Source organism: Nuphar pumila, chromosome 10 (assembly GCF_984573655.1).
Source record: "Nuphar pumila chromosome 10, dmNupPumi1.hap1.1, whole genome shotgun sequence".
NCBI classification, from domain to species: domain Eukaryota; kingdom Viridiplantae; phylum Streptophyta; class Magnoliopsida; order Nymphaeales; family Nymphaeaceae; genus Nuphar; species Nuphar pumila.
The window spans coordinates 111,167,865-111,239,953 of record NC_143258.1 but is presented as its reverse complement, the minus strand read 5'-3'; the positions used below and the strand labels follow the sequence as shown (position 1 = coordinate 111,239,953).

Sequence of the window (72,089 nt, the reverse complement as noted above, 5' to 3'; positions counted from 1 at the left end):
GACTAGCAATGGTTCTGACCCCGTTTAATGAGGAATACATGTGTTGAACCTGCGATGCAATATGCGAAGTAAGACGACATCGAGTTTTAGGGTTTCTCTAGACAGTGTTGTATCGTTTCCTTTATAAAAAACTAGCTTCATAGAATATTGCTTTTTTAAGCAGTGATGTTTGTAATAAACAACTCATTTTTATAAATGGACCACTTTGGTGGTCAATGAGTGCTTGGCCACATGCTTGTGACTTGCTTAATATTTTCTAAAACCGATGACTCATTATTGTCTATTTCATTGCTAAAAACCTTTTTAAAGTTTTGTTGCAAAAAAAAACTATGAATTTTTGACCAAATAATGTTTTAAAAATCTAGGGCGTTACAGAATTGGTATCAAAGCCTATGTTTGAGAAACTTGGTTCAATATCTGTCATGTTTGCAGTATTGCATTGTAAGTATATTTTCAAACTTTTTGATCGGGTAAATCATTGTCAAACTATAGAAGACAACCCATGATTCGCAAGACTACTATTATTAGTGTTGAATCATGTACTTCAAATGGTTGTGTTTATTCGAAGTCTAAGACTACCAATTATATGGCGATCGTCGGGCCTATCTGAGGTTGTTCATGTCAAAAAAGAAATCCAGTTCTTAGGAACTGGTTGTGTTTTCAGTCAATGAACTCGTATGTATGGTTTTTGTCATCAATGTCCACCAGTGTGGCATGGCACTTGTAATTAAAGGCGATGTATGTTTGTTGTGATACAATGCATATATATAAGTAAAGAAAATTTTACTTCCCTATATGTATCGAGAAATTGAACCATGTTGTTTGTATATGACTAGATAAATAGCTCCTACAACAAGGAGAACTGCATCAAGCAAAGAGTTTCACATGTAGGGATTCCTATTAGAGACTCTCAATAATCTAGTGACTGTCATTTGTGAGACGAGACAAGAATCGGCCCTGCTTCGCAATGAGAGCTCAAGAGGAATAACCTATGAGAAGTTCTTTAAACATGACCCACCGGTCTTCACCGGTAAAGTCGATCTAGAACTTGCAGAAAGCTGGATCGAAGGGACTGAACGTGCGTTCCTGGTATTGAGAGTGCCAGAGAAAAGAAAGATAAACTTTGGCACATATAAGTTGAAAGACAACGCACAAAAAATGGTGTGATACCGCTAAAATTATGCAGTGCTAAAAGCACGAGGTCATCCCTTAGAGTGACTTTCAGAGAGTATTTTTGGATAATTACTTTTTGATATATTTCTGAAACAAGAAAAAGATGAAGTTTCTGAAACTAGAGTAGGGTGGTATGAGTCACATTGACTATACTATCAAGTTTCAAAACCTTGAGTGGCACTACTCCAGGTTATTAGAGACTGACAAGGAGAGGACCGACAAATATATCAATGAGTTACAAGAAGGGCTACAGTCTCATGTGATAACTAGTATGCCCCAGACATTCCAAGCTGTTGTGGCGGCAACTTTAAAGATTAACGCAGACTAAAAGTGATCCAGAGGGGTCACAGGGAAGAGGCCTGTAGCGAGCAATGAGAACAATAAGATAATGTTCCCAGATGGCCAAGAATCATGACCACTTTCCCATAAGAGATTTTTGAGTAAAGAACTTCATTCACCGGTCGAGCGACCACCACAGATGAAGAAAGTCATTCAGCTCTACTAATAGTCCAATTTTTGTTGCCCGAGGTGTAGCTCATATTACCTCAGAGAGGCTTATCCCCGCAATACAGGGGTTGCCTATATTGCGGCAAACATGGCCATCATATAAGAGAATGTCACAAAAATGCCTCAGATCATCAACGGAGGAATATGGGATCTGAAGGACCCTCCCAACAAACACAACAACGTCCTCCATTCCAATGGTTGTCATTACCTATGACAGAGCAGAAACTCATAGCGGATCATGTCTATATCGAGAAATCTAAATACCCTTGATAGATAGAATTATGACGGGTAAAAAGGCAATGAGAAGATAAAATCAAATGAATGCTCTAACCTAGAGAAGTGGCTCATGACCTTGTGTATAGTCATCTGAATTGATATGTATTTTGTTCTTCAAAATAATGATAAAAAATCTTGGACTTGTCAAATCAAATTTATATGTGCTTATGACCAAATTGGTGGCTATTGACCCTATGAGTGGATAACTGAGTTTGCATAATTAGAACACTGAAAGTTACTTAATAAAATTTGTAAACTGTTCTAAAAAAGATAACCCTACGAGGTTTTATATATTTAAGATTGGATAGTCTAGCCAGAGAGAGCCTGTGAGGATATACAGCTTCACATGAGTGTATATGTCCAAAACCAATAGCTTGGCTAGTATGATTCTGTGAGGGTATGCTGACCCAATATCAGGTGAGTCTGAAGAGGATGAGCATGTGAGGAATTGCATTTTCAAGACCAGATAATTTGACATGGAACTTGTTCTAATATGGTAAATCCTTGTAAGAATGATCAAGGTATATGAAATAGTTACACATAATGGCTGTGATTGATAGCCAGTTGAAAGAACATAGATTTAACTAAGCTGTCATTATTGTAGCTTGATTCGATACTGAACTCAGATATGAGAAGTATACTCTCATCAATCATAGATCGTGATACGAGGTTATGATTAGAATGAATGCAATAATGAACTAGGTGAATGACACATAATTGTTATCCGATATCTGACTAGGATGGATACGTTGACATACTAGTGAGAGAAATGTCACACCTACTTAGTCTTTTTATTGATAACATTATGAATCCAATATACGAGAGAAATATTTTGAGTTATTCACGCAATACTCTTAAAAAAATTTCGAGGATGAAATTCTTTTAAGGGGGTAATGATGTAAGACCCACAATTTTTCAATAAAAATTTAAATAAATTCATGAGGTATTTTATGTAAAAATAGCATATGAACTTGAAATGTGAAACAAATAGATTTCAACGAACCAATTATACTTATAACGTTCGTATCGTTGCAAATATATGCTCAATCAGTCAGGGCGCCATAACTTCCTTCCTGAGTAAAATTAGAAGATTTCAACAAGCCAACTTTCTTAGTTTTGTCGATACAAAGAGAATGACATACTCAGAATTTTTTATGAAAAAAAATGGTGAAACCTCAATAAATTCGCAGAACCTACAAAAATGTTGGTGAGCCCCACATAAAAACATCGGTTTACCGCCCATAGCATCCTACCATCAGTTTAGCTCATTCACATGTTACCTGAATATTTATAATATAGGGGTCAAACTCATTGAGTCTCAATAGGAACATAATAGCAATGCATATATATATATATATATATATATATATATATATATAGAGAGAGAGAGAGAGAGAGAGAGAGAATCGAGTGTACATGTAAACATACATTACTTCAGAACACATACAATGCAACAATTGTCACAGATAAAAACCGAAGTTTAAGGCAATACTAGAGGTATTTTCACCAATATATACTTTGTGTTTTATTAACCTGGTATGTACATGTTCCTCGGAGCGATATCGAGCATCATCGTGCTAGTCGACCAAGGGCATCATCACCCTAAGCGGCCAAGAGAATCATCACCCTAAGCAGCCACTACTTAGCATCATCAAACATCATCACCCTAGCCAAATTCTTGGTATACCAATACGCTATTGATGCAACTTTTTCAATAAAGCATTTTAAAATATATTATCAATAAAAATATTTGTGCAAACCGTGCATCAAATAATAAAAACCGGTTCACACTAATGGTGAAGTTCAAGTCAAACTCAAGGAATGGAAAAAGCACTTTTGTACCCCACACAATACTACTTTGTTGCCTTGAAAGAAAATTTAATTAATTAATTAAAATGAATAAAAGAGAGTGTTGCCCTCTATAGAGGGCTTACAAAAGAATAATAAATTATTTTATTACAGACCCAAATTAATAAAAAAATAATAAAAATCTTAATCTAAAATAAAGAGAAAAAGCGTCATATGCTTGAGCTTCTTGTCCTTTCCTTAAATGGTTATGATCTTTATAAGGGCTCCCTGAGGGGCTTTGAGGGACCTGAAGGGCCTTTTGAGGGAACTTTTTTGGGACCTCAAAGGGCTCTTCGGGAGTTTATTTTGAGGCTCACTGCATGTCTGAATGTTCTCCTGTAAAAAGAAACAGACGAAACACAAAAATATGAAAGAAAACTATGAGAAATTCAAGTGTTAGTTTTAAAAAAAAATCACAAAAACACTAAACAAGTATGAAATACACTATACTATAAGACAAAATAGCATAACTAATTTTATAACTAATATGAACTAACTATGAATCAAACTAGCTAGAGGACAAATTAACATAACTACTTAACATGAAACAAACTATGGAATTAACTAAAAATAAATAACAAGAAAGAAGCTAAGTTAATTAACTGATTAAAAGAAAACATAAACTATAATAAAATAAACTAATTTAACATGAAATACTATCCTAACCGAATTTTAAAAAAAAATAATTGACTAATTATTCAAACAATAAATAAACCTATCTACGAAAATCTATAATTTAAGTGCAAGAATAAAAAAAGCTAATATAATTATACTAAAATAAATTAACTAATTAATTTTTAACTATTCTAATGAAATAAACTAAACTTAAAATAATTAAATTTCTAAATATATATATATATATATATATATATATATATATATTTAACATGAAATTAAAACTAATTAATTACAGAAATTTAAGACTACCTAAATCAGCTAAGCTAATTCTATCCAGAAAAATGATAATCAATAAATAACAATGAGATTGAAATCTAAATGCTGAAAATATAAATTCTAGAAATTTAAATAAACTAAACTATTTGCTGAATACAAGAATTAATTCTACTCTAATTTGCTGAAATAAATAAGTAAAAGAAACAATTAACTATCTATTCTACTATGTTGAACAAATAATCTAACTACTCTATAATCAAGACAACTCACAAGAATCAATCAACTAAATTATTTTAACATGTTAACGCAAACTAATTAAAGACTAAAAAACTAATTAATTTGTTAATAACTAAAAAAAATGTTAGCCCTATGAACAGAAAAAGATTAAAATAAAGAAAAACATAGAGACTAAAAAAATGTTATTCAGTTAATATGATTATTCTAAGTTATTTCTAATTAAACTAATTTCTAAAATTAAACAAATAAAAAAATAGCAAATAACATGAGCCAAAATAAAAAATTAAACTAAACCTATGATTATCTACTTACACGCAAACCAAGGAAAATGATTATTTTATTATTTTCTATTATTTTCTTCTTTTCCAAAATGATAAACAATGGATATATGATATGATGAAATTAAATCATGCAATATGACATAAAAATAATGAAAATCTAACTATAATGCATGTTATTAAACTAAACTATGGAGAAAGGGAAAGAAGAAGAAATTGATTTTTACCTGTGCAACCGAACGAACTCTGCTCTCTCTTCGACAGAGGGGATGTGAGCAACTGACGATGATGAGGTTTAGAAGAATGAGTTAAAAGTATAAGAAGTAAGAAGAAGGAGGTAGACAACCAATCAATCGAACAAGGAGGAGAACGGAAGAAAGGTAAGTAGAGAGGAGAGAGAGAGGGGTGCAGGCTACAAAGAGAAAAAATGTTTTCTCTGGTCCTCAAAGATTCTATTTATAGTGTGTAATTAGGTTTTGAGAAATTATTTAAAAAAGAATCTAATAAATTTTTAATATTTCTAAAAAGCCTCTCTTTCAAAAAGTAATTTCTAAAAACTTAATTATTCTCCTCGAATTACTCCAAAAAGACTCAATTTACTCAAATTATGCTTTGATAAAAAACTATGAAGACCTTCGCAAATAAGCATTTTAAAACATTTATTGCACATAATCATGCATGAAAATGTATGAAATTATGCATGATCAGCTGTCAACTTAAGCACCACATCATCCCTAGGTCTCAATGGTGGAAAATTCTCCTAGTATCATAGTTGAGGACACGAGCCATAATATCGAGATCTTAGAGAAAACAACACCATGAAGTTTAGTATCACATTACCCCCTACGATAGTCATCCAAGGATCTCACCATCATCCAAAGGCAACAAAGGAGAAAATTATTAGCACATTATTTGAGTATTTTTTTTTACATCTTTTATTTTCATATGTTCTTTCCACATAGAACAATTTTGAATCCACAATATATATAGCATGAAATCATGCCATAAGAGCTCTATATTCAACTCAAACATGTATATCATCTCTTGTAATATTCGATTGGGCAATCTCCCAGCTCGGGCACTTCAGGATACCCATCATGTGCCAATGTGTGCAAATATGTGTCATTCATCATATGCATCATGATATAATTTAAACATTACATTCAATAAGATTTTTCATAAAATATTGCACTAGCACATAACCTAAATAGGCCCACATGTTGCTCAATAATATGTCACAAAGCATATTTGTGCACTTATGGTACCATATTGGTTCTTTTAATCATTTGTTCATTCATGAGCATTCACATGTGCATGGTTGCTTTTCATGACTTATTGCATATTAACATAATCACATTATATTATCATGTTGCACATTATATTGCTGTGTTGCATATCATAATATTATGTTGCACATTATAGTATTATTACCAAATTTATATATTTGTAATAAAAAATAATTTATAAAAGATAACATCATGCTTTTGTAGACCCAATGTTACCTGTCCATCTCGTTTACTTCTAAAACCATCATATGTTCATATGGTTCACTCCTTGAACCATCTCATGTATTTAAATACAATCTCCTAATTTGAGACTAATAATACAAAATTTACTCGTCATTATAAATTCTATCATAAATCATTCAGTATGATTTAGGCTCTAAGGTTTTAACAGAGGATTCCTATATATGTTATATGCAAAAACCAATACTTTAACTCATTACATAACATGAATTAAGAAATTTATAACACATATTGTTTTCTGTTCATAGAACAGTCTTGTCCACTTTTATCTCTCTAATAAAAAATTAGTCATAAATCATACAAAACAAAATCAATGCTAAGATGTTTACTGTGGGTGACTTGATATGCCTTATTTAAGCCCACAAAACCTAAAATTAAATTCAATTTCAGCAAAAAGATAAAAATTTTGTAACATTTGTTGGTTCTATTATTTGACATAACGTGTTCTAGAAAATTACAAATTTTGGAGTGACTTTTTCGATTTTTCATTTCCAAACCATGAGGAACCTTCAAGATTTTAACTGTGTTCTATATTGTGACTAACAAACCTTAAAATCACATCTGTAGATCCTAAGTATTTTGGAAGATATGATTTTATAAAAATAAGTTGTCTCCACAAACTCCTTGTCAAAACAAGATTTTTGTGCTTACTTGCAGAGGGTATATCTCTCAATCCATGACTCTTATGACTCTGGGATTTGAATTGAGATTACTTTCTTATGTATGAAACATACCCATAATTTTTCAAGATTTATGGTTTGATGATTTGAGAGAACCGAATTTATCATTATGATTGGTCAGATCAAAATACACAAAACAAAATACAATATTTTAAAAATCAAATAAGAACTTCATGATTTCAACAAAAAGATCAAGAAAAAATATCAAATGATTTCTGATCCATTAAGAACACACCAGATTTATGCATTTAAATATCTAATTATGTTGTAACTAAAAAAATATGACACATAACTTGAATCTACATCTCAAATAAACTGATTTTTCAAAGAGAACATGTTTTTCTCAAAGTCGACTTTCGAAAAAAGATTTTGGGTTTTTAAAATCTTCATGCATAAAATCATATCAGTACATATATGAATCTAGGTTGATATGTGTGATGATACACACCTGAAGATCATTACATGACATGCTTATGTATCTTAGCATTATACACACAAAGTTATGGTGTACCTACCTCAAAATCAGTAAATCTATGAACACTCTTTCTCAATCATCTTCACTGAATGACTCTTTTCTTCACAACTGCACCCTTCAATAGAAATGTAGCCACCCTACACTAACTCCTTCTTATCAAAGAAGGGCGTGTGGGGGAAGAAGAAAGAGGTGAAGAGAGAGAGAGAGAGAGAGAGAGAGAGAGAGAGAGAGAGAGAGAGAGAGAGGAAAAAGAATAGGGGGGCATGTGATAGCAAGGAGGGGAGATCCTCTCCTTTAAGTAACCCGTCTTCATGAGGTTCCTTGACCCAATAAGGAATCTTTATGTAAATCTTAGCTAAGGTTGAATTTCAATTAATTAGAGATCAATTTATGAATCCTAGCTAATTAAGATTCTTAATGCAATTAGAAAAACAATTAGGCAATTTAACTAACTAGGTATCTTAATTAAATAAGTATACTAATTGACTAAGTTAACTAAGCTAGTAAAGTGAAAAAAGGCAAGTAGGTGGGGACATCTCCTCCTTAGGATTGACTTGGACTTGGTTGACTTCAAGATCCAAGAGGGCCCATCTCAGGAGTGTCCCACTCTATGGATTATATTTCTAAATACAAGATCCATTTGTGGTCCACGTCTGGATCTATATGCAAGTACCAAGTTAAGATCCATATGCTAAAATATAATTATCTAAATTCAAACCAAATTTGAAATTCAAACCAAATTTAAAATGAGAATTTCATCTTTATTTCTCAAAAATTATAAAAAAAATCTCAAGTGTTACATTTCTTCTTAAGAAACTATCCTCCGTGTGGGATAGATGAGTCCTAACAGGGCTCTCATCCACGTTGAGCACATGAGTCCTAATAAGGACTCTCTTTTGTCCAAGGCTTCACGTTTTCAAGATGGAAATGGTAACCCAGTTTGACTGGGTCATTCAGATAGCAGAAAGTACACATTTTAATGGTGTAAAATATCATAAATGTAATATTTAACACATTTTATTCAAATTTCATGTTTTGTCTAGTTACAAATATTTATAATTTTATTAATCATTTTAAATGCAGATAATAACATATTTTTAAGTTCTCATTGGTAATGGTTCTCGTGTGGTATCACTTAGTGAATAAAGTTGCAGTTGTCAAAGATGGTAATTGACTGGACTACCTTGTATTCATGCAACTGCATATGGACGAAGAAAAAGGTCACCACCAAGAGTTAGCATTTCAAGCTAAGTAAGAGGAGTAACAACAATAGAAGACAAGGACAGATGACCATGGGATTTCAACAAGTATTTTCTTTCCTTTATGATTAACACATTCAATTGTCTTACTAGTATTGCAAACATATTTAATCTTTTGTTTTAAAACTTCATCTTACCCTATATGCTTCGTAAATGCATATGGGCTTGTGAGAGTAGTTGGTGAAGCTGATCCTCAACTTCATAATGCATGATGATCCTTCAACTGGAACTGCAGTGTTGCAGCTTAATTAGGAGAAAAATATATATATAATGCTTGAAAGACTTGGAGCTTGCTTTAAATTATTCCTGGGTTGAATTCTTATAACAACTATTAAAATTTTCTTTTTCAGATACTTTGGTTTTTACTTTTATTGTTTTACTTACAAGGGTCCAAAATATGTCTTTTATGCACTTGCAAGCAATTGCTGCCTGTGCATATATTCTCAATTTTTGTCTAAGTTGCCTACGGCCAATATATTGATGCATACTGCCCAACTAGATTAAAGTCAATGATGCTATGAATGTGGGTCTAATAAACCAGCCTAATTTATTTATTGGTTGTTTATTTTAAGTGGATATATCTATATTTAAATATATCCAAATCTATATTAGGCTCAAAATTAAGAGGATTCAATTGCCTAGATATCTGAGCCAAAACCATAGAGCTCTCATAGTCACATGCATGACAATAACTAATTGATCTCAAATGAGTAAACCTTTTGTCAACTATAACTAGATTGGCTTTTCGGTTAAGTGGGAATGCATTTGGCTAGGTTGATTTAGTTTGGGTTCCAATATTTATTAGGTTAGTCATTGAGAAACTATACTGAACCTTATATGATTTTCAAGTTTCCAAATGTAGACCTGGTTGTGCTATCAGCGGGTTGGACAAATGTTGGTTATAAACTTCATTATATAAAAGTTTTTCTGAAAGTTGTCAGAAGTGGTTAATGTCTTGCCTTTAGTTGGTGAGGTCTAGAGTTTGAGTGTCACTGTAGTCAATAGAATTTTTAGATGACATACATGAGATCTGACCATTGACAGGCTTATGCATGTATGGTCAAACATACTTTATTGTAACTTTAGGAATAAGGGTAAATTCGTAATTTTATTTTACCTAGGAGTAAAATGGTAACTTAGTGTTAACCTAAGAAAAAATGCAAGGATAGGAGAATTTGATTAAACTGGTTGGAAATTGTAAAGTCTGAAACTTTTGGTGTCAGCATGAATTAAAATTAAAAAGTTTGGGGGTAGTTGAAAAAGTTCCTAAATAAGAGGGAAAACTCCATTTACGGCCCAACCTTTTGCCTCTAATTCCAAACATGTGACTCACTTTTCTGAAATTTTAAATATAGGCTCCTGTTTTCTGAGAAACAGACAAACAAGGGCCTTCATTCAATATTGTCTTTTAACTCAGGTTATATTACAAGCCAAATCACAACATTGTCTTCATCACTGAGAGTTCAAACTTTTTACTTTTTCTCTTTTTATGAGGAATGAGTACTTTTCAATTTTCAAGGGACATACAAGAAACCAAAAAAGAATGACGTTTTCCAAGATGATAGATGTTGACCTGAGGTCTCCATTTGACTATTTTTTAGGAAAACTTTGGCCCATATATGAAATTAGGGGTAAATTATTGGCCTCTAAATGAAAATTTTCCTGACATAAATATAAATGGTATTACAAAAATTGTCCTTAGCAATGATTTCAAAACTAAAACAGCTCAGTGAATAGGCCTGTCTAAACAAATTGTTTTGAATCGGCCTTTTAAATATGTTGATTTTTTCAAACTTTTGAAAAAAATGATAGGAAGTTAAAAAACAAAAATTTAGAAAAAAAATTATCAAGAAAAAAGAAAAATATAGAAATAAAGTAAATGATGACTTATAGGGCCAATCAAAATCTAATATATGCATTTAATGTAGCAAAAAATATCATAATTATCATAAAAATAAAAAATAAAAACTAATTCAGGTGATTCTCAAGAAAATTGGTGAACGGCCAATTCGATTCGATCCTGATAACATTGATTTTTGTCATTTTAATATCATGATAAAAAATGAGATATTTGCAAAATAGTTGGTATTTTAAAAGGACTGCACATTATATACAGTGTCGCTGCATGGTGGCATAGTGGACCTGCAGCAATCTACCTGACAACCATCCATCTTGGCATTTATGGAGATGGGTGTGTTATCCATCTGGAGAAATGTTAGCAATAGTGGGGTTGCATGCTAACGCCGCTGCATAAAAAATGTCCTCTTTTAAAAGTATGGTTGTTTGAGTATTATATCAATCTTTGGAATATAGTAAGTCATGGTATCTTAACAAATTTGGTGATATTGGTGGAATCGATTGAGATTGAGAAGAGGATGCATGGTTCTAGGTGTAGTGCTTGAATAGGGTGTGGGGGTGCACCACGATTGAGTCAAGGCGAGTGGAACTTTGAGTTGTTCAAGCTTGGTTGTTAAGGGCGCGTTTGATTGCACCGACAGTGGACACGGCCATCCGTGCAACTGCATGCTCATGCAAACATGAGATGCAGTGACAGGCAAGACACCCTTCAAGTGTGTCCTTTGGGGATGTGTTTTGGTGTTGGGGAGTTCCGCCCTCCCCCCCTGAAACAAGGAAGGACAGGACACCCTTGAACACCATTGAAAAATTTAAAAAAAAGAAAGTAAAAAAGTGTCATTTAGTGTCCTTGTCCAGGGCTGTTCGTGGACATGACATGACATGGTATCCTTGTCCTCCCCTATTCGCTAATCAAACGCCCCCAAAAGATATCGAGCTTAAACTCAAACTTTATAACTTATCATGAGTTTGGGCAACCACGGTTGAGCTTATGTTAGGTTTTGCTCACGATCGAGTTTCACTTTCATGTATCTAGCTTGAGCTTAAGAAATTTAAAAGGTTTTTAACAAAATTGCCCCATTTTATTAGCATTTGTAAAATTGCCTTTATATACTTATATATTATATATGTTATTAGCTCGGCTTGACTCGTATAGGTTCGTTCTACATATTCTATACTCATATATTTTATATTTTATACATATATCTTATATAATATATATTAGACGTGTTTTATATATTTATTATATGTATTTTATATACTATCAAGCTTAAAAAACACTTAAAATAATTTTTTTAAAGAAAATGAGCCAGCTCGTGATTGGCTCACCAATCCCGGCTCATAATGAGCTCAGGCTTGGCTCGGCTCATGATGAGCTGATGAGCCGAGCTCGAGCTGGGGTGTAGCCTTAGGGAGCTGAGTCCGAACAGCCCAAGCACGGCTCGTTTGGCAAATTCAATCTGGGTCAAAGTTTTGTAACACACATGTTCAGTTTTTCACATCAAAGCTAATATTGGCACGAGTTGGTTATCATGCTCAATGAGAGACGAACCGGAAAAGTAGATCCCATTTGAGTCCACATTTCAAAGTTACCCATATTCAGGTTTGCTCACTTGTCAATATTAGAGCATGGAGTATTTTAAAAAATGAACTTATAGCCAATGATTTTATTGTGACTTGGCAACAAGATATCAGAAGGCCAAAACAATTAAAATTATAGCAACTGAAATATCCAAAGAATTAAGCAACATAAAAAAAAATATAGAGGTAAAATATTCCTTGCTTATTGTTATGGGATTTTAACATCAATAGATTATTTAAATCCCATGATAAATAAAAGGAATTTTTTTATTCAAAATCAATGTTCGAAAAATAGTTGACATGGAGATAATGAAGAATATTGTATGTTTGTTGTGTTGGATGAACCGAGTCCCAAAATACAAATTTTATATCACTAGGCATTCCTTCAACATTTTCATGGTGTGTGACTATCTAAAAATTCATAGCAGATTAAGGCTTCACTAGTTTAACATCTTTTATTTTACGCTATAATAACAATTTCCATTACATTATCCAATTGATCAGCTTCTCATAGTCGATATCTAACCTGCATTTTTTATCAGCACTTAAAAAAATCAGTTACATTACTCGTTAAAAACTGTCTTTTATAATATATTTTTATTCTTAAAAAGTTGATTCATACAATAACAATCAATAATTTATAAAATGTAAAAGGAAATAAGGCTCCTACCCACGAAGAAAGAAATGCGAAAAAATTAAACAAAATGGCAAAAACTTAATCCAATCAACAAGCTTTTTAAGAATAAAAATTTGCCTACTACATTAAAGAAATATGGGGGGAAATATCGATACATTGTTCGAACTAGGCTGAGGGGAGGAAGAGTGGCCGGTGATGCTGTCGGGCATAAGCTTGGCTTAGGTGAGGGCTCGACCCTGGCCTCAGCGAGCTCGCCTTATGGCTTGGGCATGAGGCTGGCACTCAGTCCTGAGGTTGCCTCAAGCGAGGACTCACCTCAGGTTGTGAGCCTAGGCAAGTTAGGCTCAGGCGAAGACTCACCTCAGGTCGTGAGCTTGAGGCAAGGCAAACTCAGGCCAGCCTGGCTCAGGCAAGGCTCAGACCAGGCTAACTCAGATGAGGCCTCACATGATGCTAGAGAGAGAGAGAGAGAGATTGGGGAAAGGGCAGACCTCCGTCATTGAGGGGTTGCTCGGCCTCCGATGATGCTCCAGCAGTGCTCAGCCTTTGGCGATGCTCTGGCATTGCCTCCGACGATGGTTGCAATGAAGGAGAGGGAGAGGGAGGGGGGAGAGAAGGAGAACATGGAAAAGGGGGTGAAAAGAGGTTTTAAATACCACTTTTGGTGGCCGTTGGATCTAAATGAGATCCAACAGCCAGCAATGGTGCATTTTGGGTAGGCTCCTCTCTCACTTTATATATATATATATATATATATATATATATATATATATATATATAATATTTGGTGCCTTTAAAGACCAAATTATATGAAACTATTGAAGTGAAAATCATAGGCTCAAGCTTTATCAACTCAATCTGACCATATTGATGTGTTGAATATGGTTTGTTTGCTAAGGATCAAACCTAGGAACATGTTTTTTCAATTCAAAAATATGATTTTTTGATGCATGAAATTTTAGCACATAGTACACCATTCATTTTTGAAGCCTTTAAAATATCTGCTTGTATATGATTCAAAACTCATTTTCCACTAAACAAACATTGTAGATCACATCCATAAGATTATGTCTGTGTGTGTGTGTTTTTCTTGCAACCTCTTCCTGGATCTTTTCTCTTGTTAATTAGAGTTTTCCATTTTTGTTGTTAGTGGGCATATTGTAGATTTATGAGGTATAGGTCCTACTTTTTTCTTCCTCATGTTGATGGATGGATGAGTAATTAATTTTTGGGACTTTGGGTTTGTATGTAACTCTTCACATTAGCTTTTACTAGATTTTAGTTTGTCCTTTTTGAACCATCTTCTTCCATTTTTTAATGGCTTTGATCCATAGTAACTAACATCAGTCTTGTATGCCACAGTCTTTGTTGCAACACACGAGAGGTCTATGCGTACCATTACATGAATATATATTATTTCAAAATCCTCCAGGTTGTTTTCCAAGAGGTTAGAAATGATTCTAAGGCCTATTCAATTGGGACCTTGGATAAAAAAACAAGATTTTCAGGTGACCACAATTCTAGTGATTCCATATTTTTATTCCATCAAACCTAAACATTCTTTAATGAAAAAGTGCTTTGTCTATTACTAGTTTTCTGTTTTGAATTTTTATTTTCTCAAGTGAGTTCTTTAACAATCAACATGAACATATAAGTTGCTTTGGTCTCTTCTAATTAATGTACAACTATGCATTTATTTATAGTTTTGATCTAGTATTTGAGTCTCATAACCTGATGACCTTGAACTGACACTTGAATGAAAAAATGAATGATGAAATAGCATTGTGTTATATACTAGCTTCATTGCAGTTTTCTTCTCTGTTTTTGGTTGGCTTACAGGAGAAGCTCTATGATAAGCAGCCAAGCTCATGGCCAGCCATGTTGTGTCAAACACAAACCATAGACATTCAACATGCTTTTCTATTTTTCGTACTGAATAAGGTGGTGTTGAAAAGACCTGAAAAAAATATCTAGAATTATACTATGACATAATATTTGGAATTATACAGGTGGTGATAAGAAAAAATATATGAAATGATAGCAGAGATAAGATTCCATCATAGCCTTGGAGGCGGCACTTGTCGGGTAAAGATCTTAGATCATCTTGGACAGTGCTTCTTGTTGGGTCCAACAAGCTTCTCACACAAGATATATTGAGGATGAAGGGACCATAGTTTTGCAATGTTTCATGAACACCTGTTTCTTCAATATTCTTATGCAACTAATGCTTAAAGAGAAATAGTGAAGCGGTTTTATGGAAAAAGATGTTCAAATACGAGCATTCCTTCACAGATCCAATGGTGTTTTTCCTACAATGACAAGTTTGTGGATTAAATCTTGGTTGGGTCTACTTCGACCAGTTGACTTGTTTTGGCTACATCTTATGAGTTTGAAAGCTAACATCATTTATTTTAATTTATCTTTTATGTAAAAAACAAAATCCGTCAATTTGAAGATCAAAATTAAGGTTAAAGTAGACCCTAAATAAAATAAAGTTTCTCGGGTAGACAAATAAACTTGTTTTCGTCTCAACTATGTACTACGATATCAAAACTACTTGATTTTTGACATGTTTGAAAGCTAAGACTCTCTAGTTTTGACTTTATTTTGGACAAAAACTTTGAGGATGCCATTTTTGTAGACCACAAACGTGGTGAAAGTCAGGAATACACTAAAAAGGCTCAAGGAAACTAGCATTTCGAAAGTCGACCTTTGACTTGCACAAGTCTCACAAATTTGGATGTTGCTCAAATCTGTTAGCAAGGATGCTCCCTATTGCAGTTGACTCATTATGTAAAGTCCACTTAAAAATAAAAAATAAAAAAATGAGTCTGACACGTGTCGGACACGCGCTAGGCACGTGTCAGACACGTGCCTCGATCGGTCTGCGGTGTCGGATCCGAGAGAAGGGTCCAAAAACATTTTCATCTTCAACTATGGTTGCTGAGTTCATAAGCACAGGTGTTCCTGATGTCTGCTATAGATTGGAGGCACATATTTTGAATGCTTGCAGCTTATTCAATGAGTTGTTTTATCTATCGGACTATGCAGAAAAACTCAGATGCTGAGAGAACAATGTGCTTGTTGGAGAATTTCCACTTCCAACCTTCAGAGGATCAAGATGAGAATACCGCCACTGTTGTTATGGATGTAATTCAGAGTTTTCCAGCTTTGAATTCAAGAGACCTACTTGGTGCTACTTTCTGCAAATATATTCTCAACATCACATCAGATGCAGATCTTGGAAATGCTGAACTGTTCAGATCTGCACCTTTGATAGAGGTAACTAAACAAAATCTGTAGTCACAGAATACAAATAAGAACTTGATGGAGGTCATCTTTCATTGTTGATTGGGGATTATTAAGGATAATATGAATCATAGTCAAACCCACTCAGAAGGAACCAATCCAGATCCAAATCACAGTATAGAAGGTTAATTATCCATGAGTTCTATAAGAGTTAAAAGTGCACACGTTGATGAGTCCAATGAGAAGCAAAGTCAAGAGAGGCAATCTTTATTTATAACTAACAAGAAGTGTCCTCATAACAACTTGTTATCAAAGAGTGATCAAGATAAATCTAAAGTGGAAAATATGTAGAGAGAGAGACTGATCAAATTGGAAATATTCAATCTATTGTATCATGTGTTAAACCATTTAAGGAACTTCTCATCTCTATGCAGGTTGTTGAAAGATAGAAAGAGAGACTTTATCGGCAGTGGACATAGATCCTTCTAAGGATCGAACCACGTTATTTTCATATTCGTATTTGAGTGTATAAATGATTTGATAGTTTCAGTATGGTATCAGAGCTAATCTGATCTCTTGATCATATTGAGTGCTCCCTTCATCAAGATTTTGTTCTTCATCAATTGTGACATCCTCCTGATCAATTTTTTGTGAGCAATTTTTTAGTACATCATTCTCTCTCATTTTTGCATCAACCATCATAGCTGAAAATAGCAACATCAGAGCAGGTTTGAACAATCCCTTTCCTTTTGTGCCTGCTCCCACGAGTCTTCAACATTTCTTGTTTATAAAATTGTCTACTGACAATTTTCTTCTGTGAGAATATCAATTTATCCCACTATTGAAAAGTTACAATCTCATGGGATTTGTGGATGGGTCGAAACCTCATCCAAAAGAATATGGAAGTGAGCATGGCAAAGCGGCTGAGAAAAATCTTAATATCATTGAATGAAAAAGAATGAATCAACTTCTATTAAGTTGGATCTTGTCATCGTTGTTCGACATAATTCATTGTCAAGTAGTCAAATTAATCACTTTATATAATGTGGAACACACTAAGAAAAATATATTTTACTCACTCCAAAGCCCCGGTTCATCGACTAAAGTCCCAATTATAAAACCTGAAAAAGGGGTCTGACAATATAACCGGTTTCTTTCATAAAGTCTAGAGTATTGCCTATCAACTTGCTATGACAGGCAAACCTGTTTTTGATGATGATCTTCATATGCATGTTCTTGTGAGGCTTCCTACAGAATTGTGTTAAACACTAAAGATTATCCTATTTCCTCTAAAGATTTATTGAGGATGTTATTGGTTCATGAAGCCCAGTTGCATGAATTTGAAGAGCCAAACCCCTTATAGCCAACCTGACTATTAGACAACCCAGTCCAAATCAACTTTAGAGAATTTGTCCACCTTAAAATCGGTTTTCCAATTCAAGAGGAAGAGGGGGAGGTCATAACTCCAATAGGACAGGACAAAACATTGGCAACTTGAACACTTTGGCAAACCCGATTATATGTCATTCATGTGGTAATCAAGGTCATATTGCATCACAATGTCATACTATATGTCAAGCTTACAGGAAACAAGGGCACGATGCCTTACAATGCAAAGTATTAAAGTTTAAAAAAGACTCAATTATCCCTAAAGCCCACCATGCTACTCTGATGGATCATATAGATGATGGAGCATGGTTTCCTAATTTTCACGCAACTCAACAGGTTATAGCAGAAATGAACAACCTTGCCCTTTAGTCAGATTATCAATAACATGATCACATCAAAATTGGTAATGGCTCTCCCTTACAGATTCAACATGTTGGTAATTTAGTATTTCACAGTCTAAATCTCTTACTAATGATATTTTGCAAGTTCCTGCCATTACACAAAATGTATTATCCGTTCAGAAGTTTACTAAAGACAATGATGTTTTTTTTTAATTTCACTATGATCGGTGTTATGTTAAGGATCATAAAATAGAGAAAGTACTTTTGCAGTGTACCAATGATCATGGTCTATACAAAGTCAACATCAACAAAGTGGATTAGGCTTCAAGTTCTCCTCTAGCATCAGCCTATGTTAGAGAGCGCACTTTTGTGGAACAATGGCACAAACGACTGGGTCACAGTGTTTTTCGTTTAGTCCATCAGATTTTGAGTAGTTATAGTCTTCCTTTTTGCACAATAATAACAGTTCTCTTTGTGAGGCGTGTCAAAAGGGTAAAAGTCATGCTCTACCCTTTAAACCGTCTATGTATAAGATTGAAGGACCACTTGATTTGGTTTATTCTAAAGTTTGGGGACCTGCTTCGATTCTAGTTAGTAGAGGACATTTATATTATGTTAACTTTCTGGATGCATTCTCTCAATTTACCTGGATATTTCTTATTGAAAAGAAGTCACAAGTTTTCTCTGTTTTTTCAAAGTTTTCAAAAGCTTGTAGAAAATAAACTTGTGCGCAGGATCAAAGACCTTCAAAGTGATTGGGGTGGAGAATATTGACATCTTTCCACTTATTTAAAAGCTTGTGGTATTGAACATCATGTCACTTTGTGTCACTTGCCCTCATACATACGAGAAAAATGATTGTGTTGAGTGCGAACACTGACACATTGTGGAAACTGGGCTCACTCTCTTAGCTTAGGTTGGCTTACCTCAAAAAAATTGGGTTTATGTATTTCTCACCGCAGTCTATCTAATCAATAGACTCCTGTCAACTGTCACCCACAAAAATTCTCTTTGTCAAATTTTGTTTCATACCACCCCTGACTATAAGTTTCTTAAAATTTTTGTATGTGCATGTTATCCTTGCCAGTGTCCCTTTAATCGCCACAAATTATAATTTTGGATCACTAAAAATGTGTGTTCCTGTGATACAACACTCAACACAAGTTATTTCTATCTTAACCCTATGACCAGGAAATTTTTTATTAGTCGCAATGTTCACTTCAATGAACAAGTTTTTCCTTTCCTCACTACGTCCACACCCAGCATGTTTGTCCCTATTGTTCCACAACCTCTACCTATTAGCCTTCCCCTCTCTCTACCAGTTCCCCTCACCTCAACCCGTACCGACCAGTTTGGAACCTTCTCTCTCTTATGTCCCTGCATTAGAATCGAGTCTCTCTGAACCGGCCATGGCCCCACCACCTCTGCCAGCCCCCTAACTTGCTTATGGTTTCCCTGCACTAGATCCGCCCTCTGTGTGGTCTCATTACATGGTGACCCGCTTCCAAACTGGTTCTCTTAAACCCAAAACATTTACTGCTACCCAATATCCTACACCTATGTTTCTTCTCATTGATCTTTATTAGGACCATGAACCCACCTGCTTCTCTCAGGACAAAATTTTTTCCATTGGCGTCAAGCCATGTTTGATGAGTTCAATGCCCTATTACATAATGACACCTGGAGTCTTGTTCCTCCCGCGCCTGACACTAATATTATTGGATGTAAATGAATCTTTAAGATTAAACGATGGGCTTATGGGACCTTGGAGTGACATAAAGCCTGCTTAGTAGCCAAAGGTTATAGTCAGAAAGAAGGGATTAATTATTTTGAGACCTTTAGCCCCATGGTGAAACCCGCTATTGTTCAGAATATGCTCACTATTGTGTTTTTATTGGGGTGGTCCATTGACAACTTGATGTGTATAATGTTTTTCTTCATGGCATCTTCTCTGAAGAGGTTTACATGTCTCAACCACAAGGTTTTGTTGATCCACATTATCCTCATCATGTGCGCAAGTTACACAAAGCACTCTATTGTCTCAAGCAGGTTCCCCGCGCATGTTACCAACTGTTAAGTGCATTTTTTCTCAGTATTGGCTTTATGAGTTCTTGGGTCGATACATCTTTGTTCATTCTACTTTGTGATGGTCTTCAAGTTTATATTCTCATTTATGTGGATGATATTATTATCATTGTCAGTTCTATATGGTATCTGGACCACATTATTTCTCAATTAGCACGAGAGTTTGCCTTTAAAAATCTCAGTCTGTTGCATTATTTTTGGGAATTGAAGCTACTGTTATCTTTGACAGTCTCTATTTGTCTCAACAGAAATACATGGTAGATCTGTTGGTCCACAGAGCCGGACCTGTCAAGAGGCCAATGAGACTTGGGCCTCAGGGACCCTGGGCAAAAAAAAAATTTAGGGGCCCATTTTTAATAGGGATTCCATTTTTAATGGAGACCAAAAACAACAACAAAAAATTTAGGGGCCCCAAAAAAATTGGAGGCGCTGCCCTCGAACTCCTACTATTAATAGGGGGCTCAAAAAATTTCGAGGCACTGCTCCCAAACTCCTACTATTAATAGGGGCCCTATTTTTAGGGAGCCCATTTTTAATAGGGGCTCAAAAAATTTCGAGGCCCTGCCCCAGAACTCCTGCTATTAATAGGGGGCCCATTTTTTTCCTCTGCCTCAGGCCCCATAAAATACAGGTACGACCCTGCTGTTGGATCATAGGAACATGTCTAGATCTAAACCTGGCTGTACACAGATGGCCTCCTCTACCAAACTTTCTGCACTTTATGGTGATCTCGTTGTAGATTTGACCTAGTATCGCCAGGTTGTGGGTGCTTTGCAGTATCTCACCCTGACCTGACCAGACTTGGTATTTGGGGCTAACAAAGTGTGTCAGTTCATGCACCAACTAACTTTTGTCCACTGGACCATGTTGAAATGAATCCTGTGCTACATCAAGCAGACTTTAACTTATGAACTTCTCCTTTCCAAGAATCCTTTTTTTCCCATCTCTGTGTTCTCTGATGCAAACTAAGCTAGGAATGCTAATGATAGAAAATCTACCGGGGGATTTGAAGTTTTTTTGGGGATGCTCTCTGATATCTTGGTCTTCTCGCATATAGAACATGATAGCCCGTTGTGGCACTGAAGCCAAATATTGATCTTTGTCCAATACGGCCGTTGAGAATCTCCAGCAATCGTTCCCCCACTCTCTAGTGTGACAACATCAGTGCCTCATATTTGTCTGCCAATCCTGTGTTTCACAACCGCATGAAACACATTGACATTGATGATTATTTTATTCGCAATCATGTGGAAAAAGGTCATCTTTTTGTGAAGTATGTCTTGCCCACAGATCAACTTGTGGACCTCACGACTAAACCACTTTCCACAACCAGATTTGCTCTGCTTTGTGATAAGCTGAATATCCTTCTCATGTCGTTCAACTTATAGGGGGATGATAAGGATAATTTGGATCGTAGTCAGACCCACTCAGGATGAACCGATTCAGACCCAAATCACCATATAGAAGTTGAATTATCCAAGAGTTCTACAACGGTTAAAAATGTACACATTGATGAGTCCAATGAGAAGCAAAGTCAAAAGAGATAGTCTTTATCTATAACTAACTTGTTATCAAAGAGTGATCTAGATAAATCTAATGCGGAAAAACATCTAGAGAGAGAATTGGAAATATCCAATCTATTGTCTCATGTGTTAAACCATTTAAGAAACCTCTCATCTCTATGCATGTTGTTGAGAGATAGAAAGAGAACTTTTATTGGCCGTGGACGTAGATCCTTCTAAGGATCGAACCACACTATTTTTGTGTTCGTATATGAGTGTATGAATCACTTGATAGTTTCAATAGGTAGTACCAATTGCAATAGAAAATTCATGAATGTTGGCCATTCCCTGATGTTATGATAGTTGCAGGAACATAGATGCTGAGCAACAATTGCACCTGAGGCCAATGTCGAGTGAGCTAAAACCCACCTATGTGCCTTATCCCTTGAACCGACTGGTGTTGTTGCTAACACTCTGCGAGAAGCCTACTGCTACATCACCTTTTCCAACTGGTCTTAAATGATGCACAATTTTGTTGTTGCAGCTTCCTTTGATTGCCATATTCACCTACGTGCAACTTAATAATTAGACATTAACATCCTTGTGATGTCATTTCTCTTTTTTGGAGGGTGCAGAACAAAATCACCTTCTCAGCTGCGACCAACACTAAAAAAAGTGGTGCACTTGCCATGTCAGAATGTAGTGAAACAATGCAAAACAAGACATCTATTAAGGCAGAAACGCAACTTACATGGACAAAGCTGGTTTCTGGGTTGATTGTGCAAAAAAACTAAGATTTTTTTACATAGTTTACGTAGAAAATGGACTCAAATAAAGCTCTTATTGGAAAATAGTGTTACAATAGAAGAAGATGAAGATAAAGACTCGTTTACCTTATCGCTGTAGCTACCTATACTAGCACCTAAAGTGTGCATCCCTGAGAGCCAAAAGACCATAAGCTCCACTTTTCCCTCTACATTAGCTTAATCATAAGCTACTTTTAACTAAGCAGGAGTCCAAGTCAGTTTTTTTATGTTATTAGGTCAAAACCCAAAGCTCACTCTATATAAGGAGGTCTTGAAGAGCCATATCAAGTATTGAATATTAAAATGAAGTTTTTTCTAAGACCTAACCATCCTCCTCCCCCCCCTCTCTCTCTCTCTTCTTTCGTTTGGATGTCCCTTCCTCCTTTAATGTCTTTTTCTCTTCTCTCTTTCATCGTATATTGCACGTGTATGGTGGTGAATCCAGCCTATGTAAGGGGCCCAAGCCCTTCTCAAATTTCTTTCAAAGATTCAAGAAGGCTATACTGCTCGAGAAAGCCATTCCGAAGCCTTTATAGTCATGGTTCTGTTGTACTGCCCTTTCTTAAGCCTAACTCAAGTAACCAATCCTCTAAGCCTCTAATATTAATATCCTAAACCTGTAACCAGACCTGGTTGCATTATCTTGCTTTTCATAGCCTTAGAACCAAAACCACATCTACCTGACTAAATTGAAAACCCTATTTTTTTATCATTTTTTTGCATTTTAGCCACCCAACAACCTATTTTATTGTTTCCTTACCTCCAACAGCCTATCCTAACCTTAACACATGTCATTAGGTGTCCAACAAGCCCTTGGTTCAGTTAATACCATAAACCCCATGGGTTGAGAAGAGCGAAGAAGCTTGCAAGCATGCAGAACAGGCTCAAACTCTTTTCGAGCAGACGTAAGCCAACCTTTTCGACAGCGTGAGGAGATAGTAGAGATGAACACCAGGCTTGAGTGCATCGAGAGGGTTGTCCTAACCCTAGTCAATCAAATGGAGAACATTCACACTCCCAGATATGTGTCATGTCAAGGATCTGATTTTTGGGGTAGCCCTTTTGGGTGCCAAAATGAATCGCTTCTAGGTGAGCCACCACATGATCAGTATTGAGGCAGAAAACCTCATTTTGAGGTCTATGTATTTGTAGGAGAGAACATATATGAGTGAATCTTTAAACTTAAGCATTGTTTTTACCTATCACAACGTGTCGACTGAGGCATGTGTCTTTGAGAAAGTCACTCATCTTGAGGGTGGCACACTGTGCCGGTACGAGTGATCAGACACCGTACATGAAAAGCCATCTTGGGAGGACTTTGTAGAGAAAATTATGGAGTGATTCAAACCCACAATCTTGGCGAATCAACCACGTGAAGCGCAAGAACTTAAAACAGAGCTATGACTTAGAGGAGTACTAGGCCAAGTTTGAGAACCTATGTACTCTTCTACCATTAATGGATGATAAGACCTTGTTCAGGTCCTTATGTTGGCGGCCTACAAGAGGATCTTTGTATAGAAGTTCTGGCTGCAGCAGTACAAACCCTTGAGAAGGACAGAGTTTGGGAGAACATTTCGATGAACTTTATTGATGAGCTTCCCTCAGTATAGGGAAAGTATGTTGTCATGGTGGTAATGAACCTTTTGTCCAAGTACGATCACTTCCTAGCCGTGGCTCACCCGTACACTACCAAGTTCATTGTCGAGTTGTTTATGCGAGAGGTGTTCTGCCTAAACAGGATGCCTCGTACTTTCATCAATGATAGAGACCCGATGTTTATCAACACCTTCTGAATGAAATTCTTTTAGTTGTAGAAGACAAAGTTAGCCATGAGTACCGCCTATCATCTCAAGAGGGATGACCAGACAGAAGCGCTCTTCTTTCGAGCCTTTGTAAGTGACAGACCTAAGACGTGGCTCAGACACCTCCCATGGTAGGAGTGGTCCAAAAACATGGCTTACCACTACACTATTTAATATTGTATATTCCTTGGATGAAGGTTCAATTATTATTAGAATGCCACTTACACTATTGAATCTGACTGATGGACTCAGACCTGATGATTCAAATCCAAATCGTTGTCCCTGTAAAAACTGCTTATGCTTACAGCCCCTATGCAGAATCAGAATGGAGTGGGCGCTGATGAATCCATCAAAGGATTTCGCATGCAGGAGTAGGCTTGTTCTGCTCATAGCTGAAGTTTAGATCATGGGCTTTGAGCAGAACCATGGGCAAAACGATAACTGAAGCTGACAGTAGAATTGGTGACAGGATCATATAGGTGACCTGTAAAGGGCATGTGGTTGAGCCTTTCAAGCTTCATAAGCCTTATGGGGTTGGCTGTTTCTTGTCCAAATCAGCTCAAATTGGCCTCAGCTGTTGCACACAAGCCACAACAAACCTGACTGGGCACACACCCTACCTCAACAAGAATATCAGGTTTTGCATCGGACAATATCATTCTTATGTCATACATGTTCACTGCACGTCACTCTTCTGCACACACACTCACATAGTGATCTACGTGTTTGGGTTAGTAGAATCGGTGCGTTGGATCATGTTATTCAAATGCGTCTACAATTTCACATGGGTAAAAAAATCAGTGGCTTAAAATATACTGAATTTTCATCTCTCAATAATTCACATTTTTACATTTTCCAAGAGTATACCGACTATTTTGACTATGCTGAATACATTCATGAGGCTAGATTTGATAAAAAAGACGGACGGCAGTGGATGGGGGAAAACGGGGCCCCACCCTGCCTCACCCTGTTTGGACCGAGGATGGAGGACATGAAACGAGAATAAAGGTGGAGATGAAGGGTTAAAATCAAAACCAGTGTGAGGATGGACTTAAACCCTGCCCCCTCCTCCTACTCCTCCCCAATCATTCTTTAGAGATGGCAATGGACTGAGGAAAAATGGGACCCCGTCCTGTTGGGACCAAGGATGGAGGACATGAAACAGGGATGAAAGTTTGGATTTTGAGATCTTGTCCCCCGCCCCGGTCCACTGCCATCCCTATTCCACTATGAGCTCTAATTAGGTAACTTTTTACCCATGAAGGTAAAAAATACTTGCCGTATATATATGGGAAGTGTTACAATGTACAACCATTTATGTATTTTAATAATAACATGCACAAAAGACTTGACCTTTTCCTATCCTTGCATCTACTGCCAATACCCCAACCTTGCATATATCCACTGAAAAGTTCACAAGGCATGAAAACCTGCTTCATTTGTCCAAACCCAAATCAGTTTCACACCCATAATCCATGGGTCACCCTTAACCTCTATGAATTGCCCACCGGAAAAACTCATCAAAAGTACGTCCATCTATTGAAAATCATGGCGTCCAGCATCATCATGGGCATCTCTCTATATATTCTATATCTAGATATATATCGTTCATTTTAATATCCTACACAAATGGCTTTAAATACAAAAAATAATACTCCTCAAAATGGTATCTCCACAACTTTTTATTAGATTTTTTTGTAATTTCACTGAAACTTTATTGTACCCTCTGCTCCTCCATTCACCTACTACCCACCCTTCTCGTATCTACTGGAAAACCACCGGAACTTGTGCGAAACCGGCACATCTTATCTCCCACATCTCTCTCTCGCTATATATATACACATATGTTGCAGCTTGAAGCCTTGAGTTGAACCAAGCTATGCCCTTCCAGCACAAGAGAGCTAAACCACCGGAAAGCCTCTTTTCTGAAGATGTTGCTGCCATTTCGTAAGAAACCAGAGGAAAGGCTCCAGCAGGGGCCAATACGCAACGTTGATGGGCTTTGATCGTTGTGAGTTAAAAATTGTGCTGTTAGAAATTAAAACCCCCAACATTGTGTTTTGGGAAGAAAGAAAGCCTTGGAAGCCCTAACACTACATTTTTTCTCCCATTAATGCAATTGATTGTTGTGGTCATTCCTGCAATTAATGAGAAAATGGGTAGAGGAAGCCAGCCATCGCCAAGTACGTTGATGAGTTTTGTTCTCTTTTGATGTAGGGAGAGGGTGCAGATAGCTTCAAGTTCACCTGCAACACGAGAGAGAGAAAGAGTTGCTACAGATGAAAGGAGCTGAACGGTATGATTTCAGGCCGGTTCCCATGATGAACAAGGATGGGAGGGAGGAATGTATGGACTTTTGAAAGAAGGGTAGAATGGTTATTGGGTAAAAAAATCAAATAGCAGTGTTTAAGAAAATTATGAAAAGCCCAAATAAAAAGTATTACAGAATGGACACTTTTAAGGGCATATTTGGTCTCAAAAGAATTTGCGCATTATTTTAAAATGCACAAATGTTTTTGTGCATTGTAACACTTCACTATATATATATATATATATAAAGGTTTTAGCTTAGGCAAACAATTTTTTTTTAACATAGCAATTAATAACACAGTTTTACATAATTTAAATTATCTAGATTTAAGGCAATTTATTATTATATAGGTCAGAGAGTAAGGGGTAGTTGTGCACCACCATCCACAGTTTAACATAATTTAAATTATCTAGTTTTAAGACCATTTTTTATTATATAGGTCAAAGAGTAAGGTGTAGTTTGCACCACCCATCCATGAGCTCGAAATTGAGCTCAAATTTTCATGAACAATTTTTTTATTTTTTATTTTAAAACTCTGATCATACAGAAGTGTTCTACACAATCAGATTAGTAAGAATTGGCATTTGAATCTTACGATTCTAACATCTAAGCAGTTTTTTTTAAAGATTAATAATCAATGGCTCATAATTTTTAAATATAAAATGTTATAAAATGATATTTATAATAAAAAAACACAAACCAAAGGTAGATTCTAACAAGTAGGAGATGCTGAACACATCCCTTTCAGTCGAATTATCGAATAAGGTTGTCTTAACATTGGTGGACTTGGAACGTGACACCCAACCCTTTTGCTATGAAAGAGGATACAAAGTGTGCGTGGGAGAGTAAGAGAGAAAGAAAGAGGGGAAGGGAAAATTGCATCTGACAGTGACTACTTGTAAAACGTCACGAAGTTGATAGTACCTCATAAATTTGAAAGCCACATGCGAGGCAGAAGTTGAGTGTATCCTTAACGAAGGTGAGAGCCATAGGATGTTAGGCCAAGGCGATCGGTTGTTTTCAGGTTATCCAAAAAAAAATTGACTATGAATATGGAAATAGTTGTGAGAGAGAGTACGTCCACTCCACAATTTTCGTTCACCTACTTAAGGAATTGGAATTTTATTCTTGAAAATTTCCAATCTACAGTCAGCAAGATACAGACAAGAAAAAGGAGACAAAGGAGAAAGAAAAAACAAGTGTAGGGTGGTGGCAGAACGTTTTGTTTCTGAGGGTTTGGGCTTTTGGTGAAGTGGGAGGGGTCAGAGTGCCACCTATTGATAGACCCCACCTCTAGCTTCTCTCTTTACTTTGCTTTCACACCAGTGACACCACCACCACGTCTACGTTTGTCTATCTCTCTCTGCACGCCAACCCTGTTTAAACCACCCCCCTCTCCCTGTATCTCCTCTCTACCCAAAAATCCTTCTTCCTCTCAACCAAACAAAAGACTCCAAAAGCTCCTTCTTTTATAATAAAAACAAACATACCCAAGATTCCTACAACTCCTCTCCATGATGACTTGCTGCAACCCTTGTTAGTGTCCAGTCATTTCCAGTGAAACCCTAATTGTTACTTCTAGGGTTTTCTTTTCTTTTCTTTTTTCGACTGGTCGGTGATCCCTCTGGTGCTGATGCCTTAAAAGGATCACCAACCAGCCTATCTGTTTATTGAATCCATTCTTGTTTATTCTTCGATCCTGGAGGGCTCCAGACATGGCTGGTTATCGCCGATTCGCTGGTTCAGTTTCTGGCTCGAGCCCGGTTCCCCAATTCGTGACCTCTCAATTTGGGGATACCACCTACACGAAGGTGTTTGTCGGGGGGCTCGCGTGGGAGACGCAGAGTGAGACGCTGCTTGAGCACTTTGAGCAATACGGAGAGATACTCGAAGCCGTTGTGATCAAGGATAAGAATACCGGCCGGTCCAAGGGCTACGGTTTTGTGAGTTCTTCTGTCTTGCTTTCTCTTCTTCATTTAAATTGTTGATCGGTAGGTTGGAGCTCTTCTTCATTGGTTTCGACTCCAATTCTGATTTGGGGTATCCTTGTTTCTGCTTTGTATTTCCTCTTTTCCTTTCTATTCGTTTTTCCCCTATGGAGGGTTTAGGTGACATTCCGCGATCCTGAATCAGCTAGAAAGGCATGCATTGATCCAAGCCCTGTTATTGATGGGAGGAGGGCGAATTGTAACCTAGCATCACTCCGCCCTCCTCGGCCATCTCTGCCTTATGGTAAGTGTGAGTTTGCTTGTAGATGAAGGTGTCTTTCTATTTGTTATTTGCGTTATTCAGAACTTTATGTTATGGGTTCGGAAGTGCTGTTTATATTTCATATGATTCATGCAATTTTTATGCGGGGATTTGTACCAAATTTTCAGTGATTGGTTTATGGAGATGATGCATATCTTTATTATTATTGTTTGAGATTCAATGTTTTGATGAATATGTGACTTATTACACAGATCTCATTATGATTTATATGCATTGGCACAAAATTTTGATTTGCTTTGGTGGGTTTCATGTATGACCCTATTGTCGGAATCCCATTGCTTGGGGCTAGTTGAATTAATGAAAGAGAAACATGAGCACATAAATGCATGCTAAATCTAGTGACCTATTTGTTTGATTGTATTTTACACTCGATTACTCAAATAAAAAGATACCAGAACTCCCTTCTAGCAGCGAAAAAAGTCCACTGGAAGGAGTTGCAATGTGAATGTTTATTATCATATGTGATATGTGAGTGATGTGATTCTTGCCATCAATACTAGCTGTTGGCATAAGGAAAAAATTTTAAGCACCTCTATTGTTGTAACTTCAACTTCTAGGAAACTTGATAGGAATATTTTTAGATATGTCATTTTAATTTCTATATGTTATTAAGCATAGTTGGCAAACTCGTGAAACGAATTTGGATTGCCCAACCCTTAACTCGCGAGTCAGCGGGTCGACTTGGTAACTCGAACGAGTTAGGACTGCATTTTCTAGTGTTAAGATATGGAAAAAATGAAAATCCACATTGTATAATCACTAAATTTAGCACAAGAAATAAATGACTAAGCTATATAAGTATTCAACTATATATAATTGTTAATATTTATGATTTTAAAATATGATTCTCTATAACAAGTATTCTTTTACGGGCATTATGCATTAAAACCACAAAATGCATGACAAAAAACACATAAGAGACATGTGGATTGGTGGTCCTGAATCGGTGACCCAATTGGGGTCCGATCTGGGTCGACTTGAGCAATTCCTGAGTCGACTTGCCGGTTTTGCTAACTATGTTAATAAGAAGCTCTCTTGGCCAACTAAAAAAAATAAAAATAAAATCATTGGAATGGGCTAAAAAAGCATTACTACCTATTTAACATGGACACTTCTAAATGCTCAATGCACTCATGTCTTACCTGCGTCCATGCAGGTGTAGCACTTGGACACGGCTTCTGCAGTATTAGGTGCGGTCAACTGCACCAGAATCCATTTCTGTTCAAAACTAGACCCAGTCAACCTTAACCAAGTCCGGTTTTATCTATAGTATATACATAAATACATATATAAACACACACACACACACACTATATAGTATATACATAAATACATATATAAACACACACACACACACACACTATATATATATATATCCGCACCCTCACACCTAAGTTTTTTGAAACTGCCGTGTTGCACCCTTCGCACCAACATTCGCACCCACACTTATCTTATGATTCCGGATATGATGTGATGGTTATGGTTGTCATCTATGTTACGTGGATATGGCTGTGGATGAGGGATACAGTGATTTTGCTGAGGTTTCAGTATGTTCCCTTGCGACTTACATTGTACAATTGCGCTTAGAGTCTATTTTGCTTTTGTTGAGTCTGATGTAAGCTGCCCGGTTTAGGTGAATCAATACCCCGAAGGGGCAGCCCGTATACTTGAACTGTAATAGCCTGTAGGCAAAATTGTGAATGAAGTAAATGCTTTGGGTTTTCTTTTGTTCACCCTCGTTGTGATTGCTTCTTGTGATTGCAATTTCTCTCCTTCAATTCTCTCTTGCTCTCTTGCATTCTGATTACAAGCTTCCACGACCAGCAAGCGAACTGACAAGTAGGCTTTCAGCGGTGATGAGGGACCGTCGCGCCGCGCTGGCCTATTGAAGGAAATAGGCCCATGACAAGTGGTATCAGAGCCAGTTCTCGTGCTGGGGAAGAGACTCCAGAGTCGGTGTCGACAGACACGCCGACAGACTGCGATTTATGAGCAAGACATCGTGGCGCCTTATCAAAACTTGCGCAACACCAAAGGCAAGGCATTTGCCGAAGTTGAGGAGATGGGTTCACCTCGGGGCTAAGAAGAGTTGACTGCAACTGTTAACAAGCTGGTGGAAGAGGTGACTTCGCATGAGGAAGCGATTTCACGCGCATGTGAATCATTCAATGGACTGAATGATGTGGTGGCGAGCCTGCAAGAGCATGTAACCATTATTAATAGGGCAGGTCACTTCGTTGACGACTACAGTGGCCGATTTTCAGACTGAAGTAGGGGAGCTTCAATTGAAGAACCGTACGTTGCAGCGGATGGTGACCCTAAATGGCGGAAATGGTGAAAGTCCATCAAGGATTGATGTGCCAAGACCCACAAAATTCAATGGTTCTCGTGACAGCAAGGCCATTGAGAACTTCTTGTTCAAAGTAGAAGACTACTTGGATATCCAGAATGTGACCCTTGAAGATCTGAGGATTAAGGTTGCAGCAACCTTACTTGATGGAGGCGGAAACACAATGACATGGAGAGGGGTCAATGTGTGATAGACACCTTTGATGACTTCAAAATGGAGTTTCGTAACTACTTCATGCCAAGAAATGCGCAGAGACAGGCATACCTGATGGTTCGTGAGCTCAAACACTCTGGTTCGTTGCAAGACTATGTCAGAACGTTCCAGAAGCTTATGCTGGAGATACCTAACATGCCAGAAGACGACATGCTCAACTGGTTCATTGTGGGACTTCAGCCATGGGCATAGTCTGAAGTGAAAAGGAGCAACCCCCGTATTTTGGAAGATGCATATGTGGCGGCCGAGCGCTTAGTTGACACTCAGCGTAAGCCTTTCACCCCATCAACCAAAGTCGGGAAGAAGCCTGACCATGAAGGCAAAAAGGATGAGCAGCGCAATGATAAAGGTGAGGCGTCGACACGCCATCAATCCGAAAAGAAACAGAACTTCACAAAGCATAACAACAACAACAAGGGTGCGATTGTGACATGCTGGTTCTGCGGCGATAGACATATTGTCGGCAGTGCCCAAAGCACCTCGTAAAGGACGACGGGCAAGCCAATGCTGCACAGGAAGAATGCAGCGATACTGAATGCAGTGACACTGAAGCGATACAACCAAGGATGGGGGGCCATGCGATCGATTAACGTGGTTAGAAGTTGCACGGCTAAGAACATGCAGGTCAGTAAGGAACTTGTGTACTTGGAAGTCATTATGAATGAAAAGTCTACTTCAACAATGATAGACTCCGGGGCCACACACAACTTTGTCTCGCGGGAAGAGGCAGAACGGTTGAGCTTGAAGCCTGGGCCAAAGCAGATGACCATCAAGACGGTAAACTCTGAGGCCAAGCCCATCCTTGGCGAAGCAAGAGACGTGGCTATTCAAGTGGGGAGTTGGGTCGACAAAGCCAACTTCTCTGTGGTGCCCCTGAACGATTTCAAGATGATTTTGGTTTTGGAGTTTCTGCGAAGCCAGAATGTTATGATGCTGCCAAAATTTAACACGTTGACGATCATGGGGTCAGACCTGTCCCACACATTGCAGTGCCTTACGCAGAAAGGCAAGTCTTCGGTGTTATCGGCAATGCAGCTGAAGAAGGGTGTCAAGCATGGGGAGCATACATTCTTAGTGGCAGTGCGCGCAGAAGAAGGGAAGGTAGAAGCAGCAGTGCCGCCGACCCTAGCCCCATTATTAGAAGAGTTTAGGGGGGTGATGCCTCCAAAATTGCCAAAGCGTCTTCCGCCAAGACGTGAGATCAACCACAAGATTGAGTTGACCCCTGGAGCGAAGCCTCCCGCAATGGTTCCATACCGTATGGGGCCAACTGAACTGAAGGAGCTGCGTAGGCAGCTAGATGAGATGTTGGACGCAGACATTGTTCGTCCATCAAAAGCCCCATTTGGTGCCCCAATCCTTTTCCAGATGAAACATGATGGCTCCAAACGGTTATGTGTGGATTACCGTGCTTTGAACAAGGTCACGGTGAAGAACAAGTACCCATTGCCATTGATAGCGGACTTGTTCGATCAGCTAGGCAGTGCCCGTATTTTTTCCAAGCTAGATCTGCGATCGGGTTACTGACAGGTGAGGATTGCTGAAGGTGATGAGCCGAAGACAACTTGCGTCACCAGCTATGGTGCTTACGAATTCTTAGTAATGCCATTCGGGCTGACAAATGCTCCAGCCACGTTCACGATTTTAATGAAACAAATTTTCTACCCTCACTTAGACAAGTTCGTGGTAGTCTACCTGGATGATATTGTGGTTTACAACAGCAACATGGAGGAACATGTCGGCTATGTCACACGGACTCGGCTAAGGAGGTGCCACACCCGAGTCGACACGCCCCGACACGGGTGCGGCTTCGGACTCGGCCCAGACTCGGTCAACGCCGAGTCGGACTCTGTCAACGAGTCCAGGCCGAGTCCGTCCACATTTTGGACTCGGTCAACTTTGACCGAGTCCAAAAATGTCCCTAAAAAACTAATTTTTTATATTTTTTATTTAAAAAAATATATATAAAAAAAGGCACTGTGACTGTGCAGTCTTTGCACAGTGCGCAGTCTGTGACTGTGCACAGTGCACAGTCTTTGCAGTGTGCACAGTGCACAGTCACAGTCACAGTCTGTGACTGTGCACAGACACCTGTGGCATTTTAAAAATAAAATAAAATTTTATATATATATATATATATATATATATATATATATATATATTTTTTTTTTTTTTTTTTTTGCCGAGTCCCCGTGTCCAAAAATTTTAAAATTGTGCTGCACCCGTGTCGCACCCGCACCCGCACCCTCACCCGCACCCATGTGCCATAGCATGTCGGGCACTTGCGAATAGTGTTTCAGGTGCTGAAGGAGAATGACCTCTGTGTCAAACGAGAGAAGTGTCTCTTCGGGCAGAAGGAGATTAACTTCCTTGGCCACGTTATTGGGCGTGGTGTGCTGCGTATGGATGGGCAGAAGATAAGGGCCATCCAGGAATGAGTTCCGCCAAGCAAAGTGTCAGAATTGCGGTCATTCCTCGGTTTGGCAAACTATTATCGGCGTTTCATCGAAGACTATTCTCTCATTGCTGTGCTCCTCACAGATTTGTTAAAGAAGAATCAGATATGGCTCTAGACAGGAGCGTGCCAAGATGCCTTCGATGGCTTGAATAAAGCCTTAGTGAGAGAGCTAGTGCTGCGACTGCTTGATCATTCGAGATCCTTTGAAGTCCACACGGATGCCTTAGACTTTGCCATTGGCGGAGTTATTATGCAAGATGGGCATCCGATCGCATATGAGAGTCAAAAGCTGAAAGATGCAGAAATGCGTTACACAGTGCATGAACGTGAAATGACCGCCGTTGTGTATTGCCTCAGGACTTGGCGGCACTACCTCTTGGGTGCTGAGTTCGTCGTCAAGACGGACAATGTGGCCACGAGCTATTTTCAGACGCAGAAGAAGTTGACACCTAAACAAGCTCGATGGCAGATGTTTTTGACTGAGTTCGACTTTGCCTTAGAGTACAAGGTTGGAAAGACCAATGTTGTGGCGGATGCCCTGAGCCGTAGGGCTGAACTGGCAGCTGCGCGTGCGAAGCCTTCTGAAGTGCACTTGGAGGGCACATTGCTGAGCCGCATCCGCGAAGGTACGCAGAAGGATCCGACTGCACAATACCTTGTTTCTCTGGCGCATGCAGGGAAGACTCGGCGATTTTGGATACAGGAGGGCCTCCTTATAACAAAAGGGGGACGCATCTTCGTGCCGCGATGGGGAAGCCTTCACCAAGAATTACTTAAGGAGTGTCATGATACATTATGAGCCGACCATCCTGGTCAGGAGCGGACCTTAGCACTCCTTGAGCGCGGCTACTATTGGCCACAGATGAGAGACGACGTTGAGGGGTATGTGCGGATATGCCTCATCTGCCAGCAAGATAAGGAGACAAATCAGAAGGCTGTCGGTCTCCTTGATCCTCTACCAATTTCAGAACGTCCTTGGGATAACATCTCCATGAACTTTATTGTTAGTCTGCCAAAGGTAGAGGGTCTCAGTTCTATTTTGGTTGTGGTTGATCGTTTCTCAAAGTATGTCACCTTCATCTCAGCTTCCAAGGAGTACCCTGCAGAGAAGACTGCAGATTTGTTCGTAAAACATGTGGTGAAGCACTGGGCATACCAAAGAGCATTGTGAGTGATCGCGATGCTCGCTTCACGGGCAAGTTCTGGCGTGAAGTATTTCGGCTACTTGACTCTGATTTGCTGTTTTCAATAAGTTTCCATCCACATACAGATGGGCAGACAAAGCACATCAACGGGATACTCGAGCAGTACCTTAGGCACTTTGTTAGTGCCAATCAGAAAAATTGGGTGAAGCTCCTTGATGTGGCACAATTTTGTTACAATCTGCAGAAGAGCGTGTCTTCAAGACACAGCTCGTTTGAGATAGCCACGGGGCAGCAACCACTAACTTCACACACTCTTGCCGCACAAGAAAAGGGAAGGCCATCCTTCGTCTATCAGTTTGTTTGCGACTGACACGAACATAATGAGTTGGCGAAGACATTATCACACAAGGCGACAAAGAGAATGAAGAAGTGAACGGACAAGCATCGTCGGCCCGCGTGGTTCCAAGTTGGGGACCAAGTGTTGGTGAAACTATATCCTGGTCGCACATGCATCTTTCGTGGGCAGCAGCGCGAACTACTCAGAAAGTATGAGGGACCCTTCACCATCACAAAGAAGGTGGGCAAGTTGGCATACAAGCTGGAGTTGCCCTCAGACTTCAAGGTGCACCCGGTGTTCCACGTGTGCAACCTCAAATAGTTCCATCCAGATGATGGAGACTCGGAACGCAGTGTGCCACAATGCGCTCCCATCATGCAGAGGGCCCCGGTAGCACAACGGGCCGAGAAACACCTCAGTCAGATCCTTCGCCATAAAGTCAACTATTTGGGGCAAGCGAATAAATACTTGATGCAGTGGGAGGAAACAACGGAACCAACGTGGGAGTCTGCATTCCGAATGAACAGCCGCTACCCGGCTGAAGTCAGAGCTTACCACAAAACAGATGGCGTCGAGGACGGCGCATGATTTGAAGGGGGGAGCATGTTCCCTTGCAACTTACATTGTACAGTTGCACTTAGAGTCTGTTTTGCTTTTGTTGAGTCTGATGTAAGCTGCCCGGTTCAGGTGAATCAATACCCCGAAGGGGCAGCCCGTATACTTGAACTGTAATAGCCTGCGGGCAAAATTGTGAATGAAGTAAATGCGTTGAGCTTTCTTTTGTTTACCCTCGTTGTGATTGCAATTTCTCTTCCTCAATTCTCTCTTGCTCTCTTGCACTCTGATTATAAGCTTCCGCGACCAACAAGCGAGCTGACAAGTAGGCTTGCGGCGGTGAGGAGGGACCGTCGCGTCGCGCTGGCCCATTGAAGGAAATAGGCCCGTGACATGTATGACTTGTACATAAAGGCAAGGATCTATAGGTAGTGTGTTATGGTTCTGATGTATATTGTGATTTAGTCATAGAAATGTGTTGTTCTAAGTTGTATCATATCATGTACAAGTGGTGAGGCTTATGGATTTCTAGTACAAATCTGAATGAATTTGAGGTTCAAAATGTTAAAATACATATAGCTCATATATATATATGTAATACCCGATAGGGGTACCCGATAGGGGTACTTGTTTTTCTTCTTTTATTTTCCTGTTTATTTTTTGTAAATTATATTTTTTATTTTTATGTTTTTTGCTCACACAAAAGGGGCCCCACCATGTAGTCGATGGGGCCCCCAACGGTCACAAAATGTGACCGTTGGGGGCTCCCAACAACTACATGGGGAGCCCCTAGGTGGCTCTCCTTTTAAGGTCTCTTGGCCATCCCCCCTCTCCTTCTCTTGTGTATAAATAGGGGTGAACCCTTCTTGTATTTTTCATTCAAGAGAGCTCTCTCTCTTTTCAATAAGAGACTTTTATATTTTTATGTTGTGTTGTCTCTTGTGAGTTTGGGTGTTTGCCCTTTTTGTTTGTTCCTTAGTGGATGTTGTAAGTGCTTAATGCACTCTTTGCTTTTCCGCATATTTCATTACATGGTATCAGAGCCTTGTTTATGCTCTTCTTCTTAATATAGCTAGTCGTATAGCTATATTTTTTTTTCTTGTTGTTTCTCTCTCCATTTACCCTCTTGTGAGTGTTTGAAATGGAAGGAGAACAAAAGATTGATCTCTCCTTCAAGCTCAATGGCTCCAACTTCATGATGTGGGCCGCCGCTATGGAGAACAACCTCAAAGGTAAGAAACTTTGGGGATACGTTATGGGCACCATTCCGGAACCACAACTCCAACTAACTAAGATGGATGGTGATCAAGAAAAAGCTCTTGAAGGCATTGCCCGCATGAAGGCCATTGAAGATCACCAATCTAAAGTGGAAGATTGGGAAAGCAAGCATGCCAAGATTCTTGCTTGGTTCATGAACAATGTGAAGCTCAAAATTTGCGCCAACATTGCCAAGTTTCGGATGGCGAATGAAGCATGGTTCTTTATGAAAGGTATGTTTACTCAAAAAGACCTTGCTCGTCAATTCTTTCTTCAAGAAAAAATTCGGACTATCAAACAAGGAGAAATGAGTGTAAGGGATTACTTTAGCACTCTTGGTCCCCTATGGAATGAACTATCTTTACTAGAACCGAAATGGGTTTCTAGTGTGGATGTGGAATTAAGGAGAGAACAAATGGAAAAAGAACACTTTTTCCAATTTTTACATGGGCTTAGGCCCGAATATGAACAAGTTAGATCTTCCCTCCTACATAGATCTAAGCCTCTTCCCTTGGAAGATGCCATTGCCGAAATATGCCAAGAAGAAACTCGTCTTGGCATGATTAAAGGAGGAGATGATGTCTTGGCCGTATCAAAACCCGACAACCATATGAAAGTTTACAAACCTCCACATTTTGGGAAACAAAATAGTTATAATGACAACTATAGAAAGGCCATTTGCCATCATTGTCAAGAGCCGGGTCATATAAGACCTAATTGCCCTAAGTTGAATGAAGCACCTAAAAATAAGGTTGCTTCCGTTGAAGAAGCTACTCAAAAGAAAGAGGAAGCCATCAAAGGAAAGAAATCTTTTTCTCTTGCTCAACTATCGGAAGCACTACAAACTCTACACAAGATACCATCAACCTCGGGTGCCGCCATAACTTCTTCCTCTCCTCCAGGTATGTCGTCTTGGATCCTTGACTCTGGAGCTTCCTTTCATATGACCCCACTTGAAAATGAGCTTTCCGATTTATGTAATAATTATAAAAACTCTTATGTTTCAACTGCCGATGGTACATCCTTACAAGTAAAAAGTTTTGGAACTTTAAACTTTTCAAAAGATTTCTTTGTGCCAAACGTGAGAGTTGTACCTCAACTTAATTTAAATCTCCTCTGTTGCTCAAATATGTGATCATGGATGTGAAATCTCCTTCTCAACTAAGGATTGCTCTATACAGGATCTCCGGTCTGGGAAGCAGATTGGGCAAGGCCATAGGAGGGGAGATCTCTATTACATGAGCAACTTGAAACTCTCCACTAACTCTTTTTGTAACCATGTCCAAGATAAAAATATTGATATTTGGCATCAAAGACTTGGACATCCAAGTTTCTAAAAAATGTACTCCTTTTCATTTGGAAAGAAATTTTGTAATGAGAATCATTTTGTTTGCAAGAATTGTATTTTTGGCAAAATGAAATCTACTCCTTTTCCAAACCGAACTTTTGTGTCCAAAAGACCTTTTGAGTTAGTCCATTCGGACGTTTGGGGTCCTTCCCCCGTCATGTCTAAAGGAGGGTACTCCTATTACGTCACTTTTATCGATGACTACACTAGGTATGTATGGATTCACTTTCTCAATTTAAAATCCGAAGTCTTTGACTTCTTCAAAAAGTTTCATATGATAGTTAAAAATCAATTTTCAAGTAATATCTCTACTCTTAGATCCGATTCGGGTGGAGAATATTTATCAAATGAATTTCAAAACTATTTAGAAGTACATTGAATTTGTCATCAAAGATCGTGTCCTAGGACTCCCCAACAAAACGGCTTGGCCGAAAGAAAGCATAGACACATCATGGAAACCACTAGGACACTCCTTATTTTCAAAGAAATTCCAAAGAGTTTTTGGGCCGAAGCGGCCTTAACCGCAACTTACTTAATAAATAGAATGATATCTTCATCCTTACAAAATACATCTCCATATGAAAAACTATTTGAAAGAACACCCGATTTCAATAGATTAAGAATTTTTGGATGTAAATGTTTTGTCCTTACTCATAAACGGGACAAATTATCTCCTAAAGCTATTGAATGTGTTTTCTTGGGATATGGAGAAAATCAAAAGGGTTTTAGATGTTTTGACTTGAAAAATAACAAACTCTATGTATCCAAAGATGTAACATTTTTGGAAAATGAAAATGGTTTTGTGAAAACTAAAGATATTGACGAAAGTAAATATGCTTTTTTATTTGATCTTCTATCTCAAGAAGATGAGACTCCTCAAGAAGAGGAAATCTCTAATGAGTCTTTGAATGACCTAGAGGAAATTCCTCTTGATGATGTTATAGATAGACCAATCCAAACCTATGTTAGGCGTGGTCAACAAACTCAGATGAGCGCCTTAGAAAAATACTCTCAAGGATCCAACCTAGAAGAAACCTCTTTAAGGAGATCCGGTCGGATCTCCAATCCTCCTAATAGGTTTGTTTCCTATGAGTCCCTAACTCCAAGATATAGAGCGTGTCTAATTGCGTTGCATTCATTTCATGAACCCTCACACTATAATGAGGCCAAAGATATTCCCCAATGGGTTTAAGCCATAAACTTAGAGCTTAGTGCCCTTGAAAAGGCAAAAACTTGGGAAATAACTTCGTTACCCTCTGGAAAGAAATCAATTGGATGTAGATGGGTCTTCAAAATTAAAACTAAGAGTGATGGTTCATTAGAACGTTATAAAGCACGGTTAGTAGCTAAAGGATATGCTCAGAAATATGGTATAGATTATGAAGAAACCTTCACACCTGTTGCTAGAATGACTAGTGTTAGGACTCTTATTGCTATTGCATCAGTGAAAAAATGGCCTATCTATCAACTCGATGTTAAGAATGCATTTCTAAATGGTGAATTAAATGAAGAAGTTTACATGGATCCCCCACCAGGAGTAATGTATTGGTAAAAATAAAATTCTCAAACTTAAAAAGGCATTATATGGTTTAAAACAAGCCCCAAAGGCTTGGCATGACAGATTTAGTAATGTAATGACAAGTTTGAATTTTCGTTCATGTTATACTGACATTGCGTTGTTTGTGAAAAGTGCATGGTATTCAGTAGTTATTTTACTACTTTATGTTGATGATATGATCATCACAGAAAGTGATGAGCAAGGCATTAATGATATTAAGAAGGTTTTGAAAGATAATTTTGATATGTCTGACCTTGGTTTTTTAAGATATTTTTTAGGAATTGAAGTGGCGTACTCTCCTTGAGGGTACATTCTCTCTCAGATGAAACTTGCTGCTGACATCTGTTCCAAATCTGGTATCTCCGATGATAAGAAGACAGAAACCCCAGAAGTCATCAATGCAAAATTAAGGTTGGAAGATGGAACACCTCTCGATGATCCTATTCCCTACCGACAACTTGTTGGGTCTCTAACCTACTTATCCATCACTCGGCCAGACATTGCTCATGCCGTCCACTCTGTCAGTCAGTTTCAACATGCACCTACAACCGTGCACATGAGTGCAGTCTTAAGAATCGTCAGATATATCAAAAATACCATAACTAAGGGAGTTTTTCTTTCCTTTGCCTCGTCACTTGATTTAATTGCTTATACTGATGCAAATTGGGGAGGAAATCCCAATGACCGAGTCTCAACTACCGGATTTTGTGTTTTCTTAGGTGACTCTATGATTTCTTGGAGATGCAAGAAGCAACACAAAGTATCCTTGTCCTCGACGGAAGCGAAATATCGTGCTATGACCACTACAACCATGGAACTTGTGTGGCTAAGAAGCCTCCTCAGTGATATGGGCATTGTCATCTCTACTCCTTCGAAGATGTGTTGCGACAACAAAAGCGCAATCTATATTGCAAGCAATCACACCTTCCATGAGCGCACTAAGCATATTGAGATGGGCTGCCATTACGTACGTGATGAATACCTAAGAGGAACCATAACACTACCTTACGTCACATCAGAGTACCAGTTGACGGACTTCTTCACTAAGGCTCTTGCTGCTCCTCGCTTTTTGTTTTTCCTTAACAAGCTTTCGGTTATATCCCCGTAAAGCTTGAGGGAGGGTGTTAAAATACATGTAACTCATATATATATATATATATTTATATATATATATGTAATACCCGATAGGGGTATTTTAGTCATTTCACAAGTACCCGATAGGGGTACTTGTTTTTCTTCTTTTATTTTCCTGTTTATTTTTTGTAAATTATATTTTTTATTTTTATGTTTTTTGCTCACACAAAAGGGGCCCCACCATGTAGTCGATGGGGCCCCCAACGGTCACATTTTGTGACCGTTGGGGGCTCCCAACAACTACATGGGGAGCCCCTAGGTGGCTCTCCTTTTAAGGTCTCTTGGCCATCCCCCCTCTCCTTCTCTTGTGTATAAATAGGGGTGAACCCTTCTTGTATTTTTCATTCAAGAGAGCTCTCTCTCTTTTCAATAAGAGACTTTTATATTTTTATGTTGTGTTGTCTCTTGTGAGTTTGGGTGTTTGCCCTTTTTGTTTGTTCCTTAGTGGATGTTGTAAGTGCTTAATGCACTCTTTGCTTTTCCGCATATTTCATTACACAAAAATCCAAAAATGTTCATTTTCTCAAACATTCAAAAAGTGGGTCCATGCTTTTTCCTAGGAAAACATGTCTTTCCTATGGAAATGCAAATTTGTGTCCCTATTTCCTCATGTCACACGGGAACGGAGGTCATGTTTTTTTTGGATGAAACCTTTACACTTTCCCTTGGGTGAAACAATTGGGCTGCCAAGGACTTGGGGCTTAACTCTGCTTAGTCAACCCGTATATACATATGTACATAAACCAGTGACTCAACCAAGTCAAGCAAGTTTTGGTTGAGTCCTAGACAAATATGTGGTCTATGTACTGGTTGACCTGATTACGTGCCAATCCACATTCACTCAGGTGAGTCGGTTGACAACAGGTTTCTAAACAATGGACTTTCTAAATAACCTGGTGAGCTTCTTTTTCTTTCTCCTTTTTTTGAATTGTTGTGTTTCTTTTATAGAGTTTCTGTATCATATATAGTCGAAAGAATTCCAAGTTATATAGAAATGGGAAGTTGCAAAAGAAATACATCATTATATAGTAAAGTGCTGGCCAGACTAGATTATGTGCAATATACGTGTTGGTAAGGGCAATTGAAAGTTGTTGCAAATCCACTTTTTTTTTTTTTAACCGTTTCTGATTTTATGATAAATGAACTGTGTGTAATACTGGATCATATTCCATTTATTCAAGTGTTAAGTGATGCCTAGGCATTGTGCAAAATAGTATTCAAAAGGAGGAGGAGCATGCTTTTAGTTGAGAAAGAAAACTTCACAAAAATCTTAAATAATATGGAAGATTAATGGCCTAAATAGTAAGGCAATAGTTAAAGTAGTTATATAAAGATGACAGGAAAAATCCTAAATAATGTAGGTTAAATAATTATATAAAATAGTAAGGCAATTACAATAGTAACCTTAGTTGTCAAAGGTGCTAGGCAGAGCTTAGGCAGTGAGCCCCTAAAAAAGGGGCCTAGGCAGTACCCAAAATAAAAATAATTAAAAAAGCACACAAAATATGTAAACAAACTGTAAAAATTAATAACAAACATGTATACAACATAAAATCAGTCAATAATAAGCAATAGACAAAACATAACATGTCGTCGAACACACTGTAAAGCAATTATACTAAATAATCTGCTCCAAAAAATGAAGAATAAATAAACAATTGAATAAACAAACCATATCACTAACAACGTGAATAAAAAATATAACAAAAAATAAAATCATGTATACAAAAAAATTAACAAGTCAACAATAGACATAATATAAGCAATAGACAAATGAGAAGAAAATGTCGTACTTGAAGTGGACCTGCTAGCACTTGCAGAAGAAGCTCCTTCCATTATTGTTCTAAAGAATCTAAAAACATGTAAATTTGCTAAATTAAAAGGAGTAACCAACCAATAACATAAGCTCATATATTAATATATATGCTGAAATACAGTAATAGAATATATATATATATATATATATATATATATATATATATATATATATATATATATATATAAAATAAGCTGCAGTACATAATATGCTGAAATACATATATATTCATTTACCCAAAACATATAAGTATAATCAGCAAAATATGAATTCAGCCTTTCCCAGAAACACACATTGACACATATATATAAATATATAATATATTACATAATAAGTAATAGTGTAATACTAAACATGCTTTTGGGATTTTATAGAAAAATTCACAGAAACAAGTAAAAATTCAGAAAGTAATAACTATGCATATATCAACAAAATTAACATGCTTTCGGGCTGTAAAAGACAGAAATAAAATCAACAAAATTAACTATGCATGCTTTTACAGAAAAATAAAAATTTATTTAATAAAAATTCAGATTATATTGCAGAATATACATAATTACATATATATATATATATAACTATATATACATATATATTCAATTACTCATAATGTATTAGTATAATCAGCAAAATATGAATTCAACATTTCATAGAAAAAATCACATAGTAACACACCACACACACACACACACACACACACATATATATATATATATTACATAATAAGTAATATTAAACATGCTTTTGGACTTTTATAGAAAAATTCAAAGAAACAAATAAAAACTTAGAAAGTAATAACTATGCATTTATCATCAAAATTAACATGCTGTTATAGAAAATAAGGAAGATGAAGAAAAAAAAAGGAAAAGGGAAGGAAAAACAGGAAGACGAAGAAAAAAAGAAAAGAGAAGAAAGAGAAAAAATAGGAGGTAGAAAAGAAAACTCGAGCGAGAGAGGTAGAGAGCGAGAATAAACCTGAGAGAGAGAAAAATAGAGAGACAGAGAGAGCGAGAGAAAAACTGAGAGAAAGAGAGACTGAGAGAAACAATGAGACGAGCGAGAGAGAAAGAGAGAGCGAGAGAAAGACTGAGAGAAACAATGAGACGAGCGAGAGAGAAAGAGAGAGCGAGAGACAAAGAGAGAGTGAGAGAAGTAGCGAGACAGAGGAGTGAGTGTAACGGCCTGACAAATTGCAAACTAAAAATACAAGGATTTTTTTTTTCAAAGTTAACATGTTATTGATTTACTTTTTCTTTTTCAATATGTAATAATTCAACGGTCTCACCAACAAACACATTCCAATTGTACCAAGTACTAGACGGCCTGCCTGAGCGCAAGCGCGAGCGTGTCTTAGCCTTCTAGTACCAGATCCAGTACGGAACTACCGTTAACAAATTCGATTGAACCAATACACAGAAGAAATTATTTAGTTTAAGTATTTCATCGTTGGCATTGTCTTAACCGAAATAAGCTCTAAAGAGTTAGCTTGCGCATGCACCAACATTTAATAGCTCCCTAGAACAAAGTTTGAGAATAAAGCGTCCAAATGACAAAATCCTTTAAGTTAATATTTATGTGAGCAAACACAACGAAAATTATTGATTTTGAAATCAATTTAATAAGCTAAATTTTTGGTTAAACCTCCCGGATACATTATATTTTAAAAATATTGCCATTCAATCATCCATAAGAGAAATGGATTGAAATATGAAATAATCTCATTAAATATTAAACCATTCAATCCATTGTTCAAAAATATACAATTAAATAGTCAATGATTATCGAATAAAAGAAAAGACAAGTAGCCCCTAGGGTCTCGAAAGAATCAATCCTCATAGCCCCCTCTAGCATCCTGCTCTCGCTTCACAAATCGCATATTACCTGTAAAAATATTTTATTTTGAAAGCATGAGATTTGAAGAGTCTCAGTAAGATTCACACAGCTAATGCAAGATACTATACATAAAGCTTGTAGAATAAGCATCAATCGCTAAAGAACTATAACATTCCACGTTTAATAAACATATAAACAACTAAACTGGAAGTCCATGCATTCATGATGCTATAAATGTACACAAGCATAATATAACAATTTCAAGCATAAATAACTGCATGATAGTTGAAACTAAGACATCCAATAATATACATGAATCCACGTAATCATATGAACATAAATAAAAGTGTAGAAAAGTAAAGTGAGCAAGTAATTTATGTGATTACCAAATGCCTATCGGGTATGCGTAGGATTAACACGAAGCAGAGTAGACTACTCGGGTGTTTATTATGCCATGCATTTTAATTTCCTAAATAGCTGACTGAGTTGTCTCCCCCAGGAGCAGAGTCAGGCCGTGAGAGGTAGCGGCGTGCTCAGAGAGAATCTACCCGGGGGCATGGATTCAGGCCTAGCCACAATGATGATCACGATCACTCACTTCTGCAGAAGTACCAGAGACATGCTCGCCTAGGATATAAAAGACAATCTTGGTCTCTCTAAATTCTCTAGGCTGGAGGACCGTCGAGACATTGCCCCTTGCAGCATAATAAGAAAGAATAGGGTTCAGAGAGTTTCATATCGCCTACCCTCTCTAAGGTAGACCACCAGCCATTCCGGTTTAACATACCTTGGTAAAAGCATACTCGAAAATATATCATAGGGTTATCTTAGTTAATTAGGCTATAGGTAAATGCATCTACCATTTAGGCTAGTGCATTGCCATCTCACTGTTTCCTCTTTGGAACTATAAATTATTATTTTATCGAGCACTCAAAGTGCACATGCAACCCTGTGTGATTTATATCATCGTGCATGCATTTCACAAATGCTGCATCGCAAAGCATAACATGAATTCTCATAAGCAAAGAATCATGTAAACATGCTTTCAACAATTTACTGATGTAGTATCACATAATTTCAATATTCAGGAATAGGCATGCATCCATATCACAAATATTAATCAATTAGAGAACCACTATTCTAAATCATTGTCAAATTATTTAGGTCTCGTGGCTAGAGTAGTCCGGAACCGCATAACAAAAACATGTTTTGCCAAATCATAATGCAACCAACATGTTCATATATATTTTTCACATGCTTTATAAATACAATCATGCTTATGCTCAAATTATCATGAAAATAAACACATTTAAGTTGTCATATCTAATATATTTCAACTTTGAATTTGTGAAAAGTTTAGAGAAAACCTCAAAACAAAATTAAAGTCATAAACCCAACTTTCTCGATAAGAGCTCTCATAAACCCTCACCGAGCAAATCGACATGACTAAAATTAATGTCTTGATTTTTCAGTACTCAAATCATATCAGACCTAATTAAAATATCTATGATAACAGATTGAATCAATGAGTCCACTACAACCAACCCATAACCAAAAACACATAAGTCAATTTTTTTGAACCAGGCCCCCATAAACTCAAATCAGAAAGGCATATATTTTTAATTATGTTCAATTGTAGCCATGCTTAATAATATAAATATGCATAACTTAATTCAGTTCATGATGTATATAACTTGGAACAAATCATATCTCAACAACATATGCATTTGGAAGAATCTAAATCCAAGAAAGTGATCAAAACCCTAAATTGATTTATGAGAAATCAGAGTTTTGATTCTCTTAAACACAAATCATCAATCTTCATTAAGTCAAGCATGAATTCAAATAATGTCTTTCAATTTCAGTTTGCATAAATTCCAACTCAAATCTTTCTAAATGTTTAGCCCTTTGTTTATGATTTGATAAGGTTTTTAAACACTAATAATATGCAAAATATAACAGAAAAACAGTAAAAACACAAAATCCAAACACGTTACAATCTAATTACAAGCATAAGTCGTCAGGGAAATCTGGATCCCTGATGACCTGTTTTTATAAAATTCGTCAAAAATAACAGACCATATAACAAATCACAATATTTTTATCATGGCTGCTTGTACCTGTCAAGAATACAACCCAACAAACCGATCTAAAAATAATGAGTACAAAAATAATTAAAAATCTTTTACGGAACCTTGTTCTGATAGAGTTTCGATCTAGAATCTGCAAACTACAAGATTTTCATCAGATTAATGTATTTCTTGGAATTTTTATAAAACATTTTTGACCAAACCCTTTTTACACGGTCTGTTACTATATGTTAATATTCACCCAAAATTTTTATAAAATATTCTGAGACATTTTTCTTTTGGGCGTTTATATCTTTTATTAGAGATAGGTCAAAAGAGTCTTGTATCTAGAGCTAGGAACTGGAGCTCTGTTAGAACGAATGTTTCTCCTTAAATACGAATCCAAATAAAGTAAAACAAGATTATAAAATCAACAACAAGATGCGTAGATTAACGTAGTATTTTTATTTAGATTTTTCGGACTGATATTCGAAGAGATATCGATTTTTTTGCGAAATTGGCCGGTAATAACTTATTAGGCGTCTCAAACTTAGGTTTCTCAGAAAATATTTTTGTTAAAAATCTTTTTGAGATCATAAACCCTTTGAAATCTCAATATTTTAGATTTAATCAAATACAACATGGGTTAATTTATGAATATTACCAACAACAATCAAGTTATGACTGAATCTAATACGTACCAACAAAGAAACCCTATTTAGGCATGCTTTTTAAAATCGTTTTTATGAAAAACTCATGATTCATCTTTTGTGAATCCAAATAACGATTTCTTTGTAAAAGAAAATGTGTATAACAGGTCCAGACATGTAGATATACTTCTGAAAATAAATATAATTTATATATGCATGCTTAATGTACGTAAAAAGCATCTACTACGTAAATTTTACCTGAAAAATCGATAGATCCTTTAGATGAAAAGAAAATTGGGTAGTCCGATCTGTACACCATCACAACGACCAAAGTTTGTGCGGGTTTAATGGCTGCTGAAAAAGTTTCAAGAAAAATGAGGAAGAAGAAGATAAAAGAAGAAGAAGATAGAGGATTCTAATGAGAATGGGAGATGGAGGGAGAACTAACCTTGTTAATCCTCCTCGTAGGGGCCTCTATTTATAGATGGGCTTAGACAAGAGTCTTATCTCTAATATAAAAGGTTAATATCTATTAATTTATTTTATTAATAAAACAAGAAAATAAATTATGGGTCTTAGACTCTTAAATCATTAGATTTCAAAATTAATTAAGCTAGAAAAGAAAAGTTGAGACTTTTTACCCTGGCTTGGGCTCTAGTGATATGGTTACCTTCCGAGAGAGCCTAAAGAAATTTCATAGCAATGATAAAGAGAAAGGGGAATATCGGGTTCCCTTGGCTTAGCCCCTTTCTTTGTTTGAAAAAATCTCCTTATTGGCCATTTACACAAACCAAGATTGATGATGACTTGAGAATCACTTTTACCCACCATATCCACCAGTCCCTTGCTCCAACCCTTCGCAAAACTCGGAATAGGAAATCCCAATTGAAAAAGTCAAAAGCCTTGAGAAGGTCCAGTTTGAGTATGGAACTCTTCTGTTTAGAGCTATGCATAGTATGGACGGCTTCGTGCTCAAGGAGGCACCCCTTGTGTATTCTTCACTTGGGCACAAATGCATATTGAGAGGGTCCGACCACCTAATGAGTCACTTGTTTTAGACGGACAACTAGCACTCTTGTTATCACTTTGATTGGGGTGCCTACTAGCGATATTGGTCTATAACTATACAAAAAGACCAAAATGCCCCTAAAGGCATGACCTATTACATTTGTACATGCCATAGTCATAAATATCATTATCGGTTATATCTCGACGAGGCTGTTTCTCGCGATATTATTGGTTTGGCCCTTTATGAAAAAGGGCATTTTGGGGATTATTCAAAACTTTAAAACATGGAGTTTTAAAAAGTTTAAAGGGTAAAATAGGAAATAAAAGTAAAAGCATGTTTTAAGGGTTTTAAAAGGTTTTTTAAGAGGCATATGAGGACCTCGACTGACTTGGTATTGGGTGAGTTATGGTCGACTGCATCAAGAGAAGGAAAGGAACAAGGGAAGGAAGGAAGAAAATGAAAGAAGGAAAGAAAAAGAAGAAAGGGAAGAAAGGGAGGAAGGAAGGAAGAGAAGAAAGGAAGGAAGGGAGGGGAAGAAGTAAAGGAAAGGAAGGAAGGAAGAAAAAGAAAGAAGGAAAGAAAGAACGGAAAAAAAGGAAGGGAAAAACAGAAGATGCCTAAGGGAAAAGATCCTTTTCGGAGTCATGCAAATGAACGTAAAGGTGGGAAAGCATTTTGCCACTATTGTGAAAAAAAATATTTTGGCGGAATCACACGCTTTAAATATTATTTAGCAGGCATAACACACACATCTCACGTTTACATTACATACACACACACCCATCACGCTCTCACTTTACTCTCACTAATATATATAGAGGGCTAGCCTAACGGCTAGTTGGACTCTCCTCCAACTAGCCGTTAGGCACTATGCCTAACAGCTAGCTGGTCATTTTCAAATATAACCAAAAGGAAAAAAACAATTATTTGGTTATCCTAATGATGACCAAGATAAGAACAAAAATAAAAAGTAAGAAAATACCTAAACTAGCCTAAACATATACTGAGCCCCTAAACCTAATAGGTATACATGAGTATACCTTGAATAAAAGAAGAGATAAATACAAAAAAATATAAGACATCAAAAATACATATTTTTTTAACAGGCAATTGCTTCAATGAACCGTTCTGGTTTGCAGTGGTAATTAATGCAAGGCAAATTTGGTGAACTTGTCAACATCGACTACAAGCAGTGAATCTTAGAAAACAACCCCCAGCACCCAATCCCACCCCACCACTTTATCAAGGCAGTATAAGTGGATACAGGTGGGAAAATTTTCTGCATTCCAGTTGCAAATATTTAAATATGGTGCTGAGTTAATTTTTGTTTGTGGTATCATTAATCTTCATATTTTTCTTTTTGTACCTTGTTGTTGGGGATGTTTTTGAATGTTGTAGTGACTAATATCCATAATATGTTTGTGTTGATATTAAATTTATATTGATATTATATTACTGCTAAAACTAGTTCCACGAGATCTATATAACGTAAGGGTGCCCATGTTTGCCCTTTCATAGGACGTTTGCAGTCTGGGAGTCCTTATTTTAGAGGTGTCCAAGGTGCTCAGGATGCTTTTGTTGGTAGCGCGACATATCATCAACCAGTTTCTTACAGATATCAACAAGGATATGCATATCCTTCATATGGGTGGGTTTCCTTCCTTTAATTGTGTTAAAAGAGAATTGTCGATCTCACACTGTAATGAATAATTAGTCTCAAAGCATGCAACTGGATTTCTCTGCAGGTACATGACATATGGACCTGAATATGTTAATCCACAGGTTGAAAGTTCTTATTGAAAACTTTATAACTTGGACTGGTTTGGTGACAGTGTTGTACATGGTGTTTTGCTCATTTACAATAACATTATTATTTTTTTCATAATCCGTTTGCAGAATGTCTATGGCCCTTATATGGGGCATCCTTACCTTCAGATATATGGGACACCTGGCACATTTAGTGCACCCATTTACCCATTTGCACAGTTGGGTCAGCAACTCCCTAGTGGGCATGGTTATGCTGCTGCAGTTCAAGGATATGCAGTGCCCAGGGGGCAAATCATACAGTTGAGTGGGCCAAATGTCAGTGGAGTAACTACGTCACCCATACCTGCAATTCCAGCACCGTTTCCTGCAGGTATGTGACTGCCATTTCTGATATTTATTATTTGTTCCAGAGCATCTTTTTTTGGAGAAAAGGAGTTGCAAAGAATATTTGTGTTTTCTATTCTACATAATGGTGTCAATTCATGGTGTGGTTAAATCACAAGATTTCTCCATCTTTGAGATCCAGGTGTAGCAGTGCCAGTTGCATCAACACAGCGACATATTCTGATTCCTCCACACTCTCACCAAATTATTCAAGGTACCAGCGGTTCAGACCAGACAGCAGGTTGAAAAGGGCATGGAGATGAACTCAACATATCGAGGTAACTATTATATTGCACTTTTTTGCTCAAGGTGCTCTATTCAGCTAATTGTAGGATAATAACTAGATTCTGAACGTTGTTATTGGACATATTTACTGCAGATTTCCTTAGATTGCAGCAGGACTACGAACAGCAGTGATGCTACTTGAGTGTCAGGCTTCAAATCTAGCCTTGCAGGTTATCATCTTTGCATTCTTAGGTGGGTACATCACTCCACATTCTTGGATGATTTGCCGTGTGCTGTTTCTAGATTCTAATATACTGATGTACATTTTGACCCTTATGCTGCTAAGCCAGGTGTTAACTTGGTTAACTCTTCTTTAAACTCAAGGTAGTCATTGGCTAACCTTAATGTTGTGTCATGGTTAACTTTTAAAGGGCTGGAGATGTGGGCATTCTTCATGTTCACAGGGCTAAGTGTAGGGATGCCAACATTATAGAGTACGATATTTATATTTGGGTCTGGATCCGGATCCGGATCCAACCTATGTATGTGTAACATGTCCAACGTGTAGTATTGGACACACTTGTAAATACTTGTAACATATAAGGGTATACTTGTAAACCGTGTATTAGGGTTTCTGTTTTATATTAAATAGAATAGATCATGCCCTCTCTGTATGGGAAACCGTGATCAGTTGCAGCCCCATCTCTCTCCTTTCTGCCTTTTCTTGATTGTGAACAGATTTTGGTGATTTCTAACATGGTATCATAGCAGATCTCTGACCCTAGGGCTGAGAGTTTTTCCAGAAGGTGTGTCTCTAAAGATTTCTCTTCTTTTCTAAATCTTCTTTCTTGTGATTTCTCTATTCTTTTCTGCTCATTTCCTTTTCTGCGTCAAATATTTCTGAAACTGATTTGTTTTTGCGTCAAATCAGTTTTTGCATCATCCGCTTTCCTCTTTTCTGTAATAGCATATCTGTGTGTGAACAAATATGAGTACCTTTCAAATATATATATGTATATATAATATATATATATATATCGGATTTGTTAGTCAGATGTACTCAGATCTGACGTCTGGTACATTCAGATCTGATTTTCTTTTTACATAATGCCCGATTAATAGTCAGTCGTTCCATCTGTGTGTACAGACTTGCAGATCTGTCCCCACTCATGTTCCATCTGTGTGTCAGACTTTCAAATCTGTCCACACGTTTCTGTCATTATTATCTGTTGTGTACAGACTTGCAGATCTGTCCCATTCATGTTCCATCTGTGTATACAGACTTGCAAATCTGTCCACACGTTTTTGTCATTATTATTTGTTGTGTGCAATTTTTCAGATCAGACTTGCAGTTCACATTCTTTTGACGAAATCAGATCAAACTTATCTTGTGCTTCCTTTTCGTTATTAAAAAAGAAGAAGACAAGTCCCATTTTTTTGCTGCATCGTGATTTGCGGAAGTTTACAACTTTACATACAGATTGCACACACAAATATTGTTTTTCTGCCTAAGTCATGGATTCTTCTTCTCAATTGTTTCTCTCATCTAATTTTCTTGGTCAACTTATTTATGAAAAACTTATCAATTCAAATTTCTTGACTTGGAAAAGACAAATTCTTCCATTCATTAAGAGTCAAGGTCTTTCTGGACACCTAAATAGATCAATTTCAACCTCTTCAGAATTTGTCATACAAGAAACCAAGGATGAAAATGCGGCTGGCTCTATACAACAGATGCCAAATCCTAAACATGAGAATTGTCTGAAACATGATCAAGCTGCAGTCACTTTTATTATCTCACTCTCTCTCTCAAGAGGTGTTGGTGGGAATTCCAGATGATTGTTCAGCAAAAGAATTGTGGGACAAGTTGGTGAGGATCTATTCTCAAGTATCAGAAGCTAGAATCTCGTTTCTTCAGCGTGAATTTCAATTTCTTACCAAGGGCTCCATGTATGTAATGGAGTACTTTAACCAGGTCAAGAACATCAGTGATCAACTAGCAGTTGTGGGGTATGCGGTGGCAGATAAAGACAAAGTTAGATAGACCTTGAATGGATTGAGGCCGGAATTTCATGTTCTTTCGACTTCACTGTTGTGCCTACCAGACTTACCGCCTTTTGAGGACTTGCAGGCAAAATTACTCCAATATGAGATGACTCTGAAGGGGATGTCACACGAGACCGGTTGGCAGGTTCTTGCCACTGGAGTTTCTTTTGGTCAGGGATGTGGAGATAGCAATTTTGGTGGTGACAGAGGACCTGGGCGAGGTATTCAAGGGGGGTGTGGGTTGCTGCCTACCCTGAATGTTGCACCTAACTTCAATGCGAAAAATGTACCCACATGTTACTTCTGTAATAAGTGGGGTCACATCAAAGCCAATTGTTGGCACAATCCACAGAATAAAAGAAAGTTTAAAAAAGGAGAGAGCTCGTCAAGATGAAAGGAGAATTCGTTGAAGTTTGGGGGAGATGTGAAGGAGCTTCTCTTGGCCACGTTATTTGAACTTGATTTGAAGCGCGATGATAAAGGAGTTTTGTACATTGATTCAAGGGGAGCTACTCATGTCACAGGTAATGCGGGTAAATTCTCTACCTTAGCTCCCTATTTTGGAAAAAGTAACATAGTCACCGGAGATGGGTCGCATCGTCCCATTGCTCACATTGGAAATGTTTCTGTTCCTTTGTCTAATTCGTCCCTCTATCTTTCAAATGTTCTACATGCCCCAGATATCAAGAAAAATATTGTTTCAGTCTCTAAGTTTGTTGATCATACCAATTCCTTTGTTGTATTTACTTCGTCTTTTGTTTATGTTAAGGATCTGCAAATGAGGGAGACGTTCGCTAGAGGAGAACGCCGCGAAAATATGTATGTTTTCCAGGAGGATCCTTCTACTTATATTCGACCTACCTTGAAGTCATCTCCTCACTCTATGTCGTCAGAAAGTGTTCGTGTGCTCAGTTTGGAATCTTCGGATAAATGTAATAAGCCTAATTCTTGGCATTCACGTCTTGGTCATTGTAGTCGAGTCTTCGCTAAAAGACTGGTGTCTGATGGACTTATTCTTGAGTCTAGCTGGAACTCTAGGTCATATAAAATGTGTTTTAGCTGTCAACTGTGTAAGAGTCATGTTCTTCCTTTTCATTCAATAAATGAGAGAGCTTCAAGGCCTTTTGAAATTGTTTATTCTGATGTGTGGGGGTCAACCCTCGATTCTTCTGATTCTGGCAGTAGATATTATGTTATTTTCATCGATATTATATATAACTTCATGAAAAATAAATCAGAAGTCTTTTCTATTTTCTGTCGGTTTCAATACTTTCATTAAAACTCATTTCTCCTTTGACATTCTACATTTTCAATATGATGGCGGGGGGGGGGGGATGTTCTTCTCGGGACTTTATCAATTACCTCAAGATAGTGAAATTAATCGTAGAGTATCTTGCCTGTATACGCCTCAGCAGAATGGGGTTGCAGAACGAAAATACTGTCATATCGTTGAGAGCATTATGAGCATGATGCACAAAAGTCATATCTCGATAAGGTTATGGATAGGGGCATTTCATTCTGCCGTCCACGTTATTAATGGTCTGCCCATGAACATTTTAGATAATAAATCTCCTTATTTCATTTTATTTGGGAAACATCCTAATTATAATGAACTAAGAGCCTTTGGCTGCATATGCTATGTTCATATTGACTCTTCTCTGCATAATAAATTTCAGGCTAAGGCATTAAAGTGCAGATTTATTGGGTACGCAGGTCACCATAAAGGGCACAGGTGTTATGATCCTGTCAGCAGGTGAATCAAGATATCTAGAAATGTGTTCTTTGATGAAAATGATTTTGGAGATGGAGAATGTGTTTTAGTCAAAGATGAGGAGATTAAGGAGAGATGGAAAGATTATTTTGATAAGCTATTTAATGATAGTCATGCTCAAGATCTTGGGGACTTCTCCATTCCTTTTCATGAGATAAATCGTGACTTCATGCGCAAGATTCAAAAGAAAGAAATTGCAGAGGCTTTGAAGAAAATGAAATCAAGAAGGGCAGTTGGCCCAGATGGTATACCTATCGAGACTTGGAAATGCTTGGGAGAGAAAGGTTTAGAATGGTTGATAAATCTTTTTAACTTGATTTGGCGAACAAATAGGATGCCTAATGAGTGGAGGAAGAGTACTTTGGTGCCTTTATATAAGAATAAGGGTGATATACAAGATTGCACAAACTATCGTGGTATAAAACTCATGAGTCATACTATGAAACTTTGGGAGAAGGTGATTGAGTCTAGGTTGAGGAAGGTTGTCATGATATCGGAGAATCAATTTGGTTTTATGCCTGGAAGATCAACTATGGAAGCTATACATCTTCTTAGACAACTTATTGAAAGATATAGAGAGAGGAACAAAGATTTGCATATGGTTTTTATTGATTTAGAGAATGTATACGATAGAGTACTTAGGGACGTTCTCTGGTGGACAATGATGAAGAAAGGTGTTTCTCTCAAGTACATTAGTATAATTAAAGATATGTATGAAGGAGTAGTAACCAATGTCCGCACTTGTGGAGGAGTGACAACCAATTTTCCGATAACGGTTGGGTTACATCAAGGATCTGCTTTAAGCCCTTTCCTATTTGCGATAGTGATGGATGAGCTTACGAGATCAATTCAAGAAAATGTACCGTGGTGTATGTTGTTTGCTGATGATATTGTTTTGATTGATGAGTCTAGAGCTGGGGTTAATGCTAAGTTAGAATTATGGAGACAGACATTGGAAGCTAGAGGTTTTAAGTTGAGTAAGAGTAAGACTGAATATATGGAATGTCGGTTTAGTAAGCAACGAAGTAGTGATGGGAGTGTAGTGAAGCTTGGTGAGCAAGAAATACCGGTGAATGATTATTTCAAATATTTGGGATCCATCATTCAAAAGTATGGAGAAATTGATGGAGATGTAAATCATAGGATAAAGGTTGGGTGGATGAAATAAAAAAGTGCAACTGGAGTGCTGTGCGATCGTAGAATGCCATTGCGGTTGAAGGAAAAGTTTTATAGGACGACTATTAGACCCGCTTTACTATATGGTACGGAATGTTGGGCTGCCAAGAGACATCATATTCAAAAAATGAGTGTAGCTGAGATGCGGATGCTTAGATGGATGTGTGGAAATACAATAAAAAATAAGATTCAGAACAAGGAGATACGTAAGAAGGTAGGTGTTGCACCCATTGAAAATAAGATGCGAGAGAATCGTTTACGGTGGTTTGGACATATTCGGCGAAGGCCTAATGATGCTCTAGTTAGAAGGTTGGAGAAATGGGAAAATATATTAGTTAAAAGAGGTCGAGGTAGGCCTAGGAAGACTTGGATGGAGATGATAGGAAAGGATATGAATGCTTTGAACCTCACCGAGGACATGGCATTGGATAGAAATGATTGGAGGAAAAGGATTCATGTGGAAGACCCAAAATGAATTTCTTTTTTGGTTCATATCGCTGACCCCAATTGTTTTGGGATGAAGGCGTAGTTGTTGTTGTTGTTGTAGAATGTGTTTCTGCCGAGACTAATATGAATGTCCTTCTATGATCCATGGCTCAGTGCAGGGCTATTTTTTGAGGTAAACAGTGGTTGTTCTCCCTCTTGTGCTCAAGAGATATCCTGTCAAGAAGGAAATAGAGGAGTGCAAGAACTTGAAATAGAGAATCTACTGCCTTATACGAGAAGAGAGAGGGACTCCCCTTTGACTCCGGATGATAGCGAACAAGAAGCGCCTACCTCTTATTCGCCCAATGACACCGGTTCTCCTGTTTCTATTACAGTGGCACTTTCGATCAGGCGATGAAAAAGAGCCCGACTTCCTATTGAAAGGTGGGTTAGTTATGAGAAATTCACCATGAGTTTTCAGTTATTTTTATCGCAGATTGAAAAGGAGAGTGAACCTAAGCATTTTCATTAAGCCATTAACTCCAAAAAATGGATTCAAGCTATGAATAAAGAGATGGGGGCTTTGTACCAATACCAAACATGGACAATCGTTCTCCGACCTTCAGATAAGAATGTTGTTGGGTCACGATGGGTTTACAAGATCAAATACAAACCAGATGGGAGTGTTGAGTGAAAGAAGATGAAGTCCACAATCGAAACTTCAAATGAATATCACAAAGGATCTTTCTCAATGAACAAAACACACTCAACAACCAAAATGCTCTAAGGAGTGCACACAAAAAAAGGCAAAAATAATATTTCATTCAAGTGGGATGAAACCCACACAAAAAGTGATTTTACAAAAGGGTTTTACCCCATATATATAATGCTCACAAGAGGGAGCCAGGAGGGAGTTGGGTCCAACAACTCTCAAGTACAAATGCTTTTTGACTTTGTTCAAAAAGCACATGTTACTAAAGAGGTCTAAAAAAGTCTAAAAATAGAAATAAAACCTAACCTAACCTAATTACAATCTAACTATCTAACTAGAATATAACTAACTGTATTGCATTACATTTTAACACTCCCTCAAACTTACGGTTGAATAACCGAAAGTTTGTCCAAGAGAAAGTGAAATCGAGGAGTAGCGAGAGGTTTGGTAAAAAAACCTGCCAGTTGATATTTTGAGGAAACATATGGTAGATTAATGGTGCCATGTAGGAACTCCTCTCGTACGTAATGACAATCCATTTCAATATGCTTGGTGCGTTCATGGAATGTCCGGTTGCTGACAATGTAAATAGAACTTTTGTTGTCGCAGCATAGTCTTGATGCTCCTGTACTTTCAACACCCATGTCATGAAACAAACGCCTTAGCCAGACTACTTCCATAGTGGTTGTAACCATCGCTCTGTATTCAACTTCAGTTGATGAGAGAGAAACCTTTTGTTGCTTTTTACACCTCCACGAAATCAATAATTCACCTAAAAACACACAGAAACCAGTAGTTGAGTGTCGATCATTGGGATCACCTCCCCAATCTGCATCAGTATAAGTAGTTAAATCAAAGAAGGAAGAAGCAAACAAAAAAAGTTCTCGAAAAATTAAAGTTTTGATATATCGAATAATGAGTAAAACAACTCCCACATGAACAGTGGTGGGAGCATGCTGAAATTGACTCGCTGTATGAACGTCATGTGCAATATCAGGTCTGATAATAGAGAGGTAAGACACTGCTCCAACAAGTTGTCTGTAGGGAGTTGGATTTTCAAGTAATTCTCCATCATCAATCTTCATTTTGATGTTGACAACTTCAGGAGTGTCAACCTATTTTTCGTCCGTGATACCATACCTGTCAACAATATAATTTAGATTGAGTTAGTAAATAGCCTCTGGAAGAATAAACAACTTTCTATACCAAGAAATTTTTTAAGAAACCCAAATCACTCATTTCGAAATGCGTTTTGAGAAATTTTTTAATGTTATCAACTCCCTGTTTGTCACTTCCAGTGATGATCATGTCGTCTACATAGACAACAAAAATGATGATACCTGCATTAGATTTCTTAACAAACAATGCTATGTTAGTAAGACAAAATTGAAAACCAAAATCAATCATAACTTGGCTAAATTTATCATACCAAGCCTTTGGGGCTTGCTTAAGTCCATATAAAACTTTGTTTAATCGAAGAGCCTTTTTTTGGGAACATTAATACCAGGTGGTGGTTCCATATATACTTCTTTAACTAGGTTTCTATTAAGGAATGCGTTTTTAACATCCATTTGGTATATATGCCATTTCTTTGAAGATGTTAGAGCTATCAAGATCCTAACTGTGGTCATTCTTGTAGCCGGAGCCAACGTTTCTTCATAGTCTATTTCGTATTCTTGAGAATATCCTTTGGCAACTAAATGAGCCTTAAACCTTTCAAGAGTGCCATCACTCTTGGTTTTTACTTTGTACACTCACCTACATCCGATAGACTTTTTTCTTGATGGAAGATCTTGGATAATCCAAGTATTTGCTTTTTCTAGGGCTCTTAACTCTACTGACATTGCTTCGACCCATTCAGATTGTTCTTTTGCTGTATCATAGGTAGAGGGTTCTACATAGGAGTGTATCAAAACAATATAAGCTTGATACTTTGGTAAAAAAGACTCGGATGACACAATTTTTTTGGGAACATTAGAGACTCTCAATGACTTCCTAGTGGATACTTGTTCATGTTCTTTAGTGTATTTTTCGAGAGCACAGGGTTTCTCTAAATTACCTCGCCTAAAGTACTGAATGCAATCAAAAGGGTCACTAAAAGCTTCTGAATTTGTTATATCAAGTTGTTCTTCTGGACTTTTTGCTAGATCATCTTCAACAATTTTTGGAACTAGATCCAATAGAAAAGAATATTCATCTATTTCTTTAGAATTCATATTTTCAAAAAAAACTTTCATTTTTCAGAAATGATACATTGCTTGAAACATATAATTTTCTTGTTTTGAGATCAAAACATCTATAGCCTTTTTGCTGACTTGCATACCCTAAAAAGGCACATGAAATAGCACGAGGAGAGAATTTATCATTTTTGTTTGAAAAAACAAAACATTTGCACCCAAAAACTCTTAACCTGGAGTAATCTGGGATTTGTTTAAAAAGTTTTTTAACAGGAGATATATGGTTTAAGGAAGATAATGGCATCCTGTTGATAAGGTAAACTGTGGTTAACGTGGCTTCGGCCCAAAAAACCTTTGGTACTTGATGTGTAATAAGTAAGGTTCTTGTTGTTTCTATGATGTGCCTATGATTTTTTTTTGCTAACCCGTTTTGTTAAGGGGTATAGGGGCATGGTTTTCGATGTATAATGCCATACAAATTTAAGTAATCTTTAAATTCTTTAGACAAAAATTCTCCCCCTGAATTAGTGCAAAAAAATGAAATATCCTCTTTGAATTGATTTTTAACTAACTGATGAAATATTTGAAAGTGTGAAAAGCCTTCAGATTTGTGTTTAAGAAAATAAATCCAAGTGTGTCATGGGAAATCATCTACAAAAATTACATAATAAATAAAACCACCTTTTGATCTAATAGGTGCAGGGCCCCAATAAGTAAAGTTCTTGTAGTTTCTACAATGTGCCTATGTTTTCTTTTGGTTAAGCCATTTTGTTGTGGTGTGTAAGCAACATCTTTGACGTATAATGCCATGTAAGTTGAGATATTCTTTGAATTCTTTTGATAAAAATTCTCCTCATGAATCGTTACAAAAAATAAAAATGTTATTGCCAAACCTATTTTTTACTAAATTATGAAAGTTTTGAAAATGCAGAAAAACTTCAGATTTATGTTTAAGGAAGTAGATCCAATTATATATATAGAAAAGTCATCTACAAAAATAGCATAATATGCATATCCATCTTTTGACATAATTGGTGTCGGACCCCTAACATCCGAACAAACTCAAGTAGTCTAGTAAAAACAAAAGTTATTTCATAAAAATGTAATCTTGTCATCTTGCCAAGATTACAATCTATCACAAGTAAAATTATCAATGTTACAAAATTTTTTCAAGTTTGAAAAATATGGAACTTTGAAAGTTTGGATACATTTGGATATCCTAATCTTCTATGCCATAAGTCTAAATCTACTATTTGGACATTACAACAAAATGTATTTGTGGGCATCCCCAAAAAGTTTATGTAGTAAAGACTTCATTTTCTATGGCCTTGCTCAATTAGCTTACCTGACTAGCGATCTTGCACCCAACAACCATTCGATGTGAATAAGATATTACAACCATAGTCCGATATTTGTGAATCAGATAAGAGATTTAAATTTAATTTAAGAATATATCTAATTTTGAAATTAAAATCTTATTAGAGTTTTGAAAGGTTTTTTTTCCAAGATTCTCTATTCTTTCGATTTCAAGAGATGTACCATCGACAGTTAAAACATTAGGCATAGTTGAGTTAGTACGATATTCAAATAGAATATCAAAATTTGAGGTCATGTGAAACGATGCACCAGAATCAAGGAGCCACAAAACTTACCAGGATTGAAGTAGGATGAGATCGCGACTCCAATTGAAGAAGATAACCCTCTAAGAGGAGGTTGAAGAGCTTCTACCAATTGTGACAAAAACTTGGCTATTCCAACGAATGAATCTTATGAGTTGTTTACGTCTATAGTTTCTTTTGGTGATTCAACCGCAACCACTTTTTTTTCCTCCCTTTTTCTTAGCTTAGGACACAGGTTTCATGGCAATAATGATAAATAAATTTTCTTTTGTTGTCATACTCATTGCCTTGTCTTTAATGAGGTGGGTTGTATGTGCGAGTGTAGGTATCCGGCTTAGATACAACCAAAACAGATTCTCTATAATTCTTAGTGAATATTTTTTTAATGTATTATTCTCCATACTTAGCTCTTCTATAATATCAACAATAGAGGAAACTTTTCCTCGGTGTAAAAGAGTTGATTTAGTGGATTCGAATTCAGGTCTTAGTGCATTTACGAATTGGTAAAAATGGTGCATATCAATTTGTTTTCGTCGGATCTCAATGTCTTGGGGACAATTCCACTTTTGTTCAAGAAAAACTAACTCTTCCCAAAGTTTGGAGAACTTATTGTAGTATTTCCTAGTGCTTTTGTCTTCTTCAGTTACGAATTTTGTCTTGTAAATTACACGTGCAATATCTTTGAGGGAATGCATATTTTGAGGTATTTCCAAAGATTATTAGTATGCTCAAATTTCGCAAAACTAGAACATTTTTTAATATCAATACTATTAATGAGCCAAGACATTATCTTGGCATATCCTATTCTTCATATATTCCATTTTTTCTCATATTTGAAAGACTTTGATTCTTTTTCCATTCAAAATAGCCACTTCCTTTCTGTTATCTACTTTGATGGAAATTAGCTTAGGCTTCAGATCGGATCCATCAACTAACCCCCACAATCCTTTGCCCCAAATGTGATGCTTTATGATTGAAGAACACATAACATAGTATCGTTATGTTTGATGGGCATGACAGTGACACTTTCTTTATCTTTTATGATTACAAAAAGAATATATGAGAAAGAGAGAGAGAAGAAGAGGAGAGAGAGAGAGCACGTCCACTTGAGCACCACGGGCACCGCACTATGTCACATGGACTCTTCTAACAGGGCACCGCACCCGCACCCCGGCGGGTGCGACACTTGGACACAACTTCCTTTGTGTTAGGTGAAATCAACCACACTGCGGTCCATTTCTATCCAAAAGTAGATTCAGTTAACCCTAATCAAGTCTATATATATATATATATATATATATATATACACACACACACACACACACACACACACTCCCCGCACCCTCACACCCAAGTTTTTTTAAAGTGCCGCATCGCCGCACCCGCACCCGCACCCGCACCCGCATCTATGTGACATAGGCACCGCACCACAAACACTTTGAGAAGAGATCCACTAGCATCCAAACAAAAAGTTAAGTTGATCTTCAAAGAGAGATACACGAGCACACGAGCATGTAGTTGTCAATCACCAACACTCAAGAGCAACCTGTCTCTGATACCATGTAAGAAAATAAGTCTTCAATAACGAACAAGAATGTCTACTAATAGAATACAAAATGGACAAGCACACAAGTGAGCCACAAAGGGCACACTCACAAAACCCACAAAGGGCACATGTAAAGAAGGCTCTTACAATATAACAAATTAATATTTTATTATTATCCAAGTATGCAAGAAGCATACCACAAATGAGGGGAACTCCTCTATTTTACACAAGAGAAGAGAAGCCATAGAGCCGTTGGAGCTAGTCTAACGGTTAGAAATGAACTAGCTCCAACGGCTAGTCAACCATTGAGTTGACAAAAAATTAAATAAAATGAAAAGAAAAATAACAAAAAATACAATAAGGAAAAAGAAAAAATATATAATGCATATATGTATATATACATATACACGTGTGCCAATATCTATACATATCTATGTATACACAGATGCACACACACACACACATATATATGTATATATATATATAAATATAATATACACATATATGTACATTTTAACAATTTAAACTTCGGTTTTCCTCGTATGCAATGTGATGCAGGCCAAGAAATATGGAAAGTCAATGTCATGTTATCCATTGTCATTGAAAATTTACACTTATTTTCAACTTACTGCAGGTCATCCATAGTTGTCATAGTCAGCAGGTGTAAGTGCAGTTTCGCTGCTGTTGGTTGTATTCATTGATTGTTGGGGCTGAATCTCATACGTGTTATCATGCTGTTAGTGACTGTAATCCTCAGGATCTGCGGTGCCCAAGATCGAGTGTAGAGTTGAAACTGATGACAGAGTTAAGCTCCATATGCATCAGAACTACAGATGTATATATGATAAACCGATTTACATCCGGTAATTCTAGATTGTTTGTACAGCCACTGATGCTTCTCATCAGGTTTCTCTGTGTTGTACGCTTAGTGTGAGATGCTGCCGTATGTTCATCTCATGGTAGGTCATTCTTGATAGAAAAGAGTCGTATAAATTGGCCGTCTCCTTTTAGTTTGTTGTCTGGATGATGCGTCTTGTCATCCATGTTGAATTCAACTTATTTTAATAACTATGTTTGTGTAGTGTAACTGTTTTCTGAGTGGACCATTGTGTAATTGTTGATAGAAAGACTCATAATTGGTTCTCCTTTTAGTTTGTTGTCTGGGTGCTGCCTTGTCATCCATGCTCAGATCAACTTATTTTGGTAACAACTCCTGGTGCATTTTGTAAATTTACTACGTCTTCCTAGAATAATTGCCAGCATTTTCTTGAGCTTCATGAATAATTGTTTATTGGTTTAAATGCCCAAATCTTAAACCCAGATCTAACCAGTTTATTTTGAATGCTTCAAGTTAACTTTTGAATCCTCTTAGTTGGGTGTTCCTCTTATGTCATACTTGACGAATTGATGCTACATTCCACGCTTCATGAGCACGCTTAAAGCCTCCCAGGTAAGTGGCCCAGAAGCCTAAATGGCACATAAAAGGTCACCCTAGACATTTCAGGTCCAGAGGTTACCTTGTCTGTTGGAGGTAGATTCTAATGAGTGATAATTACCGGCGTAACGTGGTGGTAATACATTTTTGCTACAACAGCTGCTACGGCTAGCACAAAAAGCTATTTCAGACCCCTATATTGCTAAAAGTATACCTAAACCTTTTCATGGTTAATAAAAAAACCTAGGGTTTAATTCTTTCAAAGTTGCTTTTAAATACGTACTGTAATTACCAAAAGTTAGGTGTATTTTTTATTGTTGTAAAAACTTTAGGTGTGTTTCTGAAATTAAATAAAGCGGTAAATCAGCATCTTTATACATTAAGTTGGGTTGATGATATCCTAAGTTAAATGGATGGAAGTGTGGTTTTGATTAACCGGACAAGAACTTTAAGGTGTGTTTTTAACAATATCAAACCATTTGTCTGCAAAACCATGGTTCTTTTAGAAATTTTCCAAAAGATACAAATAAAGTCATACAATTTATTAAAATAGTAGGGTTATTTATGACAAACGTTTATTGCCTCTTCAACCTTCAAAATTATATGATACCATAGTGGCAAATATAGCTGGATTTATAAAAATCTCTTGAAAATTTCTTTAGAAATTACTTGAACGTTTTAAATTCAAAATATTGCAAAGTTTTTGTCAAAACATAAATAGCATGATTTAAACGTGATATTTATGTTTTTAATGGCTATTTATCATGAAAAAATTGTGTGGTTTTTATTTGTAAATATTTTTTATTTATATTTCCTTATAAAAATTTACTTTTATATGTTTTAATTTCTTTTTTATTAATGAGATTTTGTTGAAAAATGTGAGATTTTTTAAAAAAATTTAAAATTTTGTGAGTTTTTGACTGTTGATATTTTGCCAATTTTAACTTTTGTCACTATGTTTGATACTTCAAAAGGCATTGAAGGAACTAGATATTTATTTTACAGAAAATGATCGTATTCTACGACAAAAATGATGCATTTCTCAAAATGCTCTATAATGTCTAAATTTGTAAATGGCTAACTTTTTAAGACCATTTTACCCTTTGCACAAGCAAACCTTTTGAAGTTCGCGCGATACAGCAGTATGCTCTACAGATATCACAAACTCACTACAAGGTAGATTCATACATTTTTTTTGTACCTCACGAAATTTGCATAACTAAATCTGCAAATTGTATACAACTAAAATATGTCAAAACTTCAAAAATATTTTTCTCTCTCTCTCTCTCTATATATATATATAGTACAAAGTTCTCGTAACAAAATCTGTGAACTTTCTATAAATGAAACCTATTGTAACTTTGCAAATTAATTTACATATATAGTATAAAGTTCACAAAACCAAATTTGCGAACTTTCTATAACTGAAACCTAGAAATGTTATAAATATTTTATTAAATTTACATATATAGTACAAAGTTCACATAACTAGATTTGTAAACTTTCTGTAATTTAATATTGTCGTAACTTCACAAATATGTTACTAAATTCGTATATATAGTACAAAGTTAGCATAACCATATATGCAAACTTTCTATAACTGAAACATGTCGAAACTTCATAAATATTTTACTAAATTTGCATATATAGAATGAAGTTCACATAATTGAATCTGCGAACTTCTTATAACTGAAACCCTGTTGTAACTTCGCAAATATTTCACTAAATTCACATATATAGAATGTAGTTTATGTAACTAAATTCATGAACTTTCGGTAACTGAAACATGTCAAAACTGCATAAATATTCTACTAAATTCACATGTACAGTATGAAGTTTGCATAGATTTGTGTGAATCTCCTTTATAACTATTCCCCAAGGAGATTTGTAAATATGGGGTGATTTGTGCAACTTTTTGGATTATGAATTTTCTTATATTCACGTGCTTTTTGAATCATATATAGTCATCTTTTTGCATTCTGTTTTTTTTCCTCGTTTGTTTGAAAATAACCCTAACTCTTTTTCCTCTAAAATCCTAAGCAATTTTCTCTCCCTTTTCAGTGATTTTGTGGTTTTTTTTGTTGCATTCCAACAAGGTTGTGGTATCATTTCACATCGACTTTCTAGGTTATGTCAAAAAGTGAATTCAATACAAATAATATATATATATATATTGTTTTATTTTATTCTATTTTTTTGTTTTTTTATCGAAAAATGATCATACCGTATGATGAAAATGATGTATTTTCTAAAATACCCCACAATTTACTAAATCTACTGAATGTACAATATCACAGGTTCCCAATTTTTTTTATTCACTTTTACCCCTCATAGGTGCAAATTTTTTATTTTTGCATGCCATGATGCTAAAATAATATACCTACGAAACTTCTCAACAAAATTGCATCTGAGGTTGTGAAATTCTAAAAAAGATTACGAAATTCTAAACAATTTGCGAAACTCATGATGAGTTTCGTGTAAAAACCTATGAAAATAATAAAATTTATTGAAGTCCGATATTTGTAAAATTGTTGATGAGTATCTCATGAAGTATTGCAAAATTCTAAAATATTTGTGAAATTTCTTATTATAATCATATCCATATTGCAAAATTTTGTCCCATATAAGTGACGCTTGGTTTTACAACCCCTTTTTTTCATCTAGATGCCCTAACACCTAGCATTCTTGTGGTCCCCAACCGACGATTCTCAATCATTTCAGCAATCTTTTGACGATATTTTGACAGGCAATGACTTTGCAAAAATTCCTCATTGATTTTTCTGCTAGTTTTCTTGATTTTTTTTAATTTCTTTTGGGTTTTTATCCCATATAAGTGCACATATAGTTATATTTTTTTGTCTGTTGCTTGTCAATATTCGGTGATTTTATTAATATTTATCTATGTTTGATTAGGGCTAGGGTTGATTGTGCACAAGTATTGAATAGGGGTTGGTTGTGTGGTATTGTGGGTTGGTTTTCAGAGTTGTTAACTAAGTTTGAAGATCTATAATGGTCACTAAAAACATCTATAAGAAATTTGTTGTATTAATGTCTCATAAAACCGAATATATGAAAGACTTAATGGTCCTCCGGTATAAGTGCACTCCAAAATTAGATGATGAATATATATGGATGCATCTCTTGGACGATGATGATGTTCAGTTAATGTTATATAGGAGCAACATTTACTTAGTTGATAGTAAAGCTATATAAATTAACAATGTTTGCAAAGTTAAACAAGTTGGAAGATGCATAGTTAAACATCAAGTGGGAGTTCAAAGTGATATATAAGAATACAATGCTAAAAATCTTATAGATAATGTATATCTATCTCAACCACCAGCTATTGAGATCACTCCTATGACGAACAACCCACTGTTCGCAATAGTTAATGATGAGAGGATCACCGCAATTGATGTGAAACTACTTAGACAAATCAGTGTCGATGATCTTCATCGCAGGATGTTGTATGATACTCAGCCTTCCAATGTAGGTGACAAATCTAGGTAAATGGTGAAGCTCTTTCTAATTTATGCTTGAACTAGAGGTGTTATTTGTTTGGTTAATCTTGAAAGATGGGAATGCATAAATGTTGCATTTTTTAAAGCAAAAAGAGCCATAGATACGAGTTTTAATTTATTTTATGCAATTAATCTGTCATTTTATGCTAGCAGCGATGACAAACACAGTGCAGAATTAGATGATAGCGATGATTTTGAGTGTACCATGTCAGTTGAGTCAGATTCAGAAATGATAAGGGAGGACCAAATTAGTGAGAACGATGCTCTAATGATATTTGGGAAGTCAAACCTTTGGTTCTCAATTAACAAATTTTTATTTAATGAAGAGCAATTGAAAATAATTGATATAGATGATTCTCAGTTGTATGATGAGTTTCACAACGAAAAACTTAACGAATGCAAACTGTTCTGGTACTTATCTATAAATTCAAGCTATCGTGAAATTGCTTACGACAAAAAATTTACTGATCTTGAGCAGTGTCGCAAGTTTTTGAGAGATCATGTGCTTAGGAATAACCTTGAAACAAAATTTAAGAGTTACAATAACAAAGTCACTCTCGTATGTACGAGAAAGAACCCATAGACTATGGTAAATTGTCCCTGAAAGATCCACTGCATAAAGATGTGCGAAGCAATATTCTTTAAAATAAAGAGGTATGAAAGTGAGTATATATGTAGTGGATCAGTGGGGAAACCTTCAACAACAACAACAACAACAACTACGCCTTCATCCCAAAACAATTGGGGTCAGCGATATGAACCAAAAAAGAAATTCATTTTGGGTCTTCCACATGAATCCTTTTCCTCCAATCATTTCTATCCAATGCCATTTCCTCCGTGAGGTTCAAAGCATTCATATCCTTTCCTATCATCTTCATCCAAGTCTTCCTAGGCCTACCCCGACCTCTTTTAACTAATATATTTTCCCATTTCTCCAACCTTCTAACTGGAGCATCATTAGGCCTTCACCGAATATGTCCAAACCACCGTAAACGATTCTCTCGCATCTTATTTTCAATGGGTGCAACACCTACCTTCTTACGTATCTCCTCGTTCCGAGTCTTATCTTTTATTGTATTTCCACACATCCATCTAAGCATCCGCATCTCAGCTACACTCATTTTTTGAATATGATGTCTCTTGGCAGCCCAACATTCCGTACCATATAGTAAAGCGGGTCTAATAGTCATCCTATAAAACAGTGGGGAAACCTTATTGCAAAAAAATGCCTTTGAACTGGATTTCATATGTTATTCATAGACACTTTTATCATAACCCAAAGATGACTCCAAGAGAAATCATGAACGACCTCAGTCACGATATTGGTGTAGAGGTTTCTTACAAACAAGCATAGCATGGATGTGAATTGATCAGGCAAATGCTATATAGTTCATTCGAGAAGTCCTTCAGTATGCTTCCTGCTTATTGTCATTATTTGATGATACTTAACCTTCTATCGATAGCGTTCATTGAGACTGATACAAACAATAGATTTATATACATGTTCATATCCTTTCGGCCATGCATCAATAAATTTGCCCTCCACTTCTTATGGTAGATGACACCTTTTTAAAAGAAAAATACATGGGTATTTTGTTCCTTGCCTATAGTATTGATATTTCCAATGATATATTTCCTGTAGCATTTAAAGTGGTGAATAAAGAGTCGAAGAAGTCATGAAAATGATTTTTGAAGGATTTGAATAACCAACTAAACATCCAACAACACATACTAGAGATAAGAAACATAGCCACATAGCTTAATGACATGAATCTGACTATGGACTCCTTCCTTGTCCACCTCATTATGGCATCATTACCAGCTGAGTACGGTCCCTTTAAAATCTCCTATAACACACATAATGATGAATTGACTTTTAATGATCTCCTATCCAAGTGTGTTGAGGAAGAGGAGAGGTTGAAGAGTGAGAAGGTGCATAGTGCACATATGGTTTCTCATAAGGTTCAATAGAAGAGTGGACAAAAAAGGAAATATTTTAAGAAGAAGCCCAAGAAAAAGTCAGCCTCCCAGCCCAACCATGCACCTATTAAGTCTGATGTTCCTGCAGTAAAGTATTTCTTTTGCAAAAAGAAGGGACATAAAAAGGCAGAGTGTGTAAAGTACCAGCTCTGCTTGTCTTTTGTTTCTCATGAATGTAATTTGATTGATATTCCAATTAATAGTTGGTGGATTGACTCAGGTGCCACTGTGTACATTGCCAATTCTCTACAGGCATTTCTGAACTAGAGGGAACCAACAAGTCATAAAAGCAACATCTTCTCCAAAAATAAGATGCAGTCTCATGTGAAGGTTGTTGGGACCTGTAGAATAGTATTAGATAGTGGTTTCATTCTGGATTTGGTAGATACTTTTTATGTTCTATCATATAGCACAAACTTTGTTTCTGTGTCAAGACTTGATAAATTTGGATATTGTATGAAGTTTGAACAGTCCAAATTATATATCAATAAAGATAATGTCTTGATTGATTCTGCATTATTGTGTGATGGATTGTATCATCTAGAAACCCCAATCCATATCCAGAAAACTCTTAATACTAATCAAGTAATTGACAATAAGCGTAACCTGATAGATGATCAATCCTATCTTCTTTGGCACCGTCATTTAGGACACATCTCGAAAGAGAGAGTCCAACGGCTTATGAAAAAAAGGATCTTGGGATCCTTAGATTTCACAAATAATGAACCGTGTTTGGACTGCATCAAGGCTAAGCAGACAAACACATATAAGAAAAATGCCAAAAGAAATGATAAATTATTGGAAATCATTCATACCGATATATGTGGACCGTTTTCCCCTTGTTTTACAGGCCAAAAGTATTTTGTCACCTTTATTGATGATGATTTCCGGTTTATGTATTTGTACCTCCTATTTGAGAAATCTGAAGTCTATCAAGTTTTTAAAGACTTCAAGAAAGAGGTAGAAAAATAAATAGGGAGAATAATCAAAATCGTTAGATCTGATAGAGGTGGAGAATACTATGGGCGATTTACTGAAATAGAACAACAAGAAGAACCATTAGCTCGATTTCTGAAAGAAGAGGGCATTGACTCTCAATATACCATGTCCAGAAGTGTATATCAGAATGATGTAGCTGAAAGGCGAAATCAAACACTTAAAGAAATGGTTCGAGCAATGTTGAATTATTCAACATTACCTGTAACCTTGTGGGGTGAAGCCCTAAGGACAATTGTGCATATCTTGAACAAGGTTTCTACAAAAACCGTTCCAAAAACTCCTTATGAGTTATGGACAAGTAGGAAGCCTACTCTTTCTTATATGCACATATGTGGTTGTCCTATAAAGGCTAAACTTTATAATCCCCACATAAAGGCTTGACCCTAGAACAACTAGTGGTTTCTTCATTGGTTATCCAGAAAGGTCAAAGAGTTATAAGTTTTATTGTCCGTCTCATACACCACATATAGTAGAAACAAATAAGGCAAGATTTCTAGAAAATGGTTTTGTTGGGAAAGATGCATTACAAAACCTCAATTTTAAGAAATCTCAGGATAAGGATAATACCCCTGAGATAGATGATAGATTTCCTATCATTTGCAACCGAGTGTTGAACCCACAAGTGATGCACCCACTACAGAAGAACCATTAGTGGATAATACTGAAGAATACATATAGGAGGATCAAGAACCTCCACCTGTATGGAGATCCACTAGAGTTAGAAAATCTGCTATTCGTCCGGATTATGTGGTGTATTTATAGGAGCCCATAAATCTCATAGATGATGATCCCACGACATTTATGGAAGCTGTTGAAAGTAAGAAATCCTCACTTTGGATTGAGGCCATGAAAGAAGAGCTAGACTCTATGGCAAAAAACAAAGTGTGGGACCTTGTTACATTACCTAGGAGAGTCAAACCCGTTGGATGTAAATGGGTCTTTAAGACTAAAAGGAACTCCATAGGTAATGTTGACAAGTATAAAGCAAGACTTGTTGCAAAAGGTTTACCCAAAAAGAGGGCATTGACTATAGTGAGACATATTTGTCAGTCTCAACTAAAGAGTCAATACGGATTGTACTTGCCCTAGTAGCTCATTTAGATTTAGAGTTACACCAAATGGATGTAAAAACAACTTTTTTAAATGGTGAACTTGATGAGGAGGTTCATATGGATCAACCTCAAGGTTTCTCTAAAGGTGAGTCTGAACGTTTGGTTTGCAAGTTAAAGAAATCATTATATGGACTTAAACATGCCTCCCGCCAATGGCACATTAAGTTTACCAAAGTCGTTCTGACTTTTGGATTTACAGAAAACATCGTTGACCGATGTGTTCCTCAAGACAAGTGGGAGTAAATTCATAATCATGGTATTATATGTAGATGACATATTACTTGCAACAAACGATAAGGTCATGCTCATAGAAACCAAGGATTTTCTTTCCCTTCATTTTGAGATGAAGGACATAAGAGATGTTTTTGTTCTCGGCATAGAGATCCATCGAGACAGAACAAAAGGTGTTTTAGGCCTCTCTTAAAAAACCTATATAAATAAAATTATCAAAAAGTATGGGATGGAGAATTGTTCTCCTAC

At 36.8% G+C, this 72,089-nt stretch overlaps 1 protein-coding gene across 1 annotated transcript; it reads left to right on the top strand.

Annotated features, from left to right (window-relative positions):
• The first annotated feature begins 28,425 nt into the window (after positions 1-28,425).
• Positions 28,426-63,713, top strand: LOC149827911 (uncharacterized). Its single transcript, XM_090018595.1, has 8 exons — positions 28,426-28,653; positions 28,819-28,942; positions 50,232-50,361; positions 50,459-50,495; positions 50,610-50,850; positions 51,007-51,142; positions 51,244-51,341; positions 63,197-63,713. Exons 1-6 carry the CDS (start codon positions 28,426-28,428, stop codon positions 51,108-51,110), a joined length of 864 nt encoding a protein of 287 aa, XP_089874721.1. The 3' UTR covers positions 51,111-51,142; positions 51,244-51,341; positions 63,197-63,713.
• Positions 63,714-72,089: the final 8,376 nt, after the last annotated feature.

Coding starts and splice junctions, on each gene's coding strand:
- LOC149827911 (XM_090018595.1), top strand. CDS start 28,426: ATGGCTGGTTATCGCCGATTCGCTGGTTCAGTTTCTGGCTCGAGCCCG. Junction 28,943..50,231: donor TCGGCCATCTCTGCCTTATG/GTAAGTGTGAGT, acceptor GCCCTTTCATAG/GACGTTTGCAGTCTGGGAGT. Junction 50,851..51,006: donor TCCAGCACCGTTTCCTGCAG/GTATGTGACTGC, acceptor TTTGAGATCCAG/GTGTAGCAGTGCCAGTTGCA.